This window comes from Heterocephalus glaber, unplaced genomic scaffold, assembly GCF_053883595.1.
Source record: "Heterocephalus glaber isolate CG9 unplaced genomic scaffold, H.glaber_assembly_v1.0 deba00001504, whole genome shotgun sequence".
NCBI lineage: Eukaryota > Metazoa > Chordata > Mammalia > Rodentia > Bathyergidae > Heterocephalus > Heterocephalus glaber.
Genome location: NW_028258324.1, coordinates 67,677,848 through 67,749,936, shown reverse-complemented (window position 1 = coordinate 67,749,936; position 72,089 = coordinate 67,677,848). Strand labels below are relative to the sequence as shown.

The 72,089-nt window shown below is 40.3% G+C and overlaps 2 protein-coding genes across 6 annotated transcripts; both read left to right on the top strand.

Annotated features, from left to right (window-relative positions):
* Positions 1–14,397: 14,397 nt before the first annotated feature.
* Rtp4 (receptor transporter protein 4) lies at positions 14,398–19,206 on the top strand. 3 transcript variants are annotated; one of them, XM_087186719.1, is made up of 3 exons: positions 14,398–14,581; positions 17,465–17,663; positions 19,075–19,206. In XM_087186719.1, the coding sequence occupies exons 1-3, from the start codon at positions 14,427–14,429 to the stop codon at positions 19,204–19,206; spliced, it is 486 nt and encodes a 161-aa protein (XP_087042845.1). In that variant the 5' UTR covers positions 14,398–14,426. The 3 variants fall into 3 exon arrangements, with proteins under 3 accessions (XP_087042845.1, XP_004834864.1, XP_004834863.2); XM_004834807.4 differs by lacking the exon at positions 19,075–19,206 and adding an exon at positions 18,045–19,067; XM_004834806.3 differs by lacking the exon at positions 19,075–19,206 and having other exon boundaries at positions 17,465–19,065.
* On the top strand, positions 14,450–49,248 carry LOC101715613 (receptor-transporting protein 4). Of its 3 annotated transcripts, none has more exons than XM_087186718.1 (3): positions 14,450–14,581; positions 41,675–42,201; positions 48,604–49,248. In XM_087186718.1, exons 2-3 carry the CDS (start codon positions 42,047–42,049, stop codon positions 49,124–49,126), a joined length of 678 nt encoding a protein of 225 aa, XP_087042844.1. In that variant the 5' UTR covers positions 14,450–14,581; positions 41,675–42,046; the 3' UTR covers positions 49,127–49,248. The 3 variants fall into 3 exon arrangements, with proteins under 3 accessions (XP_087042844.1, XP_087042843.1, XP_087042842.1); XM_087186717.1 differs by lacking the exon at positions 14,450–14,581 and adding an exon at positions 19,213–19,297; XM_087186716.1 differs by lacking the exon at positions 14,450–14,581 and adding an exon at positions 24,096–24,190.
* Positions 49,249–72,089: the final 22,841 nt, after the last annotated feature.

Sequence of the window (72,089 nt, the reverse complement as noted above, 5' to 3'; positions counted from 1 at the left end):
TTGTCTTTGTACTTGTTTCATTCTCAAGAACATTTTACCTGGCAGTGTCAAGCTGTCTACCAAGAGGTACAGGCTGACATTCTGTCAGCTCAGAGCTCCAGCAGAATGCGAGCATCACTTTACTGTTCAGCTCAAGTCCTAAGAAGGTGCCTAACTGATCCAGAGTGGCTCTTACGCCCATCACCAAACCCTGTGTTGTGGCCAGGAAATCTAACACTCCAACTAGCCCATAGTGAGTCAAGTGACCACTCCTAGGTTATGGATTCAGTATCAGAAAATCCATGAATGTAAATCAGAAAATTATTTAAAAACCACATGTGGGAAAGGCATCTGCTTCTGGTTAATATGAGTCAATTCTCCAAAAATATTTCTTGAGCATCAATTGTACGTTTCTAGTTTGCACGTAGGAGCGAGCAAAAAACAAGCAAACTCCCTGCCTTGCAGAAGTTATAGATTAGCAATTAAAACATCAGTTAAGTGAAATAGGTCAGACTCAGAAGGTCAAGTGTCACATTTTATTTTCATATGAGAAATCTAGAAATGAAGAGGAGAGAGAACATGAAAGAAGAATAAAGATTATTAGAGACGAGCTAAGGTATGAGGAGAGAAAGAAATGGGGAGAGAGAGGGATGAAGATAAGCAAAGCATGTTATATGATGTTCCAAGATGCCCATTATTTTATAAAATTAATATATATTCATAACATTTTTAAACTGTCCAAAATACTAAATACATGAACCTTCCTAAGAATGGTAAACAAATTGGAGGTAAAATATACATTAAATATTAAAGCATTAATCACATCCCTACTCTAGAGTTTTCTTTCTGAGAACAGTTTTAACAGGATTTCTGTGAAGTGTGGTCCTTAGTTAAGAACTATTTTTTCCTCTTTTGCAAGTGAAAATCACTTGACTAGATAGCGTTTTCTAGCCCTGTATGTTTTTTTCTCTGGCATTTAATATTAATGAGAAATTATCTGAAGCCAACCTCATTTTTGTTTCCTTGTACATAAATTATCTTCTCCCATCCCTTCCTGGACACATGTAGGTTCCTCCATTACCCATCTGTATTACAAACAAACAAACAAACACCAGAGTATTAGTATGTGTAGAACTCTGTTCTTTGATTTTGATTGCTGCTTGTGAGATACTTTTAAAATAAATGTAAGTCTTTCTTTAACTTCTACTTTCTTTGTTTCTCCTCATTTCACACTTTCCTTTTCCATATTTCATTTTATGCCAAAATGGGATCCTCTGCATTTCCCTCTACATCTTTATTTTTATCTAGTTGTTCACCAGCTCTCCCTTCTCTTTGTTTTTGGGAGATGTTGTCGAGCTTGTTCTTTTCTGCTCTGGCTTCCTTGCAATCTGGTGCCTCCTTGTTTGTATTTGGTCAATGGTATTCATTATTTTCAGACAGTCCTCCCTTTTAAAAACTATATAATGCTGTTTGAAGAAATATTCCTGGGCTCAGAATACAAAATAAATATCCTCTCTTTCCTTTAGCAATTTTACTTAATTGAAAGACACTTCTGTAATCCCAGAAGTCTGTGTTTTTTCTATATCAGATATTGAACTCAAATCTCTGAAGAATTGTCAGCCTTTAAAATATTTTGGTCTGCACAGTGAGAGAGCAACAGAGTCGGATTGACAGTGGCTTCCGTCTGCCCATCTACATTTCTGCAGTCTGGAAAGGACAGCCACGAGGCCCTGACGGTCCACGTGCTCTACTTCTTTGCCGGTGCCTTCTCTTTCTTCTGTTCTGCGTGATGTGGGAGGTAGCGGGGTGGTGGCTTCATTCATTGTTCCTCAGGGTTTCACGCTCTTGGCTCCTGTGTTCTTGGACGGGCTCCAGTGTATGGATAAAGCCTCCATGTTGCCAGCACCAGGGCACCTGACTCAGGTCCACACAATGGAAAGGAACCCTGTGCTCCATTAGCTGAGACAAGCTGAGCTCTGTATGGTTTTTGTCCATTTCTTCCACGGCCTGCCCAGTCTGGGCTCAAATTTTCCATTTCCCAGACTCAGTCTCCAAGGCTGCTGGGATGTGCCACTATGCTTTGCGCAATTTTCTTTTGATCTTCCTTCTCTGCCTCACCCCAAGACTGGACTTTCTTGAAGAAGTAGATGTAGCAGTCACAGAGTTCCTCTGTGCACACCCTGAGGCTCAGCAGGAGAGGCAGATGGCTGCCCCAGGCTAGAGTACTCAAACTCCATGGTGTTGAAGGGAAGCGATGATACTTCACTAGGGGCCTTGGACTCATCTTGGTGCTCCTGTGCTCAGGTGTGAGATAGGATCAGTTTACTATTCCTGCCCCTCCCCAGCTGCTACCCAGGGGAAAGGGCTAAATGAATGGTAAGGAATGGAAGGAGTCAAACAGAAGCTCATAGAATAATATTAAATTTTGATATCAAAACAGGGATATTTAGATTCATTTTTTAATGTAAGCTTTTTCAGTCCTGGGGATAGAAGTGAAGGCATTATGCATGCTGGGCAAGTGCCCTATCCCTGAGTCTCATCCCCAGTCCCCTCGTGTAAGAAATATTTATGAGCACCTGGCGCTCATCAGGTAGTTCATTTCTGTTTGAGGGCTTAATGTCTACTAGGCAGAAAACACTCCTCCTTTAGAAGAGTTTAAGTCATAGGGAGATTATAGTGAAGTCAATCGATTTGAAAGCAAGAAAGTATAAAAGAAACACCAGCCGCTATGCGAATACACGGAGCACACACAAAACCTAGGCTTAAGAGAAAGGATAGGTTTGTTTATTAGAGAAAAATATCTGAGCTGAGACATAGGGGCTGGGTAAGAGTTTGCCAGGAGAAGAGAGGCTGGAGGAGCCTTCCGAATGGGAGAGCAGAGGTAGATAGGCCGAGGGCTAAGAGAGGCAGCTGAACAAGATGCTAGAGTTACACTGCTAGAGTTACACTTTGAGTCCTGGCTGTGCCAGTTCTCAGCCCTGTGCTGGTACACAGATCATTTCAGTTCTTGGTGCCCACATCGATGAAATGGGGATACGAAGGGCAGCTACTTCATGATGCTGTTATGTTGATCAAGCAAGTGAACATTTACAAAGCACTTAAAAGTGTGCTTTGTTACATAAAATCATTAAAATAAATGTGACATAAAAATAATCTTTCCACACTGTGTCAGTTAGCAAGGAGTGGGAAGGAATTTAATCTTTTGCTCCCCCTGTGAGCATGCTTATTCTCTGATCCCAGCAAAAGTGAACTCAGCTGCCTAAATGAGGTGACCTGGACTTTTCCTGTACTAGACCTCTGGCTTTTTTGAGACAAGGGGTAAAGAACAAGGTGAGAACAGTGAGAGCAGGGAGTCAGGAGAAGCCAGTGAGTCTGCATGAGGAGGCCCATGAGGAACCAAGGAGAACGAATCACTTGTAGACCTAAGAGTTGGGACCATTGGCAGGCAGAGAGGAGGTAGTCACAGAGACTGACAGCAGGTCGTTGTTACAACTTCCATACCTAGGCGAAGGCAAGACTCCATCTTTGGGAAGCCTGGCCAAGGCCAAGCTAGGCCTAGATCCAAGAAAATGACAATACCAGGCATCCGATCAAAGCAGTATCTTGTTCTTTCTTTCATTTATTTAACATTTATTAAAATGCCAGACAATGTGTACCAGACAACGTGCCAGGTACTAGAGGTATTAATACATTAGTCTGTAGCTAGGAAAAACATCTAATACAAGTCTATTTTATAATAAAGTGTTGAATATCTCATGTAGTTTATCAAATGCTATATTGAATGTGCAAAACAGAATAGTTGTATGGGCACACACCATTAACATACAGTTAATGTACGTTAAAGTTTCTATTAAATGCCTCTTGCTTCTGTACCATTGTAAACTCAAAAATTCTAAATCAAATCATTATTAGTCAGGGACCATCTGTGATGAGAAAAACAGGCATTGAATTATGTGATGCTTCAAAATATGCACACTACACTATTTTAAGAACTCAACAGTTCCAACTCTACCAATCTTAGTTATAAGGATGAAGAGAAAGGTGAGGAATGGGGGCAGAGAAGAGAAAGAGTATTAAAGTCTTCATTGAGGAGGAACCCAGTTATTAATGTGAGATCAGAGCAAAATGACTCTATATTGGCTTTGGAAAGTTCCCCCTTATCACGCCAGTGTTCTAAGACTGGTAGAGGGTAGACATCGGGGCTTGGCAATGTGCAAAGACAGGGTTATATGATGAAGGGAAGGGTGCTGCTCGAATGAAAGAAAAAGCGCTGAAGTTTCCTAAGATAGAAAGAAAGTTGAGAAATGTCATCATATAGAACACTGTTAAGCAATACAAAGTCACATGACAAAACATGGACAAACCTTGAAAACATTATGCTAAGTAAAAGAAACTAGTCACAAAAGTCCACATATTATATGACTCCACTTAAACGAAAAATATAGAAAAGGCAAATTTTTACAAACAAGTAGATTAGTGATTGGCTAGGGATGGGAAAGTTGGAAGAAAGAAAGTCACTGCCAATCAGCATGGTTGTTTGGTTTGTTTGTTTTTATTGAGTGATGAAAATGTTATAAATTGATTGTGGTAATCATTGTGCCAATTTGTGCTTCGATGAGAAACCATTAATTCATACATTTTAAGTAGAGGTGTGAATTATATATCAACAAGCCTGTTATAAATATAAAAACATATTAAGATAAATGACTCATCAGCTAAAAGGAGAACAGTTGAATAAAGCTAGTCTTTGAAACTTATAGAGTGTGGAGTGTAGAAAGAGATCAGTTTAAAGCAGTGGTTCTCAACCAGGGTTACTTTTGCCTTCATGGGGATATCTGGCAATATCTAGAGACATTTTTGGTTATCACAGCTATAGTAGTGATGGCAGTAGGCAGAGGCTAGGGATGCTGTTAAACATACTGAAAAGCATAGGACAACCTCCCACAACAAGATATTAATCAGCCTAAAATGTTAATAGTGCTGAGGTTGAGGTTACTAGTGCTCCTGGTCTAAATAAAAAGTCAGAGGCCTGGTCATGAAATACTGTGGGAGTCAAATTGAAAATTTTGACCTTTCTCTTAAGAGGAAACATTGGTATTCAGTTGAGGGATTAATGTGATGTAGATTAAAATCAATTGGAGAGTCAGGAAGAACCAAGATATAGTGACCCAGCTTGAGCAGTAGCAGAAGAAATAGATTTGAAGGATATTAACTTAGGAAGAAGAATTGGCCAGGCATGGTAACTTCTTTGAGGCAGCAGTCAGGAAAAGATGGTAAAGGGGAGCAGGTCAGCAACTGGCCTTCCAGCTTGTGCTAGCAGATAAATGGTGGTGATCCATTGACCAAAATAGAAAGCAAAAGTTAAGGATTTGACTCGGGGAAGGAAAAAGAAATTAATTGGGCATGCTGACAGCCCTGTGGGAATTAGTGGAAGTGTCAAAGGGCAAGAGTAGATAAGGTTATGAAGCCCTGGAGAGACTGGGACTCTAGAAGGGCATCAGGTATATAATGCAATTGTCCGTGGGAATATGTGGGATTTCCTGAGGAGAGTGGCACAGGACGAGAAGGAAAACAATGAGGGACACTAACAGGCACAGAGAAGAGAAACTCAAAGGAGACTGACAGACTGGTCAGAAACCTAATAAGAAAAACAACTTAGGTTAAAGGACTCCTCTACTGCCAAAGGGAGAACAGAGAAGGAAAGGATGGATGCGGGGAAGGAAGAGTTTACAGGTTTGGCAGAATGTGTTTGAGGAAACTCTCATCAGAAATTTCAGCCTCACCTGGAAGGAAGTAAGGGCATCTCTTGGGAGTGAGTCAGCCAAACAGAAAAGTTGTAATTTTTGGAGAATGGACACAGTTCAAAATACATAGTAAAGTGGGAAAATGAATCTGGGAGATTTTCAGTATGGAAAACTTCACTGAGATTGAGGAACATAAATGTGCAGGGGAATCAGTGAGCATACTTGTGTTTTTCCAAAAGTATCTAGAAGCTTACTTTTACAATTGAACAAAAACAAGAAATAGATTCATTTTAAGTTGAGAAATTTGTAGTGAGATGGGACACATCCAAGGATTTGACTACACTGTCTAAATTGGAGAAAGAAGGGAGCAAAGTCAACAGGACTCTAGTGGGTGGAAACGTCACAGGCTGAAAAAGTCTATCAGTGGGTTTGGTGGGAGTTGCTGAAGGAGAAAGCAGAATGTGGTTAAGTGGATGATGACCTGGGATATGACAAGGTCAAGTATGTGGCCATGTGTGACCATTAATACTGATATATCAACTTCATTAGGTTAATCTTGCATATGTGAAGCTGGTCCTGTAGGTATGACCTTGGGTTTTATATATATATATATATCCCTTACTCATTCTTCTCTGGCATTTTTTTCCTGCTGTGCTTCCTGGCCCCCTTAAACTAAGCAGCTTTGCTCTACTAGTCCCTTCTGCCATGAAGCTTCTGCCTTGGAGCCTGCTGACCGTGTACTGAATCTCCTGAAACTGTGAGCTAAATGAAACTTCTGCTTCCTTAAATTGTGAGTTTTGAGTATTAAATCCAATTGTTATTAAAAGCTGACCCCATGAGATTGAGTGAATTAAATGCGTAGAGGTGAAATGAAGGTCACTGAAAATGAATGAAATCAGAATTAAACAATGGATTTTCTTTATCAAATTGGACTTGGCAGGACAGAAGTAAATAATGTCTCTTGGGTAAGTGCAGATTCTACATAATGTCTTGTTTTGTTTCAGTTCTCAATTTCATCAAAGCAAGATTCAATAACCGTTGTGATACTTCAGGTCTGTCTATCACTTGCACTTAAGGAAGAAATCTTAAAATGAAAACATTTCAGAAGGAAAAAAGTGGATATAAGATCACTGTGTGCTCATTGACTTGAGGGTTAGCCTAGACTTTATGATAATCATTATGCAGGCAAACACTCATTTAGCCCACTTACACTAAGAGCCTGACTTGTAGCAGACCAAGTAGGGCTATGATGAATTTTCCTATATTTTATTTTCAATCTGAGGAAGGGAAGATACACCTCAAGATTTTCATAGATCTAAAACTGGAAGAGGCCTAAAGCTACCTCCTCCAGCTGGATCTACTCAATATCCTCATCATTTGGCCACCTCACCTGGTTGCTACTACCCAGTCCTGGCAGAGCTTGGATTTCAACCCAGGTCTTTCATTCTTACTCTGGCCTTCTTTATACTCCATCAGAATTCCTGGGATGCAACTAGAGAGAAGTAGGTGAATGGGATAACCCACAGCCTCTGTGTTTAGCTTCGAGCATATTCATTTCCGCTTTAAGTTGAGTGAATAATGTAACAAACAGTGGAGGGATGAGACCACCTGAGCAGGCTGGTGAAGGCAAAGAGGCACAGACTTTGTTCACCTGGGCAGAGGTGGACTGATGGCAGGCAAGAGGCTGCCAGTCCTGAACAAAGAAAAGGCAGAAAGTTTCATAGGGCAATGGAAGAGAGGTCTGGCACATCTATCAGGTATAAGGATCAGAGCAAGTATTTGTGGTCGGGGTCCATGCTGCGATCAAGGCAGATGTGTGGATATTTTCAGGTGACTTGGCATGAAAAAGATGCTGTTATTGGTAGTTTCTATCTCTATGTTGGGAACACCCCATCCCGTGTTCTGTGTCCGAGATAGCACAGCTCTTGTTGGGCGGAGACAGCACCTGTATCGGCCACCTGTTTTGCTGTGGGTTTTTGTAACTTATCAAGCTGTAGCTTGGAGCTAAAGAGCACATTTACTCACCATTTCACAACCAGGTTAAGCCTGACAAATAGCTTGCATGTCTTCTCTTTCCCACATGTACTTCAGCTCTTTGGAAATATCAAGGATTAAATTGGTCCTCTTGCCCATAAGTCTTTCTTAGTGTTTTCAAGCAGTGATCTTTCTAGCATCTTGCCTTCCTCAAAGTAAGCAGTTTCACCTACCTCCCTACCTCCCCTCTTCTCAGACACACACACACACACACACACACACACACACACACACACGCAGTCTATCCTCCTCTTCCAGCTTTTCCACAGCTGCCCAGCTCTCTCAGTAGGAAAGTGACTTCTACCAGGAGGGAGGACTTTCACCTTTTAGCGAGCTATGTTCCAGGTCACTGCTCTGGGATTCACATGGAACAGCCTGGTGTGCTCCAAGCCCTAACACAGCACACAGCAGTATCTTCTGTATGTCTTCAGGTAGTTCTAGAGCCCTGATTCATGGTCAGAATGCCAGAACTACAACTAGACTTGGAAGCCAGCTTAGTCCAGTGCTTAATAACAAAGAAAGGGAAACTGGGCAGGAAGGCAAAATGATTCATCCAGATCATGGCACAGCTTAGATTCAATCTAGGCCCGTTCATACCTGAGCTGGTCCTCTTTATAGTTATCAAATTCCCTGGGCTATGTTTATCAGATTCCTATATATCCATGCCAGAATGATTTTTCAGCTCAATTCTGTGTATTTGCACACTGGACATTCATTTCTTAAATCTTAGGAGCTTTCCAAGAACAAAAAGTGAATGCAAAAATTAATCCATTATGGGGTGACATGGATTATAACAAATACAAAATAGAAGAAAACATACACACAAAATAAAACCTCAGAGTGTGCACAGCTTATGACATTTATCAGGCTGTGATCAAAGCTGGGCAAGACAAAGCATTATAAATCCTGGGGCTGTAAAGGAAGAACAAGAAGAGAAAATAGTGGAACAGTGCTGCCACCCTAAGCAACATTCATCACCTGTGATCACACAGCCTCATTGTCTTTAGAGCATGTTGTGAGCAGAGCAGGTTTTGCTCTGAAACAGTAGCCCTTGCTGATCTCTTCCTACATTCTTGACATATGCAACTGACACATGCAGTAACTAAAGCTCACAAGGCCCACCTATCCCTACCTCATGAAAAAGTGTTATTTAAGACACTTGGATTTATAAAAATGAAGACAAAAAGTAACTTTTGATGAAAAGTAGGCAGGGAGAAAGACAGAACTGACTTCTTTTGTCTCAACAACCATGGGAGATCTAATCCAATGGCTGAGAACAGAACAGTGCCCTCACTGAGGAGTACACAAGAAGCTGGGAAAATGGATTATAACAAGGATTCCCAAGTTCCTGTTGGAAGGAACTTGGGAAAATCAATAACTCCAAAAGAAGACTGTAGGCCACATTCTGAAAATACTCAAGCATGAATCTTGTGAACTACCTTTGTAGGAACAAGTCTGAATCTTGGCAAAACATCTATTGCAGTCAAGATCAAGGAGGGCTGCTTGTTCCTGCTTGCTTCATGGGGTCTTGGCTGCCATTTACACAAGCTTAAAATTCTCCCTAATATCAGCAGGCTCCACACTGGTCTCATTTAGGTCTCAAGTGCATTCTCATGTCCATATGGAAACTGAAAACCTGAAGAAGTTAACCTCTTAACCATGCTGTCCTTGGCAGGCTGTGCGATATCCCCACAGCTTTGCAGTGTAATTGTCTTGACTGCTCTTTCTCCATTTTTAAAATAACTATCCCCATTGCTTTCAATGTGCTCTCTTATCAGTTAAATTCATGCATTATGACTGTGGCATTCTCCTGGACTCCATCCCTCAGAGAGTAAGCTGCTGTCTAATGTCAACGAGGCTCAGCCATCATAACCAGATGAACAAAAGTTGACCTTGCTTTCCAGAATTTTACCATGGAAAAGAGTACATAGGTAGGAATGAAAGCACCTTGCTGTAATCTTGCCTCTGCCACTCATAATGTTAGATAGAGGCAAGAAGCTCAAACTTCCTGAGCTTCAGAATTTTATATTTATGTTTTGTTTTTGTTTTTTTTTTGTATCAGGACCTTGTGCTTGTAAGGCAGGTGGTGGCACCACTGAGTTAAATCCCTGGCCCTATTTATGGTAATTTTTACCCAGGAGTGTATTTCAGTATCAGCCTTGGAGTTTTTAAAATGTACTACTCCAGACCTGTGGAATTAGAATTTCCTGAGGTAAGCCTGAACATGCTTTCTTAGATATAGCCATTGTGAAATATTTCATGGTAAGAGCCAGTAGCCATTGGGTTATCTGTAGAAGTAAGATGAACCTGTCTTAGTTACTTTTCTTGTTGCTAAGACAAAATACCCAATACTCAAAGTTAAAGGAGGAAAAGTTTATTTTAGCTCATGGTTTGTAGAAGTTTCAGTCCATAGTTAGCTGACTTCAAGACAGGATGGCATGGCAGAGAGGCCTCACAGAAGAGAAACAGTCCATGGCAAGGAGGCAGGAGACAGAAAAGCAGCATGCAGCAACAGCAAATACAGCCATTCCCTTTTAATGACCTTTTATCCCTGCCTTTTGGGTGGTGCCACCCACACCCAGAGTGGGGCATCCTTAATTCCAGAATCACACCCTTAATTCCAGCATCACATGATTTATCTAGTATTACACACCCTCAATCCAGGCACCTCTAAAAAGCCCCACCTTTGACCACAAGAGGCTTTGGGGGAACATCTAGATATAAGCCATAGCAGTGTCCTACGAGTGAAAGTGCTCTAAGTTTTCATTTTATCTTTTTCTTGGTTGTTGGTTTAAATACCTGTCTCCTTTCCATATATGCACCTTATATCTTCTGCATTCTTTAAATATTCAGTTTAAGTATTTTATTCCATCAAAATGATATTATTGCAAAACTTAATATTCTTTCTTTTTTGAAATAATACTATCTGATATTTTATCATTATGCCCCACATCTAAATTATGTCAGTACACAAATCACTCAATTTAATGAAGTGGATATATTTATTCATCTATTACAGACAAAACATTAAGATTCAAAAAGGCTAAGCAAGTCAGTGAGTGTTGGATTTAGAATTTATACACTTATTTTCTAATTTTAAGTCCATTGCTATGTTCCTTTCCTAGCCAACACCCACAAGTTAAAGGAGGAAAGGATTATTTCAGCTCAGTTTTTAGAGGTTTCAGTCCATAGTCAACTATCTTTAAGGCAGGGTGGCATGGCAGAAGGACATGACAGAGGAGAAACAGGCTACAGCAAGGCAGACAGGAAGGTAGCAGCAGCAGCAAGCCTCCCTTTCCCTTTTATCCCATCCAGGGTATGAGCCTTTTAGGTGGTGCCACATCCAGGGTGCTGCTTCCATTATCCACATGCAGATCTATGTCAGAAATGGAAGGGAGATGGGTAGTTCCCATTGCACCTGTTAAAGGCTAAGTCATTGGCATTGAGTATTTATTTCCCTTTTGCAGGTTAGAATTTGGTAATACTCAAGTATGTCCTATTCTGGTGAAAGAATTACCATGAGGCAAGACCATGTTAAGGAAAACAGAGGCCTCTGACTTTTTTTTTCTTTTGCACCAGGGATTGAACTCGGGTCCTTGCGCTTGCGCAGCAGGCAGTGAAACCACTGAGCTAAATCCCCGGCCCACTCTGACTATTTTTAAAAATAGTTATATTTCTTCTCCCTCGCCAGAAGCAGAGATTGTTCTTTATCCTCACAGTGAGAACATAGTGGGACTCCTAGATGCAAGACTTAAAAAGTGGATCTTTGATTTTTAATTTCTCAACCTCATACTCATTGAGTCTCCAGCAACTAACTCACTAATTATAGGTTAACGATTTTCTACCCTGTGTCAATTCACTCATGGGCCCTGTGAGTCTTCACTTCCACCTGTTTCTCTCCAGTTCCCAGGCTGCAGTGTGCCCTGTGACCTCAAGTATCTCATGGTACCAAGCAGAGTTGCTGTTCTTCAGTTTGTTCAGCTTTTCATTCTGTGAGGATAAGAGTGGTGACTCCCATGCTCCTTAAAGTCATGTGGAAACCACCTTTTTCATACATGAGATGGAAATGAAGAAAGATAAAATAAGTTTCTTTTTGTGTGGACTGGGTTCTTTCAAAAGCAGATCTGATACAGCAGTTGCAGTACACATAGTAACTCTGAGATGCGAACCATGGAGTAAGAGCACCCAGAAGAAAGTTCATGAAGGGTATACTTTGATCCACTTGTTTCCCAACACTGGCCATTGGTCAGGTGGTTACTGACCCCGCTCCTGTAGGGTACACATGTTTACCACAGCCATGAAACAGAGTAGGAAGTGATCTGACCTTGGCTTTAAGAAAACCTGTGCTGAAAAAGAGGAAGTGGCTGCCACTAATGGCAGTCAAAGCTCTATTTATAGTGGCCTAATCAAGCCGGGCAACCCTGGGTTGGTCATCTCTCCTCTTTAGGTCTCAGCTTTCTTTAAGCTTATGGAAATTCTTTCTACATATAAAATAAAATAAACAATGTGGCTCTCTATCAAGGCAGACCCCATCATCCCAGTGGTGGACCCCAAGAGGCCTGAAGTCAACCAAGTTTTTATAGAAATGCTGGAACAAACCACCCCTTTGAAACCCTATAAATTATTGTCTTATTTCTTTCTGAGGGGTTTAATATAATCTTTGTTCCCTTGGAAGGGTTTCCTAGCAGACCTAGCCCCTGGGCCAGAGCAGCACCTGACTCTAGACATCACAGTTTGTTACACTTTTGTCACCTTTCACCAGTTTTCTGGCCATCAAGACAGAGATTGGTGTATGTCCTAGGGAAGAGCTAGCCTTGTTTAGGGAGGTGCACAAAGTGGATGGAGGTAAAGCATGGGAATCAAGTACATTTCTGTTTAGTCTGCATTCCTAAGTGACTATCATGCTCTTTGACTATTAGATATGTTCTTATAATTTTACTGCCTATACTATAATTTAAAAAATAGGTATTTGTGATTTGTCTTGTATTCACAAAATACTTAAGAAAGGTGTCACAGTAACGTCAAAGAAACATGCAGCATAGCAACAATGACAAAAATATCAAACACTTCTATATTCTAGTGCCAGTAGCTGCTTTAAAAAGCATTTAGTACCCTGTGAGCATGGAACATTATTATCCCTATTTTTAGCGGTGAAAACTGAATCACAGGGATGTTCAGGGTTTTGGTAAGACCACCAAGGTGGTCCGAAGTGGGCAGACTGGCTACAGACCTGTGCTTTAATTAATAGGAAAAGCAGACAGAAGTGAGAGAAGGGGGGAAATGGAGAACTGCTGAAAGACAGCTGGAAAAGAGGAAGGATCCTCAAAGTAATAAAAACACACATCAATTCTGAAAAGAGAGGCAAAGAAAAATCAATTCTCAGTAGTTCAGTGTTGGAATGAATGTACTAGATGATGTCTGCCCTTTTGTGCTACACTGAGCTCTGCTGGATAGTAAGCACAGTGGGACTATAAGTTTATAGACAGTTGATAAATATGTTATTTGGTCTATTTAAGGCAACTCTGTAATTTTGCTTTTCCTTAATTCCACTGGTTCCCTTTATGTCCTTGTGATTGTCCATAATGTATTGTGTAGGCACAGTGGCAAGGTATAGCAAGGCAGCCTCTTCCATTAAATTTCAGGATCTTGTGATTTCAACGTTTTCTGGGTATGTAATTCTCCTTCACTGAGTTTCATTAAAATGGGCAGAGGTGTCACAAGGGTTTTGAGTCTCTTTAAACTAATGAATTCCACAGTTTGATTATCCTGGAGTTAAAACCCCTTGAAGTAAAGAATGAGTTGCTTTAAATGTGTTATGTGAACGAAAAAGGAGCTCTAATTTACTTTTTCCCTGCTCTTTCTTCATCTTTTCCTTACTGATGACGAGGAAAGCATTGGGATTCCTCCTGTCCTCAGTGAGCTCAATAATACCTCATGGAGCCTGGTCTGGAGGCCAGATGCAGGAAATGTGTCAGACAAAGCCACTGATTCAGAGTTCACCCTGGTTCCTCTGCCTGTGGCTCCAGTGTTCCAGCCTGGAACCTGAAACTCCATTCCTGCTGCTTCTCAGGGAGGGAGGTGGGTGCACTCTGCAGGTATCAGAGTCACAGACACCCGGGTTCAGGCTTCATCCCTGTTACTTATTTGCTTTGTGGCTTTCGGCTCAGCATCCCCGCTCTCTGTGTGGCTCACCTGCAAACTATCAGGAAAAAAGCCCCTTCAGATGCAAGTTTCCGGGAGTCAGCAAGTGTATGAGACAGGTGTTGACCACAGCCTCCCACTTACTCTCCTCTCCAGGAGGATGTGAGCATCCCCGCCCGTGCGGACTGGCTCTCAATCACAGTTCCTTTATCCCGGTGCCAGAAGGAGCATCCCGATTATTTTCGAAACGAGAGAAAAAGGAAATGAAAACTAACTTCCGGCCCTCTCGGGATCCAGACCACAGCTCTGGACTCAGGCAGCAGCTCATCAAAGCCATGAAGTAACAAAACTGTGCTGCCCTCTGTCTTCAGAAGGGAGAAGTGCTCTGAGTGCCCAATCTAAAAACGAAAGTAAAAACTAGGAAACAGAAACTCAACTGCACAAGCAATCAGAAACTTCACTTCCTGGAGAGTGAGCTAAATTGAAGGTATTTCAGCAAACACTAACCTCCATCCCGAGAGGGGCAGAATGGTTTTGGACATTAGAACGTGGGAGCAGACGTTTCAAGAACTGATCCAGCAGGAGAAACCCTGGGCCAAGTGGACCCTGAAGTTGAATGAAGACATTGAGCCTGATTCTGTGGCCCCCAAGTGGAAGCAGCACCAGCAGACAGCACCTGGCAGGTGAGTGGGGATTTGTTCAGCACGAGAGTTTCCTGAGCAGAGAGGCTGAGTTTCTTGTTGATTTGTCTCTCTGAGAGCTTGTTGAAAGAAAGGCACCAGGTCTCTGGCCTTTTGCTATCTCAGTGCTCTTTCGGGTCTAAAGGATAAACTGCAAGTTTCCATCTTGTTTATGTGCAGAAAGCTTATTCTTTTACTTGATTTCCTCCCCTAAATGTTCCTGGAAATCCTGGCAGAATGCATCCCCCTTTGCTGTGTGATCTGGTGCAGATGACCATAAAGCCCTCCGGAAACACCCTCCTGGGTCCCAGTGAGCCTCCCCAGGCTGTAGCATGTCTCCTGGCTGTGGCCCAGCCCAGGACAAGTCTGAGACCTGGTCCTTCTTTAGCATGCTAAGGACTGATTAAGATGGAGTAGTCACTTTGAATACTACTTTATCAAAGGCCCCGGGGTGATAGGGAAGAATGTGGCTGCAAAAGCTAAGTCAAAAACCTATTTCCTGGTGTTCTGTAGTCTCTTTCTGGCCATTCCCTTTCTAGCCCCCAGCAAGTCTCCAGGTTGTAGGAACCAGGTCCCTAGCTTGCCCAAGGGTGAGAGTGGCTGTGTGGACAATCAGCTCCTCTCCCTGTAAATAGCACCCTGCATCCCTCATCCTCTTTCTCTCTCACCTACTGTGCTGCTGCCTGCCTGCCCAGCCTGCCTCAGCCCTGTGCTGCTCCAATCCTTTTGGACCATTAGCCACACCCTGCATGTTCAGCTTTAGGCTTCCCTGAGCATGGAGACTCCACACCTGTCACCTGAAAGCCTGTTTCTAACATATCAGGGTTCCAGCACATGCAGGTCCTAACGTCGGAGGAACCAGACTCACTGTGCCATGTTTCTTTGTGTCTTCAAAGAAAGATTTCTGATGAGATGTGTAGGCAGTCTCTATAGAGGACAGGTAGAGTTTATAGCAAAATAACAAATTTTCAATGTGGGTGAGAGACTACACCTTCAAGCAATGAAGGAAGCCAACTGCCATGATGGTACTTGCTTTGAGTGTGGTCTCAGGTTACATTTATATGATTAATGGGTCTTTATATGATTAAAGGTCTTTCATCTTTTCCTTCTTGTGAAGCCTCTTTTCTTTCACAAGGAACACGTGCTGTGTTGACCAACTTGAGACCGAGTTCCTGTTTACTCCTTAGGTGAATGTTTTCCACTTGGTTTGTTTTGAGACCTTGAGAAGTTTCCAGCTCTTCACCCATGGTCTGAACCTCATCAGCATGCCCAGAAGATGCTACATTCTTCTGGGCTAACATTTGAAACCACAAGTTTGTGTGTTTCTTCGCTATAGGTAATGCCTAATGAAACAAAGGGAAAATATCACATCTTCTTTGCTTATCCTGTAGCCCTAGCTGCCTGGTACCAGGCCTGCGAGTGCCGACTTGCTGCCTAACACTAAGATGTTTTGCCTGTTTGGCAGCCCCTTGCCCCATTCCCTCCTTGGTCATCCTTCAAGGAACACTGCAGGTCACCTCCTCCTTAAGGTGTCCTCTGTCCTTCTAAGCAGAGTCAGTGTTCTTTCTTCTACACTGTCAAGAGAGAACTGTTGTGTGTATAATATAAATACATGATATGTATTTTGAAATAATCCATTTGTAAACATTATGTAAACTATATATTTTGAGCTAAAGAATTCATTAATTTCAGTTGTAGCTCTGACGCACAGTTTTCAGGCCATTTGGCTGAGCTGAGCCTATGCACCGATGACTTTGTTCTGCTTTTATGTAATCCAGTGATCTGTGTAAGAATCTGCCTGCACCCTGACCAGAGCTCTTTGTGAGCCTCACAATGGCTCTTTCCATTTTGGTCCTGTCCCCATCAGGAAAGCATTTCTTCTGTTCAGGTAAATTAAGTTGATAGTCATACTGAGATGGGAAGAACAATCTACCAACACACTTTTGGAAGATATCAGTCAGCTTTTCAAATTGTCTCACAGTGTATTAAGAGCTTTTACATACACGGAGTGTTCAGAAAATAAATGAGTGTCTGAATTTTAAAAATGGAATTCAGTAAAAGACACACCATCAATGCCCTTCAAAATGTTCAAAATAGTCCTCTTCACTTTGCACACTTATTCCATCATTTTTGGCAACATGTCTTTAAAATTTGTACATTCACAGTATTTTCCATTGGCCATCACCATCATCATTCAAATTTGTCTCATTTAAACCTGATCAAAAAACCCACAATTTTTTTTAATGAACTTAAAAATTAAGGTTTAGGGAAGGGATGTACTTTATCTGACGTTTTGTAATGAAAACCATGCACCTCGACCTTCAAGTGAATATTGTGGCTCCAGGTCCTAATCTGTTTCCCTGGATGCGAGATGAGTTATATTGCTTCTTAGAGATGATACAGTACGGTAAGCAGATAAACAAGGTTGGTGTCAAATGGCTTAGTGTCAGGCAGCCATGCTTCTACCACATATCTTGTATGTCTTTTATGACTGTTTCCTTATATGGATGTTGAGCTCAATGTTGCCTATTTCATAGGAATGATGTAAAGGTGATAAGGAATAACACTGTCAGGCATCGATTATAATGACTGCCTCCAAATAGTTACTTCCTTAAAAATTTTCTGTTATCAAAATGAGAAACAAATTTACCATGGATGATAGAAATTCTTATTCCCTCTGTGGCACCCAAAAATGGTTTTACTAGCCAAGAGGCAGCCTTGACACGTATGTGTGAAAAAGCCATGTCAGCAAAACTCTTCTCACTTCATGTCCCGGAGAGTGTGGCAGTCCAGATACAGCAAGTGTTGTCCCAAATTCAGATGCATCCTAGGGATGAGTTCAGCTGGCTGAGTTCACAGCAATGGATTCTTCCCTTTGACTTGCAGGTTCTCGTGTACCTTGTGTCATCAAAGTTGGGATTCTGCCCAGGTGAAGATCCTGTGCCATGTGTACTGGGACCACTGGACATGCCAGGGCCAGGTGTTTATGCGGCTTTTTGCTCAGAAATGCCAGAAGTGTTTATGTTCCCAACTTGAGAATCCTGAGTTCTCCACTGATAGCATCATGAAGATTCTGGAAACCCTGGTACAGTATATTCTGCAGAGATACTATGGACATGGCTTCAGGAGGAGGCCAGTGATCTGGGCCGTGCCTCTGCAAGGGCCCCATGACACACACAAATGTCAGTCCTGCCTTCGAGGCACGTGTGTGCAGGGCTCACAAAGATGTATAATAGCAAAGCCATCCAGTTCCTCTCCCCACTCCCTGGGGATTCAGGGTTCTTCACATCCATATGGTGGTGTTTTAGACACCAATAAGCCCAAGTTTTCCTTGGACATCCTTATATCAGTCTTTTTTATAATTTCATGTTTGATTGTCATTTTGAATGAGCTTAAAAAATAACTTTGCCTTCTTCTCTTGTGTTAATTACATGTTAATAAACTGGCTGCTGATTTCGTATGACAGACTGCTTTTTGACATCAAGCAAGTTTGTAGAGTGAGCACTATTTTCCAGGACATCCCCTGAAGATAGTGTAAAACATGACCGAGTCCGTAACAGACCTAATAATAAATATGTGTTGAATCACTAACAGTCTTTATTCACTCCCTCATTCACTGGTGTCAATATAGATCAATTAAATCTTGATAAGAAGAAAAGGTCGTGAGTATTATCAGAAAATTATTTGGTGTGGTAAATAGTGCTACCTCCTGTCCACTGCCCAAACGTCCCTGTCCTTATCACCCAGACCTGTGACTGTATAACTACTTGGCAAAATGAATTGGTGAGATTAATTGAAGGAATCTTGAGGTAGATGGATTGTTTTGCATCATAGAGGAGGGTAGTAAGAAATGTCTCCCAACGATTCTTGTGTTGAAGGCTTTGTTTCCAGCTGATAGTGCTAGTGTAAAGTGATGGAAGTTTCAGAAATTTGTCAATGAAACTAAGTCATTGGGTTGATATATTCACTATGCCACCCCTTGTAGGGTAGATTGTTTCAGCCTGTTTCCTGGGGTCTTGAATGCCCTTTGCACAGGTTTAAAATTCTCTCTTAGGGCCGGGGATTTAGCTCAGTAGTTTTGCCGTCTGCTGCACAAGCACAAGGACCCGAGTTCAATCCCCGGTACCAAAAAAAGAAAAAATAAATAAAATTCTCTCTGAGGTTGGAGGGCTGGAGGGGGTCTCATTGGGGCCTCAGCTGCATTCTTATATCCACACGGAGGCTGAAAAGGTACAGAGGTTTCTACTAATCAGTGCTGTCCTTTGTAGGCAACGTGATGTCTCCACAGCTTTGCCTTGCTATAGCCTTGACTGATCTGTCTCCATTTTTTATAGCTCTCTTCCTTCACCTTTAATGTGCTCTCCTCTCACTTAAATTAATGCATCATGACTCTGGCTTTCTCCTGGACTCCATCCCTCAGAGAGCAAGCTTCTGTCTGATGTCAACGAGGCTCAGCCATCATAACCAGGTGAATGAAGTCTGACCTTGTTTTCCAGGATTTTACCATGGAAAAGAGCACACATGTGGGAGTGAAAGCACCTTGCTGCAGTCCTGCCTCTGCCACTCAATGTTGGGTCCAGGCAAGAAGCTCAACCTTCCAGAGCTTCAAAGTTTTCCATTTACGGTGATTTTAACCCAGGAGTATTTTTCAGTATCATTTGTGGAGCTTTTTAAAATGCACAACTCCAAGCCAGACCTGTGGAATCAGAATTTCCTGAGGTGAGCCTGAACATGTGCATTTTTACAAAGCTTCCTTAGATGCTTCTGATACAGGAAATAATACCAGAGATGAATATGAAATATTGTATCTCTCAACCTGTTAGCTGTTGATACACTCAGTTCTTATTAGCTAAAAATTGAAGAATGAATTCTAGGAACAACGGAGGTTAAGAGTAGGAAGAAATTTATTGATAGGAAAGTTCCTGAGGGCCTAGAGGGGTCCCGAATTGGTAGCTGGGGACCCCACTCTGTAGGAGAGTTCTGTGGAGTAAAACCCATGTGGGTACAACGTGGGCCACAGTCATGATCATCCAATAAGGTTACAAGCACAGTCACTTAGGTAATAGTGGTCCAGTTTGGAAAAAAGTCACATAACAAGCATGGATGGAAAGAACAGAGATTCTTCTAGGAAGTGGTGAGTCCAGAGGTCTCTGGTCACCCACCGGGGTGGTTGATGTCTATCTGGACTTTATTAGGCCCAGTGTTTGTTCTTTGAGAAAGTATACGGGTCTGGTCATCTTGTCTTTATCTTGAGGCCCAGTTTCCAACTGATATGTCTCTAACTGCAGCTGTGGTGTATTCCACCTTTGTTCTGACTCTCTCAAGGACCTGGCCCTATCTGACTGCCAATAATATTTCTACTGAACTCATCTGTATATAATACATCCACTCTGAAACATTCCAAGGTAAGGGTTACTAGCCATTGGGTTATGGTGGAAACTCTGCAGAGGTGAGGTATGTCCTGAGAGTTGAAGTGCTCCAAGTTTTCATTTTATCTTTTTTTCCCCCAACACTCAGACAAATGCATTTTCTTGATTCTTTGTTTAAATATCTGGCTCCTTTCCCTATATGTTGCCTTATGTCTTCTGCATTCTTTAAATATTGAGTTCAAATGTTTTATTTTATTGAAATGCTATCATTTCAACTTTTTAATATTGTTTCTTTTTAAAAATAATACTACCTTATATTTCGTTGTTACATCCCACATCTAAATTATATTAGTACACATGTCATTCAATTTAATGGAGTGGATGTGGTTATTTCTCTGCTACAGACAAAGCATTAAGATTCACAGAGGTTAAGCAATTCATTGAGTATTGGAGTTAGAACTGCTACTCTTGTTTCCTAATTATAAGTCCATTGCTTTCCCCACTGAGTCATTCCAGGAATAACCAGTATCTGAGCTTTAATTTATAATTCTAATGCCACCCATTACCAAGCTAGTTAGAAAAGAATGGAACTTCCATGGCTTTTAAAATCTCTTCCATGGCTTGGTAGCTTCATGATTCTAGTTGGACATTTGGAAAACTTGATAGTTGATTGATTCTTTATTTCTTCCTTAGATATTCCAACTGGAGTAGAGAATTAATCTGACCTGTGTGGGACCTGGCTCCTGTCCCGGAAGGAACCACACAGGTGGCCATGCCTCCCTGAGCTTGGACCAAGCTCTCCCTGTCACTGCCAGCTTGGTGAGCTTTGTCTTCACCACATGCAGAGAGGAAGTCAGAAATGAAAAGGAGAAGGGTAGTTCCCATTTCCCTCACTGGTGGACTGTGGATATTTCCCTTTCCCACGTTAAACTTTGGTGAAACTCAAGTCTTGGGCTGTGGGAGCATTGGCCAGACATATGTATGAGATGGATACTCAGAGATAAGGAGCTTGTAGAGCCACAAGCCTTAAACCTCCTGGAGTGCAGGCTTAGAGCTTAAAAGATAGCCTACTGGGACACAAGTCACAGTAGGATCAAAATGCATTGGTTTGGGATTAAATGCTCTGGCCTTTGTCCTCCCATACTCATTTATCATTTAAATCAGTCCCAGAACAAGTCATTTCACAGACTATCCTCACCATCCTCTGGTTTTCCCCTGCTTTCTACATGAATTCCTGCCTTCCTTTTTCTTTGATCCTTGCTTCATGGTTCTCTCTATAAAAGGCCACAGATGCTTCAGTTTGGGGCTGTTGTTTGAGACTCTCTCATGCTGAGAGGGTCTCAATTAATGGTAGCCCTTCTGGGCCCTTTTGGAGTATGGATTGGACATTGACTCAGTAATCTTTGAGTAACCTTTCATCCTTTTGTGTTGTGCCATGGTCGTAGACTGCAACATTGAGGATTGAATATTTCCCTTTGCCATGTTAGACTTTTGTGTAACTCCAGTCTTGGGGACTAAGTATTTCCATTTCCCATGTTGGACTTCAGTGAAACTCAAGTCTGTCCTATTCTGGTAAAAGACAGTGCCATGAGAGAAAGCCATGTTAAGGAGAACAGAGGTCTCTGAATATTTTTTTAATGGTTATGTTTCTTCTTTCCTGCTAAAAGTGATATAGAAAATGATATAGGGCCTCCAAATATGATATTAGGGAAATATTGTAACTCTCAACACGCTAGATGTCCAATACATTGAGTTCGTGCTCTCTAAAATTGAAGAATGAGTTCTAGGAACAATGAAGGTTAACAGTGGGAATATTTATTGAAGGGGAGAGATACAGCTCCTGAGCGGAGTACAGAGCCTGAAAGTGGCTTGCAGAGGACCCCACTTCTTAGGGGAAGTTCTATAGAGCACAATCACATGAGTACAGTGTGGGTTACATCTATGATCAGTTATAAGTATAGTCATTTACATAATGTTGATCCAGTGGGGAACCAAGTCACATAGCAAGTACAGGTGGAAAGAACAAAGAATTTTTCAGGAAGGGATGAGTCTGGGGGTCTTGATCACCCACAGGGATGACTGATGTCTATCTAGAATTCATTAGGCCAGGTTTTAGTATTATACATAGCTGAGTTAGATAGAAATATTATAGCCAGTCAAATAGGGCTAGGTCCTCGAGAGAGTCAGGACAAAGGTGAAACACATCACAACTCTGGCTGGGGACACATCTGTTAGAGACGAGGCTTCAAGATAAAGACAAGATAACCAGACTTGTATACTTCCTCAAAGGGCACTGGGCCTGATGAAGTCTAGATATACATCAGTCACCTCAGTGGGTGACCGGGACCTCTGGACCCACCATTTCCTAGAAGTCTTCATTCTTTTCATCCACATTTCATCCACAAAACTCCTCTGTAAAGTGGAGTCCCCTCCTACCTCTCAGGAGCTATCTTATCAATAAATATCTTCCTACCCTTAACCTCCATTGCTCCTAGACTTGATTATTCAATTTTTTTTTTTGGTACTGGAGATCGAACTCGGGTCCTCGTGCTTGCACAGCAGGCAGCAAAACCACTAAGCTAAATCCCCAGCCCTGTTATTCAATTTTTAAAGAACACCAGCTCAGTGTATCAGACATCTAACAGGTAAGGAGATATAATATTTCATATTTCATCTCTGGTATCATTTCCTGTATCATTGCCACTTATCTTAGGCCTGGTCATTCTGTCTTCATCTTGAGGCCTGGTCTCCATCAGATGGGCCTCCGGCCACAGTTGTAATGCATTTTCACTTTTACCCTGACTCTTGCAAGGTTCTATCCCTATCTGACAGCTCATAATATTTTTACCTAGCTTAGTTGTCTATAATAGAAGTACAAGATGGTTCTCCATCTTCAGAATGAGAATCTGGTGAGCCTCTTGTATGTCAGACTTAAAGAAATGGACCTTCTTAAAAGTTTAAATTCTTAACAGTGTCATCATTGAGTCTTCAGCAATTCATCAATTGTAGTTTAAAGAGTTGTTACCCTGTCAGTGGCAGTTCTTATGCGCCCTCTCTGTTCCTGGGGTTTGTCTCTTTGCGGGCTGTGGTTTTTCTCATCCACTTACCTCTATCTCTCATCCACTTACCTCTATCCAGTTTCCAGGCAGCAGTTTGCCCGTGACCTCAAATCTCTGATGGTTCTAAGGAAAGTTGCTGATCTTCAGTTTGTTCAGGTTTTCTCTTGGAAGGAAAATGGGAGTCATGACTTTCAAGATCCTTACAAGTCACACTGGAAATAGCCCTTTTTGTCACTTGTCTGAGTCCTAATCCATCTTTCTCATAGAATAAGTTTGCAGAATGGGTGACTCCCATTGTGGAAAAAAAAATTCAGGATGCATCAGTAAGAGGCATGGGAAGTAAAAGATACATACTCAAAGAAATAGAGTGGTAGCCCTTAAGAGAGAGAGGCTCTTTATGAGTTGGAGCTGGGTTAATAATTAATGGAATTTTGGGAGTGTCTTCAAGATGAATGACCTAGGATGTGTATTCCTACTGCCTGTCAGGTTACCCATCCGGTGGGCTGTCAGAATGCAAGCAGTTTCCATGTGTTTGAAGTTGAGATCTGTTGCCTACTAATATTGCTGCCTCCTTGAGGATGGAGGAAGCACAATTTACAGGTGAAAGGGACAGTTCCAGAGCCCAATTTATAGACTTTCTATGTCTTTAAGACTTCCAGGAATTTTTTCCAGTGAGTTTCCTAGAAAGGAAAAAGGCTTGAGTAACTTGTGCCCTGAAGCTACAGTTTTTCTTAAAAGTACCATTTAAAAGTCCTGATGCCCTTGTATCCTGTCTGCCTGTTGTTTTTTATTTTTCTCTATCCTACTATTATAGACAACTTAGTTAGAAATTAGTAGGCAGAGAGAGATCAGGCCTTTAAGGGAATGAATGCAGAAGACAAGACACATCAAGATTGCGGCTGGCGGCAAATCTAGAGAGAGGCAGACCTCAAGATAAAGACAGAGTAGCCAAGACTGCAAGCCTTCCTGTAGATTGATAGCACTTTGGGACTGTACTGTAATTAGCATCACCTGGTCCAGGGAGACCAGATAGGCGTCAGATGCATAGGTAGGTGACCAGAACCTCTGAACCCATACTCTGACCCCTTTCCAGGAATGCCTTTGCTCTTTGGATGATTAGAAGGTTTAGATAAGCTGAAGTTAATGAATGATGTTCACATCACTGCCCTATGGGATCATATGAGGTAAGTGACTATACTTGTAACCCTATAGATTGATTGTAGTTTGACCTGTGTTGTAGCCATGTTGTGATTTTGCTGTAAAAAGTACCCATGACAAAGGGCCTCAGGGGCCACCCATTTAGGATCCCTCCAGGACACCCAGGAGGTGTTCTCCCTGTTCCTATTTCCAGTAACACTCACCTGACCTATTCCTTTGGTTTGGGACTTCATTGCTCAATGTTGTGAGACCACAAAGTTGGCATAATTGACATCTAGCAAGTTGAGAGTTAGTTTTCCCAGCCACACTACCTCACTTTCATTCATGAGATGCAATTTAAATGAATAAAATAAGTAGCTCTTTGTCTTAGCAGAACTGATCCAAGTAGTTAAACTCTAGATAGTTAATTTGGGAGGTTAACCGTAGGGACAGGAGCAAAGGATTGGTAAAATAAGTCAGGGACAGGCAGACAGGCAGGCCTGTGCACGCCCTACCAAGGTCCCAAGTCACGCGGAACACACCAAATCAGCCCGTGCCCTGGCAACAATCCACTGGACACCCCCCCCCCCCCCGTACAGACACCTAGTTCCACACTACAAAGACGCAGAGGACACCAGACCACCAGACCACAGTACTGAGTCCCGCTGCTCCCAGCCCAGAGGTAGGGGCTTCTAAGCTGACGTCCCACTGCTCCTGGTTCAGAGGAAGGGGCTTCCTGGTCACCATCCCTCCCTCTGCTTCCAGCCCAGAGGAAAGGGCTTTTGGGCCACCTTCTGTCCCACTGCTCCTGGGGCAGAGGAAGGGGCTTCCAGGTGACCATCCCTCCCACCGCTCCTGGCCCACAAGAAAGGGCTTTTGGGCCACCATCCCTACTGCTGCTCCCGGCCCCTGTCCCACCTCTCCCAGCTCAGAGGAGGTAATCCAGGCAGGTGCTAACAGCCCCCTGGCCCAGTCAAAATGAGAAAACATGTAAATAAGTCTCAAAACCAGACTTCCAGATCACCTACAGCAACCCCTAAGGGAAATGAGATGGAACACTCTGATACTCAACCACCTGGACCCACTGAACTGGCAATGAAAGGGGATCTGGAAAAAATGAAATCAGAAATAATTTCTCAGATAACAGGAGAAATTGTGCCCCTAGTACAAGACGTGATTAATAAATCTAGAGAGGCGCTCAGGAACATGATGGAATCCCAACATAAGAAACAAATGGAATCCATAAAACAGATGCAAATAGATTTCCAGGACATAAAAAACTCCTTTGAAAGTCTACACAGAAGAATGAGCCAATGTGAGGACAGAATTTCAGATATAGAAGATAAGATTGCAATTAGTGACCAGGAAAAGAAAAATTGCTTCAAAATTATAAGGGAACATGAGAAATCAATCCAGCAGCTGCTAGATGATGCAAAGAAGAATAACATAAGACTGATTGGAGTCAATGAAGAAACAGGAGAGAGTGGAGGTGACATAAAAAATCTCTTCACAGAAATAAGGGCAGAAAACTTCCCAAGCAGGGGAAAAGAGCTTGACATACAGATAAATGAGGCATATAGGACTCCAACTAGCCTTGATCAAAAAATATCTACACATAGTCATATAATTGTTAAGATTCCAGAAACTCAACAGAAGAACAAAGTTCTACAAGCAGTTAGAGAAAAGAAACAAATCACATACAAAGGAAAGCCCATCAGAATCACAGCAGACTTCTCAACACAAACCATCAAGGCAAGAAGAGCTTGGAGTGACATATTCCAAGCCCTAAAAGAAAACAGCCTCCAACCCAGATTGATGTACCCTGAAAAACTATCTTTCAAAATGGATGGAGAAATAAGATACTTTCATGACAAACAGCACCTTAGGAACTTCGTGAATACCAAACCAGCACTCCAAAGAATTTTACACAATATCCTAGGAACAGACATTGAGGATCTCAACCCCAGGAAGCAAAGCAGAATGAACCCAACTGGCATGACAAGAAATTAAATGTAAAGGGGGAGAACCCAACAAAAAGAAAAAGTCATGGCAATGACAAGTCAATACATTTCAGTTATAACCACCAATGTTAATGGTCTCAATTCACCAATCAAAAGAAATAGACTGGCAGAATGGATCAAGAAGCAAAATCCAACAATATGCTGCATACAACAAACACACTTCATTCAAAAGGAAACTCATAGACTTAAAGTTAAAGGGTGGAAAACAATACTCCATGTGACAGGAACCTGAAAAAAAGCAAGAGTAGCTATCCTCTTGGCAGATCAAGTAGATTTCAAACCAATACTGATTAAGAGAGACAAAGAAGGACACTACATCCTTGTAAAGGGAAGAATCCAAGAGGAAGAGATGACAATCATAAATATCTGTGCACCAAACAATGGTGTGCCCAACTATATAAAACAAATACTAATGGACATGAAAAGTCATATACGTACTAATACAATTGTAGTGGGGGACCTCAACACCCCACTGTCACAAATAGATAGATCAACTAGGCAAAAAATGAGTAATGAAATAATAAAACTCAATTGAACTCTTGAACAAATGAACTTAACAGATGTTTACAGAGTCTTCTACCCCACAAAATCAGAATACACATTCTTCTCAGCTGCACATGGGTCATTCTCCAAAATAGACCACATACTCACACATAGAACATGTTTAAGTAAGTGCAAAGGAATTGAAGTTAACCCCTGTATATTATCAGACCATAGTGCGATGAAATTGGAGATCCATAGCAAAAGAAACTCAAAAAATTTCATAAACACATGGAAATTGAACAACACACTTCTGAATAACCAATGGGTCACAGAGGAAATTAAAGAAGAAATCAGACAGTTCCTTCAATTAAATGACAATGACAATACAACATATCGGAATCTATGGGACACAATGAAAGCAGTCTTATGAGGGAAATTCATAGCAGTGAATATGCATATTAGGAAAACAGAACGAGCCCAATTAAACACCCTGATGCTGAACCTCAAGCTTCTAGAAAAAGAAGAGCAAGACAACCCCAAAGCTCATACAAGGGAGGAAATTATAAAGATCAGAGGAGAAATCAATGCAATGGAGACTAAGAGAATGATACAAAAAAATCAATGAAGCCAAGAGTTGGTTCTTTGAAAGAATCAACAAAATTGACAAACCCTTAGCCAACCTTGTCAGAAAAAGGAAAGAAAAGGCCCAAATCCATGCAGTTAGGAATGAAAACAGTGAAATCACAACAGACCCAGCAGAAATCCAGAGGATCATCAATACCTACTTCCAGAACCTATACGCCAATAAGTTGGAAAACACAGAAGAAATGGACAGATTCCTAGACACACATGAATTACCAAAGTTGAAGGAAGAAGACCTAAAAATTCTGAACAACCCAATATCAACCAATGAAATTGAAAATGTAATTAAAAACTTATCAACTAAGAAAAGCCCGGGCCCTAATGGCTTCACTGCTGAATTCTGCAAGACATTTAGAGAGGAACTGCTGCCACTACTGTTTAAACTCTTCAATGAAATTGAAAGGGAAGCAATACTCCCAAATTCATTCCTGGAAACAAGCATCACCTTGATCTCCAAAGCAGAGAAAGACCCAACTGAAAAAGAGAACTAGAGGCCAATCTCACTAATGAACATAGATAGAAAAATCCTTAATAAGATAATGGCAAACAGAATGCAGAAGATCATCAAGAAGATCATACACCCTGATCAACTGGGATTCATCCCAGGGATGCAGGGATGGTTCAATATATGCAAATCAATCAATGTAATACACTATATCAATAGAGCCAAGGACAAAAACCATATGGTTATCTCCATAGATGCAGAAAATGCATTTGACAAAATCCAACATGCATTTATGATAAAAACCCTACAAAAAATTGGAATAGATGGTCTCTACCTCAAACTGATAGAAGCCATCTATGAAAAACCAACAGCCAATATCATACTAAATGGTCAAAAACTGAAATCCTTCACACTAAAATCAGGAACAAGACAAGGATGTCCACTATCACCACTCTTGTTCAATATAGTTCTGGAAACATTAGCCATGGCAATCAGACAAGAGAAAGAAATAAAAGGACTAAAGATAGGAAATGAAGAAGTCAAATTGTCATTCTTTGCAGATGACATGATACTCTATATAGAAGACCCCAAGAACTCCACCAAAAGTCTTCTAAACTTAATAACCAAATTCAGTCAAGTAGCTGTTTACAAGGTCAACACACAAAAATAATAGCTTTCCTCTACACAAATGACAGACTCACTGAGAGAGAAATAGGGCAAATAATTCCTTTCACAATAGCATCCAAAAAACTGAAATACCTAGGAATCAACCTAACAAAAGAAATCAAAGACCTCCTCTCTGAAAACTATGGCACTCTGAAAAGAGAGATTGAAGATGATATCAGAAAATGGACAGACATCCCCTGCTCCTGGGGAGGAAGGATTAATATAGTGAAAATGGCCATACTTCCAAAACTGCTATATAGATTTAATGCAATTCTAATTGAGATCCCAGCAGCATACTTCATGGACCTCGAGAAAACAATCCAAAAGTTCATTTGGAACAAGAAGAGACCCAGAATAGCAAAAGCAATTCTAGGTAACAGAGACATGGCAGGGGGTATCACAATCCCCAACCTGCAACTCTACTACAAAGCTACTGTGATAAAAACAGCATGGTACTGGCAAAGAAACAGACTTGAGGACCAGTGGAACAGATTAGAACATGCAGAAACAACACCAGACACACTCAGCCATCTCATCTTCGATAAAGGAGCCAAACACCCTCACTGGAGGAAAGATAGCCTCTTTAATAAATGGTGCTGGAAAAATTGGGCTTCAACTTGCCAAAGATTAAAACTTGACTTATATCTCTCACCATGCACTAAACTAAAATCAAAATGGATTAAAGATCTAAATATTAAAATAGAAACTCTGAACCAGTTGGAACAGAGGTTAGGTAGAACCCTTGAAGACATCGGTGTAGGAAAAGATTTTATGAACAAAACCTCAGTTGCCCGTGAACTAGCACAAACAATCAACAAGTGGGATCTCTTCTTATTAAAAAGCTTCTGCACAGCAAGAGAAACCACCAGCAGTGTGAAGAGACAACCCACAATGTGGGAAAAAAATCTTCACCTGGTGTTCCTCAGACAAAGGTCTACTATCTCGAATCTATAAAGAACTTAAAAAGATCAGAACTCCCAAATTTAAAGACCCAATCCAAAAATGGGCATCTGAAATGAACAGACATTTCTCAGACAAAGAAGTAGAAATAGCAAATAAATACATGAAAAAATGTTCAACATCACTGGTCATTGGAGAGATGCAAATGAAAACAACGCTGAGATTCCACTTCACTCCAGAAAGAATGGATGCTATCATGAAATCAACCAATAACAAATGCTGGCAGGGCTGTGGGGAAAGAGGAACCCTGCTCCACTACTGGTAGGAGTGTAGACTGGTGCAAGCACTGTGGAAATCAGTATGGAGATACCTCAAAGAACTAGGACTGGAAGTCTCATTTGACCCTGCTATTCCACTGCTGTAGATATTCCCCAAAGAATTAAAAGAATCATACCACAGTGATATATGTGTGCCCATGTTCATAGCAGCACAGTTTGTGATAGCTAAAACTTGGAAACAGCCCAAATGCCCATCAACTGGAGACTGGATAAAGAAAATGTGGTTTTTAAAAATAAAATGGAGTACTACTCAGCCATAAAAAATGAGAAATTAGAGACATTTATAGTTAAGTGGATGCACATTGAGGCCATACTCTTAAGTGAAATAAATAGGACACACATGTATAAATACCAAATAGTTTCTCTGGTGTGAGAAACTGAAAGTGTAAATAAGGACTAAATGTATAATAGGTAATGTGAAATAGGAAGAAATGGGGCAAAGGGGAAAGAAGTGGGAGGGCTAGGGGAAAGGAAATAAGGGAATGGGATTAATATGAGAAAATGGAAAAATAGGAACAAAATCTTTGTAAATAGGGAGGACTGGAGGGGTTGAAGGGAGGGCTGGGCAAGGGTGAAAAATAAGAACCAGGAGAGACTATGTAAAGGTGCCAATTTCCAATGATGAATGTCATTATATTGTATACCTAAAATGTACCAATGATTAGAATGAATAATCGATAATGCAAAATAGGAAGAAAAGGTCCAAAGGGGTAGGGGTAGTGGGAGGGGCAGGGGAAAGGAAAGAAGGGAAAGGAAAAATGATGAGAACTGGAAAAAATGGAAATAAAGTCTTTGTAAATAGGGAAGGGTGGAGGGGTTGAAGGGAGGGCTAGGAATGGGGAAAAAATAAGAACCAAGATGCATTATGTAAAGGTACTATTCCCAATGAGCAATGTAAATGTGTTGTACACCTACAATGTACCAATAAAAGAATTTAATAAAAAAAATAAGTCAGAGACAGAAGAAAGCACATGAAAGGCTCTACGTTTATCTGCCTACTTCCTAATCTAGGTTGGTGGTGGTTATTGACCCTGTCCCTGTAGTGTACACAAATTCTGCCTATTGGTACGCAAAAGGATGAACACCCTAAACAACCAAATTCTGGTTAAAGTTATCTGCCTGTAACCAGTGCTGCAAAATGAAATATTAAATGTAAGGGTTTTTTTCTTTTAGAGACAAGCAACTTCACTAAGCTTCCCCTTGCTAAGCACATAAACCAACACCTCATTCTCTTCTCTGCCCTAAATCCATAACAGAATATACAGATGCTGGGCTAGTGAGACAGGTGCCTGGCTCCCCGTTCTCCCCAACAAGCTAGAGGTGGAGACGTGGTTTTGCCAGTGGATGTTGTGTCCTTCCCCTTGCTCCTTGTTGCTTGTCCTTGCTTCCTCTCAATGGAATTGAGAGGGACTTGCTTCTGTGTCCTCCATGGGTACCTAGCAGTGTCCTCCCTGGCTATCTAGCTTTCACGCTTCTCTACTCCACTCTAACATGAATGCAGCCAGTCTGTCAACACAGTGCCCATCCCCATGTCCCACCTCTTCAGATGCTACTGTTGCCTTTCAGGAGGGGGGTGGGTACCCTAGTGTGGCTATGATCAGGGAGAGAGGGCTCTGGTCCCATTGTTAACACTCATGGCTAGCTTTCCAGAAGATTCTTTGGTTCCCCCCTTGGCAGAGTACTGTGGTCAAACTTAACTCTTATCTTTTCTAGACTTTTTTTGTCTGTTGGTAAATTCTTTCACAAACCACTTCACAGGCCCTCTACAAGCTTTCTTACACAACAGCTGATGGCCCATAAGGGGCGTCAAACCTACAACTTTGCATTCTCAGAGGGCTGAACAATTCTGGCCATTCCCTTTATTAGCCAAGCTTTTCCAGGTATCAGACAAAAACTCCCAGTGTTAGAACAATGCTCTTGGGTTCTCATCTCAGTGTTATTGGCTACCGTCTTTTAAGGTTTTCAACAATGTGGAGGAGGCTTTCTAGGCCCAAGGGATTAGACTAGAAGATGCAATGACATGCAATGACAAATGACAAGCCTAATACATGGCAACAGCCACAATCCAGCCCTTGCCTCTTCTGTGTAATCTAGGTACCCTCCAGGGTATCCAGGCCTGAGTTCTTTGACCTGTTACCACTGTGGACAATCAGGGCATCTAAGGTGAGACTGTACCAATCTGCTTGCTCCTGGGTCCATGGTTGTAAACTTCCTTCTGGACTTTGCCCTTACTTCAAACAGAAGGAATATTGGAAGCAGGACTGTTCCTCTCTTCCACAGAAAGGAACCTGCTTCCTCCTCAGCTGCCCCACTTCCAGCCTCAGCCTGACAGAGGACAAATGCCCCTAACTTTTCTCCTGGACTTTTAGGAGCTCTATAAAGAGGGAGACACAGCCCTTCAGATAGGCAACTCCTCCCTCTTGGCCTAAGAGTCTTGGACTAAGAGTCCAAGAGAGAGTTCTCTATCTCTCTGCAGGGCTTCGGGTAACCTTAAATGTGGATGGGACTGGGATAACATTCCGTACAGATACAAGAGCAGTGTGGGTCCTCAATCCTCAAGGGTATTGATGATAAACCTCAAACTACTCATTTTATGCCCTTATAGCCATGTCAGTTTTAAGAGGGCCCATTCACTCATTCTTTCCTTGTTCTTAGTTCTCCCTAGTTACCCTTTTCCATTACTGGGCAGAGGTATCATGTCCAAGCTTCAGGCTCACTTACATCTATTTGAGACCCTAGGACCCAGTGCAGCACTCCTTAATGGTCAGACCCCCACTCCCTTGCTCCCAACAAAGTCCTCATTGAAACCCAAATAAATGCTCCCTGAGGTCTGAGATATCACCATCCCTTGATTCTCACTTCTACCCTTGTTTCAATATGTCTTAAAAACCCAAACAGTTTTTCCAGCAGACTTCAATACCCTTTAAAGCCTTTAAATTCCTGGCCACTGGGTTGTTATGACCATGCAGTTCACCATATAATACTCCAATGTTGGCAGTTAGAAAGATAGATGGGTCATGCCAAATGGTTTGGACCTATGAATGCAATCCAAATAAGGCTGCAACTCCCATTCACCTATGGTCCCTAATCTCTACACTCTCCTGAGTCAAATACCTCTCACTGCTTCCTGGTGTACTGTGCTTGATATTAAGGATGCCATCTTTTATATTGGTGTTCACCTAGATCTGCCATTCATTTTTAAATGGCAGAATCTGACTACTCAAATGACCGAGCAATTCACTTGGACAGTTTGACCTCAAGGCTTTAGAGAGAGCCCTCACCTGGTAGGCCAGGCCCTAGGTAGACACTTCCCTCCAGCACCCCTCTGGAAGAACCTCCTCTAGTATGTAGATGATCTATTAATTTGCAATTCCCATAAGCCTCTTTCTGATCACAGCACTGTTCTCACCTTCTGACGGCTGACTTCATGTGCATGTAAAACTCAAACTTCCTTATAAAAATTCCAGTTCTGGGACTTGTATTAACCTCAGATATCAGGAGCCTTTCTAGTTACTGCAGAGATCTTATTTTAAATATGGAAACCCCAGCCTCAAAATGACAGTTCAGAACTTTACTAGGAATGCCAGGATTCTGTCCAATTTGGAATTTTCAGTTTGGTCTTTTAGCTAAACACCTGAATGAATCACTTAAGTGGACCCCTTAAATGACACAGGTTCTAAATCTTCTAAAACAGGCACTTATTTCAGTTCCTGCAGGGTCTTCTGGAACTTACAAAATGATTTTCATTATATGTACATGAAAGAAGAGAAATAGCCTGGGAGTCCTATGCCCAGCCTGGGGCCTTCCCAGCACACTGTGGCCTATTTTTCCAGAGAACTAGACCTAGTAGCAAAGGCTGGCTCCCTTTGTCTCAGGGTACTAGCTGTCTTAGTGGAGGAAACTTCCCAGTTAACCTTAGGATAGAACATGGCAGTAAATACTTCTTATCAGAAGTGGGGCCTGGTAACGCATACCTGTAATCCTAGCACTCAGTAGGCTGACTAAGGAGAATCATCGTAGTTCAAGGCCAGCCTGAATTACATACCAAGACCTTGTCTCAACTCCCCCTCACCACCCAAAAAAAAAAAAAAAATCCAAACACTCCTCATCAGTTCCTTAGTGCCCTTAATTCAAGGGCCTTTCATTGAATTTCTGATAGCAGATTTTAGTTAATACCAGACTGTTCTCTTACAAACTTCAGAACTCATTTAAAGCCTTGTCACACACTCAGCCTGGGCACCCTGTTACCAGACACCTAGCCTTGAGCCCTCTGATAAGTCTCCTGTATGGAAACAATTGACCTTACTTGCAGCATGAGGCCAGGCCTACAGGACACTTCGGTCCCTAATCTTGATGCTACACAGTTCACAGATGAAAGATTCTTTACAATAGAGAGGTGCAGGTTGTCAGGATATGCTACAGTGAGTTTAATAGAAATTACAGAGTTGGGACTTCTCCCAGGCACCTCCACAGCAGCACAGATAACCAAGTCAATCATCCTTCCCAGGGCTCTGCTGTTGGGTGCAGGTATGAAACATAACCTTTGCACAGAGCCAGCTGGTGCCTTTCATGTTCCCCACACTCACAATGTCGTTTGGAAACAGAGGGGATTACTAACTGCCCACCATAAGATTGTTACACGTGCTCAGGAAATTTTAGCCCTCCTGGGTGCTACATGGCTTCCCACTCACATGACTGTTATGCATTGTAAACTCCATCAAGAGGATTACTCAGCCATCTCTCAGGGTCAGGTCAGGTTGACCTTTTGGGCAGATCAACAAGCTAAGCATGCTGCTTGGAATTCCTTAAAACAGGCAGCTCAGATCCCTGTCTCACTGTTTTCCCCAGCTACAATGTACTGCACAAGAAGTTCAAAAAAGCATTAGATCAGGGCTTTACCACAGTACCTCAGAGGGTTGGTTATACAGAGCCCCACAGATAAATTATTACTACCTGAATCTTCTCTGGAAATTTCTCAAGTCTCCAGTACACCACATATTTGGAGGAAAAGTCCCTTCAAACTTTAATAGAATCTCTTTTTATAGGAACTAGAATCTCAGAGGCCCTTAAAGACAGTTCAGAGGCCTGCCCTACTTCCACTCAGATTAGTCCAAAAGGAGCTCTCAGATACCCTCCCCCCCTTTTACATCCTGTACAGTGAAAATAAACTATGCCAGGGAAGACTGGCAAATAGATTTTAACCCCCATTCCTCCATGCAGAGGTCTCAGATATTTACTTCTTTTTATAGATACTTCACAGGGTCGATTAAAACCTTTCTCACAAAAAACTGAGAGTCTGAAGTTACGACTGTTCTATTAAAAACATAATCCCCAAGTTTTGAATTCCTATTCTCTATATTCAGATAATGGACCTGTATTCATTTCAAGTATAACTCAAAGGGTTGGTGAGGCATTAAATACAATCTCCATGCAGTCTGGCACCCCCAGTCTTCTGGTAAAGTAGAGGATTAATTTAATTCTCAAAATGAAACTGAGTAGCTCAGTAGTGTCGGCACCTGCCTGGCAAGCTCAAGGTCATGAGTTCGATCCCTGGTACCAAAAAAATAGACAATTAAATAAAAACAATTCTTGCTAGGATCTCCCTAGAAACCCAATGGTCCAAGGCCATTCTCTTACCAATAGTCCTCTTTTTAAAATCAATTTTATTGGTATATTTTAGATATACATAATGATAACACTCATCATATGGAATTTGTATCTGTGCATGATATATCTTGTTTCTTCTTTTTTCTCATTCCCTTCCCTTCCCTTCAGCCCCTCTTCCCCTCCTTATTTACTTATTCTGGAAAGAGAAAAGCTCTGTTTCCATTTTTTCTTCTATTCGTTTTTCCTTTTCTCTTCCTTCCTATTCCCCTACCCCCTCCCTAGTTCCCCTAGCCCTCTTGAAGTCCTTTATTTATCCAAAATCTTTCTCTTATATCAGCCCTTTGAGATTCTTTATAGCAGTCCTTTCCTCTTATTGGATCCTGAAACTCATTATTAGCCTCAATACATTATTTCTTTAGGACAATCATCAGGATAAATGCAGCCCCAAGCCTGACCCTGTCTTCATGGGATCACCTTCCCGCACCCACTAGTTAACTCCAGGAACTGGGTACATCTCAAAACCCTTCCACAGGATAAAAAGCCACTCAAGGCTGTAGAACTGGGCATATCAAGTACTGTTTATTTCCCTGATGGTAGCAAAGCTACAAGGACTGTCATGATGGATCCACCTATCCAGAAGGAAGACTGTACCCTCCAAACAATCAAAATAACTACACTCAGGAGCCCCTTGGAAATTTCTGCTTCTTATTCCAGGGAGGCCCATGTGAAACACACTCATAAATACCTCCAGTTTCAAATACATAGCTAAGACTATTTGCCCTTTTTGTGTCTTACAAAATTGTAAGGCTTTTGCCCTTGACAGGTCATGTGATGATAGCACTGTTGGTGGGTTTTAAGGGGTTGGAGTCTTCTTTGAAAGAGTGGTTTCTAGGTTCTCTCTGTCCTGAACAAAGAACTGGTCATGACAAGTACAAAAAGTAGCAAGGTTTTACATTTATTGAAAAAAAAAGAAACATGTTCTGTAGAGTGAGTTCAGGTCAACTAAACGTAAGAAGAGATACACTCTGAAAACAACACGATAGGTCACTGACAGAGTTTACAGTGGTCCCTTGCCTTGATGGTGGCTGCCTTTTGTATCTCCCACTCCTCAGTCTGACCTCAGGTCTAGGCTATCCTATCAAACACCTGCCCAAGTTCTTGTAAGAAGAATGGAAGAAATGAACTCTGATTGGTGCAGGGCTTTGGGAAATGTTGGGCACATGTGTCCTGGATCTTTGTAATGGAAAGGTCATGCCCACTTCATCAGCCAGTTTGCCACACCCTGATCTCCTGCCTTGGTACTGTCTGTGGGGGTGTTGTTGATTACCTTAGTCATATTTCTCTGTTACTGTGAACTAACTGCTTTCCGGGGAAAATATTTCCTTTTGCTGCTGGGTCTAATTAAATCACACCTAAAATATATATATGTCAGTATTTTTATAATTCCCTAAATATTTCTGAAAATCCTTGAAGAATACCTCCTTGTTCCAAAAATCAGCTGTCCTATTCTCTTCCCCCCTCATTTGTTGCAGATGACCTTAGAGTCCTCTGAAAATTCCCTCATGGTTCCTGATGAGCCTCTCCAACCTTTAGCAACTCTCATGGCTTTGGATCCATTCAGTACAAGTCTGAGATGTGGTCCTTCTTCATGTACACATCTTATCTTTTATATACCTTAACTGTACTTTTTTTTCTCATCTACTCATGAATCACCTATATTTTCTAAATTCCCCTTCTGATCTCACATACACCCAACATTTCTGTAACATAATTCTTGAAATATTACTGTACTATTCCCATTCCCATATCAATGACCCTAACAATTTCTATGAGTCTATAGTTGATCTTTTCTTCCGAGGGAGATTTCACTAATTACTATTGGGAGGAAGTACAGACCTATTAAAGTGATGATTTTCATAATCTCCTTTTTTCACAATTAAATATTATTTGAGGGACTCCAATTCCTTTCCTGTTTGGGCACAACAGTATACTAAGGACATTCAATGAGGAGCCTGCTGGGTTTGTAGAGTATTATTACCTGCCTCCAACACCTCAGCATGACCACACTGGGTTTCCCCATTTCCGAGAAATGACTGGAATCAACTTTAACCATATATTTGGGAGGAACAACAGACACCCAGCATTGTGAGCACTTCTCTGCACGCAGATATCTCTAAATGGTCAATAAGTGATACTCTTTCAAAAAAAATCTTGGCAAAACTTTCTCAAAACTACAAATGCAGCCATTCGGCATTTGTCCCAATGATTGTTCCAGAAAGGCCCACTATACCCCATAGTTTGTAACAACAATAATCATTATCAGTATGACTATTTCCAAATTTGGGATGATTATATTTGACTCACCCTAACTATAGAAAGGCATACTCACTTTGCCCCACTTTGCAGGGAGCAACAAAATCACACATGTTCACATTGACCCAACGCCACTAAACATTTCAGATGAATTCCTAAGGAACAATGCTTACACATTGTTATTTTATCGTGAGAAGATTGGTTTGGCACAGATTGATTCTCTAGGTCAGAATTAGGTGGGCTACCCCTACTAGAATCCAGTGGCTTGTGGCAATATTTTATGTCCTTGCCTTTTCCCCACTTGAAGTGGATGCTGCACTCTGGGCTTCTCATGAATATGAGGAAAGTGGATTAAAACATTTAAGTCTACCAATCTGCCTGTACTGTCACTGGACAGGATCCGACAAACTTCCTACACCCATTCTACCTGAAGAATTAAGTTGTAGGTTCAGATTCCTGTCGCAGAAAAATAATTTTTAGGCTGTATCAGTAAGACACATAAAGGGATTTACTAGGCAGAAATTTAAATTTAGAAGTACACAGTCAAAGAAATAGAGTGTAGGCCAGGGCCCTCGAGAGAGGGCCTTATGACCCGGAGTTGGGTATATTTATGGGGCTTTGGTGTGTCTTCAAGATGGATGATTTAGGATGTGTATTCTGTTTGTCATGTTACCCATCTGTTGGGTTATGTCAGAATGTAAACCATTTCCATGTTCTTGAAGTTGAGATATGCTGCCCACTATATTGCTGCTTTTTTGAGGATAGAGGAAGCACAATTTATAGGTGAAGAGAGGTGGTTTATTTAAAGGTGAAAAAAGCTAATTTGCAGGTGAAAGGAAATTGCCAAGGTTTATTTTGCCTGGAAGAAGAGAGAAAACTCAAGCTGGCCTTGAGTAGTTTTTTGTGTCCTGAAGCTGCAGTTTTCTTAAAAGTACAATTTAAAAATTCTAATTTTTCTTGCCTCCTTTCCAGCTCTCTTTATTTTTTCTATCCTGCCTCGATACTACAGCACCATAGTGTCTTCCATTATTATGATTACCTTGCCTCTCTATTTGTTCATTCATCAGGAATTCAAGATGTCTTCTGGCATACCAAATCCCCAATCAAGTATACTCAAAAAGCCCTCAGTGATACAACTCAGGACATTTCCCTCTTAAACACAGAAATAAAACTACTAAGGTTAGTGGTTTTACAAAAGTGCATGGCTTTGATATTATAACAGCTGAACAAGGCAGAACTTGCACCATCATTAAGGTAGGACGCTACATATACACTCCAGATAAACAGATAGTGTCTCTTCAGCCCTCAGAAATTTACAACACCAGGTACAAGCTATGTCTGCCCTCACCCCAGCACTTTCTAACACTATCTGGCCTTGGTTAGGGTTCTCACAGCCTTCTTGGTAGAAATGGCTTCTAATGACCACTATCATTGTCATAACTATCCTTGTTTTGGCCCATGTCTATGCAATTGTTTTCTCTAGTTTGCTTCTTGCAGAATCCAACAGCTTTCACTGAAATGTGCTAGACATCCATGTGGCTCTATTATGCAACCCTATTTAGAGCTTGTTACCCAATTTCAATCTCAGTCATCAGCCTAAGGAAGTAGACCATGTACCTCTGACAATCAGCAAACTCAAGGGGCCCTCATCGATTCTCAGCTGAAAGCCTGTTATAGATATGATCACTTCCTCCACAGTCGGTGACTTGACTTTGCTGGTTGTCAGGGGGAAAACGGCTGCCAATTGCCAAAGAAAAGGATTAAAACTCTTAACCTCAAACTCTGGTTAAAGCTATCTTACAACAAAGAAACTCCAGTTAGAGACAGCCAGCTCTCAGAAAGTGTCCTACAACAGTAACTAACCTTTTGATGTAAAGTCCATTTATTTCTCCCAAAGAGTTCCAACCCATCATCTGTAAAAGATACGCAAAGATGTTCTTACCACTTCTTATCTAAGGCTAAAGGATTTAGCTTTATCTAAAGCTTCTCAAAATTGCAACTGCACACATATAATTGAAACGCAAGGCAGGTGCTCAGAGAAGGTCTGGAAAGTGCTAAATGATCCAGGAAAAGACATTTTTTTTCCATGGTTTGCCATCTTGGAGATTCTTAAACTCTTATAAAGGCCACAGTCTCCCACATTGATGGCATAATTTCTTTCCTGGAAACTTGCCCACTGTTTCCCTTAGCAGCACACTCTAGCCAAAATAAACTTGTGCTTTCTATACTTTTTGTCTTTTGGTAAATTCTTTCATAGCAGCTCTCCATACAACTTCTCACACAACACAGCTCTTTACCACAGCCGTGGAACAGAGCAAAAATAGATCTAAAACTGGCTTTAAGAAAACCTGTACTGAAAAAGAGGAAGTGACTGCCACTAATAACATTCAAAACTCTATTTATAGTGGCCTTATCAAGCTGGGAAGCCCTGGATTGGTCACCTTTCTTGCTGGGGTTCAGCTTTTCTGAAGCTTGTGGATGTTCTTTCTACAATCAGTCAATCAATCAATCAGCCAGCCAACCAACCATGTGGTTGTCTATCAAGGCAGACCTCATCATCCCAATGGTAGATCTCAAGAAGCCTGAAACCAAGTTTTTATAGAAATGTTGAAACAAACTGTCCCTTTGAAAACATGTAAATTTTTCCCTTAGATCTTTCTCCGAGGTCTAATATGATCTTGGCTGTTCTCAATGGGTTTCTTAGAAGACTTAGCCCCTGGGCCTGAGAAGCAGTTGACTCTCAACATCACAATTTGTATCACTTCTTGTTCACCTCTCACAGGGTATCTGACCATCAAGACACAGGTTGGACATGTATGCTCAAGGAAGGCCTGGCCTAGCTCAGGGAGGTGTACCCAAGTGGAATGGGAGTCAGGTCATTCGGCATGATAAAAACATGTCTGCATTCCTAAGTGACTACTGTGCTCTCTGAGTACTAGACATGTTCTTCCTTATAATTTTACTGCCTATACTCTAATTATAAAAACAGATATTTGTGATTTTATCTCGTTGTATTCACAAATACTTAAGAAAAGTGTTATGGTAACTTCAAAGAAACATGCAGCATAACACAACAATGACAAATGCTTCTGTACTTTAGTGTCACTGCCTATTTTTAAAGCATTCAATACTGACAAAAGCCTTGTGAGGTAGAAAACATCATTATCCACATTGTTAGATGGGGAAAATGAAGCACAGAGAAGTTGACAATCTTGGTAAGGTTAAGTGGTAGAACTAGGTCTCAACATGGACAGAATGACTACAGATCGGTGCTTTTAATTAATTGACGCCTGACAAATGTGACAAGGGAGGAAAATGGAAAACTGCTGAGAGACAGCTAGAAGAGAGGAAGGATCCCCAAACCCCAAAACAAAAAGAAAAACACCTAAACATCAATTCTGAAAAAAGAGGGCATAGAAAAATTGATTCTCAGTAGTTCAGCCTCTTCCATTATACTTCAGGCTGGTACGGTTACAATAGCTCCTGGGGAAGACATTCTCCCTCACAGAGTCTCAGTGAATGGACCCAGGGACCATAATGCTACCCACAGCATCTTTCCAACTACTACGTCCCACAATTTGATTATCCTGGAATTGGAATGCCTGGGTGCAAAAACTGAGCAGCTTTGAGTGTGTTATGAGGTTGCAAAAGGAACTGTGATTTAGTTTTTCCTTTCTCTTTCTTCTTCTTCTTCTTCTGCTTCTTTATGGTGAGAAAGGCAATGGAATTTCTCCAGCCTTCAGCGACCTCAATAATTCCTTCTAGAGTCTGGTCTTTTAAGTCTGATAGCCAGACATAGGAAATATGCTAGAACAAACCACTGGTTCCTCTGCCTGTGGCTCCAGTGTTCCAGCCTGGAACCTGAAACTCCATTCCTGCTGCTTCTCAGGGAGGGAGGTGGGTGCACTCTGCAGGTATCAGAGTCACAGACACCCGGGTTCAGGCTTCATCCCTGTTACTTATTTGCTTTGTGGCTTTCGGCTCAGCATCCCCGCTCTCTGTGTGGCTCCCCTGCAAACTATCAGGAAAAAAGCCCCTTCAGATGCAAGTTTCCGGGAGTCAGCAAGTGTATGAGACAGGTGTTGACCACAGCCTCCCACTTACTCTCCTCTCCAGGAGGATGTGAGCATCCCCGCCGGTGCGGACTGGCTCTCAATCACAGTTCCTTTATCCCGGTGCCAGAAGGAGCATCCCGATTATTTTCGAAACGAGAGAAAAAGGAAATGAAAACTAACTTCCGGCCCTCTCGGGATCCAGACCACAGCTCTGGACTCAGGCAGCAGCTCATCAAAGCCATGAAGTAACAAAACTGTGCTGCCCTCTGTCTTCAGAAGGGAGAAGTGCTCTGAGTGCCCAATCTAAAAACGAAAGTAAAAACTAGGAAACAGAAACTCAACTGCACAAGCAATCAGAAACTTCACTTCCTGGAGAGTGAGCTAAATTGAAGGTATTTCAGCAAACACTAACCTCCATCCCGAGAGGGGCAGAATGGTTTTGGACATTAGAACGTGGGAGCAGACGTTTCAAGAACTGATCCAGCAGGAGAAACCCTGGGCCAAGTGGACCCTGAAGTTGAATGAAGACATTGAGCCTGATTCTGTGGCCCCCAAGTGGAAGCAGCACCAGCAGACAGCACCTGGCAGGTGAGTGGGGATTTGTTCAGCACGAGAGTTTCCTGAGCAGAGAGGCTGAGTTTCTTGTTGATTTGTCTCTCTGAGAGCTTGTTGAAAGAAAGGCACCAGGTCTCTGGCCTTTTGCTGTCTCAGTGCTCTTTCGGGTCTAAAGGATAAACTGCAAGTTTCCACCTTGTTTATGTGCAGAAAGCTTATTCTTTTACTTGATTTCCTCCCCTAAATGTTCCTGGAAATCCTGGCAGAATGCATCCCCCTTTGCTGTGTGATCTGGTGCAGATGACCATAAAGCCCTCCGGAAACACCCTCCTGGGTCCCAGTGAGCCTCCCCAGGCTGTAGCATGTCTCCTGGCTGTGGCCCAGCCCAGGACAAGTCTGAGACCTGGTCCTTCTTTAGCATGCTAAGGACTGATTAAGATGGAGTAGTCACTTTGAATACTACTTTATCAAAGGCCCCGGGGTGATAGGGAAGAATGTGGCTGCAAAAGCTAAGTCAAAAACCTATTTCCTGGTGTTCTGTAGTCTCTTTCTGGCCATTCCCTTTCTAGCCCCCAGCAAGTCTCCAGGTTGTAGGAACCAGGTCCCTAGCTTGCCCAAGGGTGAGAGTGGCTGTGTGGACAATCAGCTCCTCTCCCTGTAAATAGCACCCTGCATCCCTCATCCTCTTTCTCTCTCACCTGCTGTGCTGCTGCCTGCCTGCCCAGCCTGCCTCAGCCCTGTGCTGCTCCAATCCTTTTGGACCATTAGCCACACCCTGCATGTTCAGCTTTAGGCTTCCCTGAGCATGGAGACTCCACACCTGTCACCTGAAAGCCTGTTTCTAACATATCAGGGTTCCAGCACATGCAGGTCCTAACGTCGGAGGAACCAGACTCACTGTGCCATGTTTCTTTGTGTCTTCAAAGAAAGATTTCTGATAAGATGTGTAGGCAGTCTCTATGGAGGACAGGTAGAGTTTATAACAAAATGATAGATTTTCAGCATGGGTGAAAAATACACCTTCAAGCATGAAAGAGGACAAATGCCATGATGGCAGTTCCACTGAGTGTGGTCTCAGGTTACATTTATAGGATTAACTGGATCTCTCAAGGAAACTTTTCCTTTCTCTTGGGCCACTGTTCTTTCAGAAGGAAAATGGGCTGTGTTGACCAACCTCAAACTAGGTTCCTGTTTACTCTGTAGGTCAGTGGTGGAGAATCTATGGTGCATGTTTTATTTGTTTTCCTTTGAAAGCAAAAAATGTTAACGTATGAATTTTTTTTCTAAACTGAAACCCCAGTATTCAGGTTTAATTGTAGTGGTGGCACTTTTCGATAAATAAATGGATTTCTGATTGCATTTTGGGCAGTGTATCTGAAAAGTTCGCTATCATTGCCTTATGTGGATGTTTTCTACTTGGTTTGTTTTGGGACCTTGAGGAGTTTCCAGTTCTTCACCCATGGTGTGGATTTTTTATGGGTCTTAAACTTCACCAGCACACTCAGAGGATGTTATATTCTCTGGGGCTAAAGACCAAAACCTCGGGCTTGTACAGATCTTATCTATAATGATTAAGTGAACAAAGGAAAAAGGACTATGATTATGCTGAACTTTCTGCCTAACACTAAGATGTTTTGCCTGTTTGGCAGCCCCTTGCCCCATTCACTCCCTGCTCATCCTTCAAGGAACACTGCAGGGTCACCTCCTCCTTAAGGTGTCCTCTGTCCTCCTAAGCAGAATAATTGTTCCTTCTTCTACACTGTCAAGAGAGAACTGTTGTGTGTATAATATAAATACATGATATGTATTTTGAAATAATCCATTTATAAATATTATGTAAACTACGCATTTTGACTTGCAGAGTCTATTATTTTATTTTATTTTATTTTTTCCCATTAAGTTTATTGGTACATTTTAGGTATAAAATACAGTTACATTCATCATTGGGATCTTGTACCATTACATGAGTATCTTGGTTCTTATTTTTTTCTGCTTCCCCTGCCCTCCCTTCACCCCCTCCACCCTTCCCTCTTTGCAAAGACTTTGTTTCCATTTTTTTCCTTTTCTCATATTTTTCTTTTCCCTTTTTTTCTTTCCCCTACCCCTCCCACTTCCCCTGCTCCTTTGGACCTTTTCTTCCTGTTACACAATATCAATTATACATTTTTAAAATTACAATATCAAGATCTAGGAGACATTACTACAGATTTTACAGAATTTAAAAGGGTATAGAAAGCATATTACAAAAGTCTTTTTTGAAATAAATTTGACAACTTCTAAGAAGTACCTTGGAAGACAAATTAATGAAACTAACTCTAGAGGAAATATAAAATTTGAATAGCACCTATTAAAGAAAGTATATTCCTAGCTTGAAAACCTACCTATATGACAACAGCAGGCTCATATACATTTTAACTGATAAATTATATCAAACAATTAAAGTAGAAAAAAGAAGGAACACTTCTCCCCTCATTTTAGGAACTCAACATTGTGCTAATCCTAAAATTGGATAAAGATAATAGAAGAAAAATGTATGAACATAGATAGAAATTTGTTTAACAAAACAAACTATTAGAAGTCAGATCTGGCAGGATGTAGAAAGTGGTTTTGTTATAGGGATGGCAGTGTTGGTTCATCATTGGAAGATCCACCCCCAAAAGTCATCATTTTAACAGAGGAAAGGAAAAAGCCATATGATCCTGTCACTAGTTGGAGAAAAAGTATTGGACTAAATTCCACAACTGTTCATGGTAAAAGCTATCAGGAGACTAGAAGTAGAACAGAACCTTCTCAACAGATTAAAGACATGTACTCCATACTTACAGTGAGAACACCTTATATGAATGGAGAAGATACAATGCTTTCTCCTTAAGGTGAGGAACAAGGGCAGATATGCTTACTCTTTATCTGTCCATTAAACTTTAAAACCTAGGCCCCATCAAAATAGTCTGACAATAAAATGACACAATTAGGATAGGATTGGCAAGGTAGAAGCAAAATCTTTATATGTAGATGAAATGATCATCTACAGAGAAAATACTAAGAAATCTCTAGAAGCCCCTAGAACTTGTATTTGAATTTAGCAGGATTAGAAAACACAAGGTATATATAAAAATTCACATCTGTGTATACTTGCTGTAAATGAAGAATTGGATATTGAAATTTAAAAGTTATGTAGGAGTACAAAAGACCTAGAAAAGTTAAAAAAAACCCAAAAAACAAAAAACAAAAACAGTGTTGGAAGACATTTAGTACCTAATTTTAAGACTTCTTCTAAAGCTACAGTAATCAAGGCAGTGTTGGTGTAAGGAAAGACATATAGATCATTTGAATAAAACAGAGAATCTAGAAATAGAACCACACATATATAGTTCACTTAGTTTTGAAAGATTACTTAACATTAGCATTTTATAGAATATAAACTCAATTCAAGAGCTGAGGAAGAGATAGTGTTTTCAGCAAATGGCACTAGAACACCTGGTATCCGTATATAAAAAATTAACCTCAACCCTTTATTTCCATACATGAAAATAACTTGAAGGGATCTATGAACCTAAATAAGAAAGCCTGAAAGTATAAAACTTTAAGAAGAAATTATGAGGGAAAATATTTATGAATTCAGGGTAGGCAAGAACTACCTAGGATACAAAAAACATGATGTATAAAAAAAATTGATAAATGAGATTCCATCAAAATTTAGAACTTTAAATGACATGATTAAAATGAAAAGTAGTCCTTAAACAGACCATATTTACAATGCATATAACCTATGATCAGAATATATAAAGAATTCTTAGAGCTCATTAATAGACAACCCAATTAAAAAGTAGACATAAGAAGATGATAAATAGCTAGTATAGCACAGGGAAAGGTGTGCAATTCTAGAATCAGAAAAATACTAATCAGTACAATAACAAGATTGAATTATACACTCATTAGGGAGATGAAGTTAAAAGTTTTAAAAGCCTTGTCATGACTTTTTCTTTTTGTTGGATTCTCCCCCTTTGCATTTAATTTGTCACGCCCAGTGGATTCATTCTGCTGGGTTTCCTGGAGTTGTGATCCTCATTGTCTTTTCCTAGAGTATTGTCTAAAATTTTTTGGAGTGCCAGTTTGGTATTCATGAAGTTCCTGAGGTGCTCTTTATCATGAAAGTATCTTATTTCTCCATCCATTTTGAAAGATAGTTTTGCAGGGTACATCAATCTGAGTTGGAGGCTGTTTTCCTTTAGGGGTTGAAATACATCACTCCAAGCTCTTCTTGCCTTGATGGTTTGTGTTGAGAAGTCTGCTGTGATTCTGATGGGCTTTCCTTTGTATGTGATTTGTTTCTTTTCTCTCACTGCTTGTGGAATTTTGTTCTTCTGTTGGATTTCTGGAATCCTAACTACTATATGCCTATGTGTAGATTTTTTTTGATCAAGGCTAGCTGGAGTCCTATATGCCTCACTTATCTGTATGTCAAGTTCTTTTCCCCTGCTTGGGAAGTTTTCTGCCATCACTTCTGTGAACAGTTTTTTTTATGTCATCTGCACTCTCTCCTCTTTCTTCATTGACTCCAATCAGTCTTATGTTATTCTTCTTTTCATCATCTGGCAGCTGCTGGATTGATTTCTCATGTTCTGTTAGAATTTTAAACCAATTTTTCTTTTCCTGGTCACTAATTGCAATCTTTTCTTGTATATCTGAAATTCTATCCTCACATTGGTTCATTCTGCTGTGCAGACTTTCAATGGGGTTTTTAATCTCCTGGAAATCTGTTTGCATCTGCTTTATGGATTCTGTTTGTTTCCTATATTGGGATTCCATCATGCTCCTCAGATCTTCTACTTTTTTATTTGTGCCCTCTCTAGATTTATTAATCAAGTCTTCCACAATGAGCACAATCTTTGCTGTTATCTGAGTAATTATTTCTGATTTCATTTTTCCCAGATCCTCTTTTTTTGCCAGTTCAGAGAGTCCAGATGGTTGAGTATCAAATTGTTCCACCTTGTTTCCCTTTGGGGTTGCTGTAGGTGATCCAGAAGTCTGTTTTTGAGACTTGTTTATGTGTCTTCTCATTTCCACTGGGGGTGAGGTGCTTCTGGCACCTGCGCAGCTCACCTTCTCTGCCCTAGGAGTTTGGGATGGTGGCGGGGTAGCTTCCTTCTGGGTGCTGGGACCAGCTCAGCTTCTCTGCCCTAGGAGCTTGGCATGGTGGTGGGGGAGCTTCCTTCCAGGTGCTGGGACTGGCTCAGCTTCTCTGCACTAGAGTCTATTATTTTAAATAAAGCCTTCCTGTAGCTCTGAAGCATAGTTTGGAGCATTTTCTTGAGCTGATCTTATGGAGCAGCAGCTTTGTTCTTCTTGTATGTAATCCCATGATCTGGGCTGGCACCCTTTCACACCAGCCAGAGCTCTTGGTGGCGCTTACAATGTCTCTTAACTTTTTGGCACTCTCCCAATCAGGAAGGCATTTCTCTTTGTCCAGGTAAATTGATTTGATAGTCATTTTTGAGATGAGAAAACCAATCTGCCAACATAATTTTAGAATGTCAATGAGCTTTGGAAATGTCTTGGTGTTTATTGTTTTTACGTACATGGGATGATGGAAAAATATAGTGAAGGTTTAAATTTTAAAAATTTATTAGAAGTAAAAGATAGATTATCATCATTCCTCCTCAAAATGCTGAAAATACTCCTTTACTTTGAACATACTTACCTCATAATTCTTTACCATGTCTCTTTTACTGTAATAAGCCTTTTAAATTTAAACATTCACTATATTTTTTCATCATCCCTTGTACAAAGTCCCATTTGATGCTGAAAAAGAACACCTTGAATTCTTTTTAACTGACTTAAAAATTGAGGTGAAGTCCTGCGCCTGAGGTCCCCTGATGCAAACCATGCAGTTACATCTTCAAGTCAAGAATTAAGGTTCCAGGGCCCAGCCTGTTTCTCAAGGTACAAGATGGTACACCAAGGTTGGGTGAGATCACCTAGGGTTGGAAGACCATACCTCTAACCACCTATCCTGTATATCCAGAACAGGTTGTCTATACTTTTTAGGACTCAGTGTTCTTATCTGATTATTGGGCTCAATAATGCCTATTCATAAGAATGATTTAAAGCTGAAATGGAATAATAGTGTCAGGCACCACTTAGAATGATTGCCTCATAATAGGTACTTTATAAAAATTTTCTCACCAAAATGTGAAGCAAATTTTGCTGTAGATAACAAAAATTCTTTTTTCCTCTGAGGCATCCAGGGATATTTTAACTAGCTAAGAGGCAGACTTGAATGATGTATGGGCAGAAACTCTGTCAGTGACTGCAGCAATCCAAATTATAGGAAGTGCCCCAAAGTGAAAAGTATTTGAGATGAATTCAGGGTCATTCTCCCTCAGGTTAATGATCAGCTGAGCTGACAGTGGGTTTTTTTTCACCTGCCTGCAGGTTCTGGTGTATCTCATGTCATCAAAGTTGGGACTCTGCCCAGGTGAAGATCCTGTGCCACGTGTACTGGGACCACTGGACATGCCAGGGTCAAGTGCTTATGCGGCTTTTTGCTCAGAAGTGCCAGAAGTGTTTATGTTCCCAACTTGCGAATCCTGAGTTCTCTACTGATAGCATCATGAAGATTCTAGAAAACCTTGCACAGTATATTCTGCAGAGATACTATGGACATGGCTTCAGGGAAAAGCCAGTGATCTGGGCCGTGCCTCTGCAAGGGCCCCATGACACACACAAATGTTGGTCCTGCCTTCGAGGTGTGTGTGTGCAGGGCTCACAAAGACATATAATAGCAAAGCCATCCAGTTCCTCTCCCCACTCCCTGGGGATTCAGGGTTCTTCATCTCAGATTGGTAATGTGTTAGGTGAAGATGGACCCAGGCTTCCCTCGTCCACCCTTGAGTTGGTCTTTTTTATTTTTGCCATCTTGGCTGCCTTAATTTGTGGTCAAATTGTTAAACACTAAGTTTGCGTTCTTCTCTTGTGTTAATTGCATGACAATCAATAAACTAGGTGTAATTTTAATATGACAGACTGTGACCAAGTCCATTATGGAACCAATAATAAATATGTGTTGAATCATTACAAGGTCTTCACTCATTCACTCATTTGTTCATTGGTATCAATATATATTGATCAAATCTTGACAAGAACTAAAGATCATGAGTATTATCAGAAAGTTACTATGGTAAAGATAATGAGTATTATCAGAAAGTTACTGTGGTAAATTATAGTGCTACCTCCTTTCCCAAAAAATGTCCATGTCCTAATTCCCAAGACCTTTGAATGTATTACTTCCTTGACCATATGAGATGTGATTAATTTAAGCATCTTGAGGTGGATGGATTATTTTAGATTATCCAGGTGGGTACTAACAACAGCCCTGTTGTGGTTGGGGTTTTTAGGGTTCCCCAGTGGTTCATGTGTTCCAGGCTTGGTTTCCAGTTGACTGTGCTAATGGAAGGCTATAGAAACTTCAGGAGGTAAGACCTTGTTAGACAAAGTAGGTCACTGTGGGCATTAGCATGAATGATATATTTGTATCCTGCCCCTGCCTGTCTTTCTTCCATGCTTCCTGATGTGACATGGCGGCTAGGAAGCCGAGAGAGAAGAGATGAGCTGGGGAGAGAGATCTACCCTTTCAGGTCACTCCCTAGTAGCCAGCCTCTTCTGACCAGGCCCCACCTCCTAAAACAACTCAGCTGTAGGTGCCCCATAATCCAGCCACCTTCCAAAAGCCCTACCTACAAGCACAAGGGGCTGTTGGAGGGCATCTGGATGGAAACTGATGGATGAGTGGAGGGTAACCAACCAAGCAGAATGGAGACTTGGAATATAAGTCCAGTGTGGGAAAATGAAGGTGCAAATTTATGTGGAGCAGTTTCAGAGAGGGTCCAGAACTGTAGACAACCATCAGCTGCGAAGGTAGATCCTGGGAAGGATGAAGCAGGAGGATTGGCTGAAAGCCTTTATATGTAGAACAGAGGATTATTCTCTGAAGACACTTACTCATAGGGACTCTGAACTTAGTGAGTCCTCTAAGGAAGAGGGAATCTCCCAGCCACCAAAAAGATAGTGAAAGTCTACATACTTAATAATGAGATGCAAAAACAACAGAAAACCAAAACCAAACAACGAAACTCAGAGATGATTCAAGGATCAGGATAAGAGAAAAATAAAACCAAAATTATTATTTATATGAGAGAAATAAAAGAAAATATGGTATTTATAAAGCATTTGGACATAATCCTCAGATAACCTTGGGTGAAACAGCTAACTTTGAAGAAAAATCCTTTGGAAGGTCCCATCTACAGGTCACAGGCAATGGGCCTAGAAGCTTAGGGAATGATTACTTCAATACCAGAGGAAGTGGTCCAGGTGACACTCTACAGTTTTCAATACAGTGCACATTCTGTATCATTCAAATCCACTTGCTTTGTATAGAGAATTAAGTACATCTGGATAAGGATCCTCCAGGATTCTTTTCATGAAAAAAGTGCAAGAGGAAGGTTTAGGAAGTGAACTAAGTTTCTAACATTGTATCTGGTCTTAAGATGGCAACTGGATACTCATGATTCCTCCTTCCTGCAACCCATCCTGATTTTCCTTACTCCAGCACTTCTGTTGGTTATGGTAGTGTTTAACTGATGAAAGTTCTAGACCCTCATCCTTGAAGAGTTTCAGGCTTTGGTCACAAGACTCTTCTCAGTGTGTGGTTTTCACCTACTGTGAAAATTCATCAGGGAAGTAGCAAGAGATACCCCAGTGAAGCATTTGGGTGATGCACTGGTCACCTTTTCATTGGTAGGACAAAATACCTGACAACCACAAGCTAAAGGAGGAGAGGTTCATTTGGTTTGGCTCATGGTTTCAGAGATTTCAGTCCATGGTCAGCTGGTCCCAAGGCAAAAACATCATGATGGAATGTCGCAGTGGAGGAATACTGGTCAATTCATGGAATTTGGGAATCAGAGAGCAGGAGAAGAACCAGAGAGGAAGGGGCCAGGGGCTAGATGTGATGTTTTTATTCTTTGTTATACTATATCTTGACTCTAGTGTGTGTTGGGGGGAAATGCTCAGATTTTCTCATGAGAGTAGCTTTTAACACACAGACTATAGAGTTAAATGAGAAGTTCTACTCCCCATCACATCCATTCAGTCCAGTACACATTTGAAGGCTAGGGAAATGGTCTTTGGGTGACTCTATGGAACAGTGAACTTATTGTGCACCTGACCTGAACCAGAACGCATTTTATTACCTGGCTCTGACTCTTAACAGGCCATGATTTGTTTTAGGGACTCAGGGAATGTTATCAATTTAGACCCTAAATCAAAAAATTCTCAACATGTCTGGTTATTCCTTCTTCAAAGCATCCAGTTACCTAAATAAATAGTCCTGCATCCTATTGGAGAAGAACTGGGAGTTCCTTGTAATATCCTTCCTCCTGAGGATCTCATCTCTCAGATAATAAGTTATGAGCCTGAAACCTGGCTCAGATCTTGATAAATAAGGAATTCTGATGTCTATAACTGGGTCAGCTGCTCTCAGCTAAACATCCATTTTTGATTTCTTTGATAATATAAATTGAAAGCAACCTTTCTGGAAGCCTACCTACTTGCTCATACATGGAAAACAAGAAATACATAAAATTAGTAGATTGGTCCAGAAGACCCAGTATCCGAGAAATAGGAAAGAAAATGGAGAAAAGGAAATTATGAGAGGAATTCTGTGGATGTAGGTCAGTGGTAAAGTGCTTGCCTAACATGTGCGAGTGCCTGGGTTCAATCTTTAATACTGCAAAAACAAAACAAAATAAAACAAATATTTAAAAACACCCAAACAACAACAAATACCTTTTCTTTTTTTTTTCAAGTAAGATGAATTTTATTTTTTTTCTTAAATTCTTTTATTGGTACATTTTAGGTATACAATACATTTACATTTCTCATTGGGAATTGTACCTTTACATGATGAACCTTGGTTCTTATTTTGTCCCCTTTCCTAGCCCTCCATTCATGCCCTCCACCCTTCCCTATTTACAAAGACTTTATTTCCATTTTTTCCAGTTCTCATCATTTTTCCTTTCCCTTCTTTCCTTTCCCCTGCCCCTCCCACTACCCCTACCCCTTTGGACCTTTTCTTCCTATTTTGCATTATCAATTATTCATTCTAATCATTGGTACATTTTAGGTATACAATATAATGACATTCATCATTGGAAATTTGCACCTTTACATAATCTTTCTTGGTTCTTATTTTTCACCCTTGCCCAGCCCTCCCTTCAACCCCTCCATTCCTCCCTATTTACAAAGATTTTGTTCCTATTTTTCCATTTTCTCATATTAATTCCATTCCCTTCTTTCCTTTCCCCAACCCCTCCCACTTCCTTCACCTTTGCCCCTCTTCTTCCTATTTCACATTACCTATTATATGTTTTAGTCCTTATTTACACTTTCAGTTTCTCACACCAGAGAAACTATTCGGTATTTATATATGTGTGTCCTATTTATTTCACTTAAGAGCATTGCCTCAATGTGCATCCACTTAGCTATAAATGTCTCTTAATTTCTCATTTTTTATGGCTGAGTCGTACTCCATTTTATAAAAAAACCACATTTTCTTTATCCAGTCTCCAGTTGATGGGCAACAACAAATACCTTTTCTTCCTAGGGCACAATGTCTGCTTCTCTGAGGGAAAGGCTTCAGCAAGGGGATGCCTATACAGTGAATGGGCAAAGAGTCACACTAAGGCTCATTAGTATGAAATTTCTGACACCAGATGTAAAGAAGAGGTACTATTGCTTTCGTTGGTTAGGGTGTAACATTTCCAGATTCTTTCAATGACTTTTTCTTCTGAATTACTTTTCCCATGTGTTTTTGTCTTTGCCTTTCATATTAGAGAATTTCCTCAAATATCAAAGATGTTTGAAGGCTCTCTGTTCAGGTTCAAATGAGAGACACTAAAAAGCTGATTGGAACACTGGAAGCTGAAAGAAAATGAATTATAGACTCATACTTTGAAGTTCAAAGGGAAAATTATTTTCAACATGGAATTGTACACACAAATAAAACTTAACTACATATAGACAGAGAATAAATATTATTTTCAGACACTCAAAAAGTCAAAATTTTATCAGCTTTTCCCCATGCACCCATTTTCAGGAAGCTCCTAGAGGATATGCTCCAAAAACGTGAGAGAATAAACCATGTATATTGAATATATGGAGTGCAGGTGTAGGAAGAGATTAAGGGAGCCTTCAGAATTTTGGAAAAGCAAGCTTCCAGAACACTGGTTGTGCAGTCAACCTAGAGAAAACCATTCTGGATCAGGGTGACAGAAGGCTCCAGAAGGGGACATCATCAAAGGCAAAACAAAGGTAATTTGGATATGAAAATAAAATCAATTAACTTCTGGAATTAAAAAAAAAAAGGCTGTACCAGAAAATAAATGCAATTAGAATATTTTACATAGCTTAGCTATTAATAGTCGTAGTATGACTGAATATTGGTCTAACAAAAATCTGATTTAAAAGCTTTGATGGGAATAGAAGCATGTCCAACAGAGGCTCAGAGTGTGAGCGAATTCAGTCCTGATTGTTATGAGGAAATCAGTGGTTAACATCAAAAACTGAAAAAAATCAACAAGCAGAAACACAGCGATGAATACCAGATGAAAAAGCTAGGCAGGCATTAAATAATTGCTTTGGAGGCATAAAATGGAAGTTGAAAGGGACTAAAAAGGGCTAAATTTTGTAAAAAGCATTGTTGAACTGTTTGGCATCTCACATGCTATACACACATATGACTGATAAGAATTAAGAAAAAATTCCACTTTTAAAAAAGAAAGACTAGATTTTCAAGATTCTTCTTTGCCACCTTCTGTTTTTCTTACTTAAATATGCTCTTCTGCTTTCTCTTCTTATATCCCCTTGTCTTCTCTACTCTTCTCTCCCTCCCTCCTCCATATAAAATTGATATACATTCACAATTGGGGAATTTGCAGAGGTAGAATTTATTTACTTTGTAAATGATGGGACAACCCTGGATGAACAGTCCTTAGTCTATTAGCTGTAGGTGAATATCAGGGAAGGGGCAGTGGATAAGTTCCATCATAGTCAACAAAGGGGTACATTGACTGTAGGGAATTTTAAATCCACAATAAAACTGATGAAACTTGTTTATTTTTTAGTACCCTATTGGTCTGCTAACTCTGAACAAGCGCAGTGTATGAGTGGTGAGGACCCAGGATGTAGCTGGTGACCTGGGATACATCACTCTACCCCTAGGGTAGGGAATTAATTTGACTCAGAAAATCATGGGTTGGGACATTACTGGAAGGAAGAAAGGTGAGAGGAGCAATTCAGCAAAACCCACCAAGCCATCAGTGAATATTATCAGTCAGACCAAGCAGCTAAACTGGGATCAGAAGAGAAAAATATTTATTTTGTGAATACTGTAACCGCTGACCAGATTCTCAGCAAGCAGATCTGACATGAGAGGCTCAGGAAGAATTGCTGTTAACAAAATCAGTCATCTACTGGAATGAAAGATTTTCCACATGTTGATGATTAATTGTAGCTCAGAGCCAGAAGCTGTGGATTTCAAGGAATCCTAAATGCACTCTCGGTCTTTCCTGACCCATCTCTCCTGTTCTCTATTCCCAGCAACACTTCCTGTCTTCACCCTGGAGAACAAAGCACTTTTAGCTTAGAGTAGGAAGCTTGTATATGTTCAGGACACCAGGGTGGAAAGAGAGAGGCCTCTGGAGGTTTGCAAGGACACATTCATCGATGTCACAGCCAGTAGTGATTTTAGAGTGGAATCCTGACCCACCCACTTCCTCAGAGTGAAAAGAGTGGCTGTTTGACCACAGGTCCCTCAGCTGGGACCCAGGGGCATAGATTTCCACTTAAGGATGCCAAAGAGGAGAGCACTCAGGTGTGATGACTTGGTCTCTTGATTAAACTGAAAGCTGAAGACACAAAACCAGGAACTTTTCCTGTTTGTGATGGGAAGAGGCAGTGGTTAGGGGAGGAAGAGGCAGAAATGAATGACAGTAAATTGGGAATAATGATGTCTTCTGGCATCTGCAACCTTTGAAAAGATCTCAGAGTTGCCGAACGCTGAAAGTAGTCATTCTGCTGTGATTTGCTGACCTCTTCGAGGGGGTTGGAGTGGATGAAGCAGTGTGATGATCATTAACACATGTTCCAGAGAGATAGGACAGCCTTTTCTCCAGAGACCCTAGGATGTTATGGAAGAGGGGTCCCAGGTGGCTTAATGGCTCAGATACTAGAGTAAGCTCTTAGAGACCCCATAGCCCTAATGCATCTTTACAGAGATAAGGAAACCAAATCCCTTGGAGGCCTCAGAACTGAGTTGCCTATTGAATTATAATTTTCAAAAGGGCAAAATCATATCTTTCATGGAGATAGTAAATGAACATGTTTCACAGATTTAACTCATTATTTAATGGGAGAAACAGTAAGATTTAAAACTTTCCCAAAGAGAAGCTAGGAATATAAAGGCAATTTAATAGCTCTCTGAGTTACTAGCTATGCAAAAACCATTTTATGCTTAACAAGATAATCAACTGTGAAGTTTGGGGGCTATGAGTTCTACTGGGCAGAAATTATTTACATTTCTATTGAACAAAATCTGTAAGAGAACCTTTACCTTATCATAAAGTAAAATAGTCTAGTAAATAGAAAGTAAAGTTCAGCACTGAAAGAACACCCAATAATCTCTTTGATGTCTAAGTTTCAGATATATATTTAATTGGTCCAATGTCAAAATGGTAATTGCAAGTAGAAGTAAAATAATAGTTGAAATCTCATTATGCCCAATCCAAAACTTTGGTCCATGCAACCCAATCAGGATGACCAAGACCTCCATCATCACTCATAGAATGGATTGCCCAGAGAACTGGAGGGTTTCACACTCCTCATCTGCCAGCCCATCCACTTTCCTTAGCATGCAGCTTCGTGCAAACACCAACCTATGAACCCAAATGAAGCCTGGCTTCCACACTCCATGCCCAAGGCTTTGGTCTCCATACTTTCTTTCTTTCTTTATTCTAGCATCTATAGGATCTCTTGGCCATCATACTTCCACTCATACATACTACACTGGTCTCAAACTCCATAATCTCTGGGCTGCATGTTGACCCTTGCAACTCTCTGCATCTCTTGAGTTCTTATCCCATATTGAGCTGGAATCCTTCCTCACTGGAGATGTTCACATGAGGCCAGATGACATTTGTCTGAGATATTTAACCCACTGAAGTACTGATTGTGTTTGGTTGACATAGAATGACTTTTAAAGTCCTTTTGCTTTTAAATTCAAGGATTTTTGTAACCGTGTGTTCCCCAAAATGTAAATGATAGCTTTCACATAGAAAGTCGACATTGTATTTATGGCTTTAGAAAAGCTCTAATTATCTGGCTTCTCATCACAGTAAATACTAATGTCCTTCTTTTTGGGAGGGCTTGAGGATGAGTGGGTTACTACTGGCTGAGAGATTTGGGAGCCTGAGGCAAAAGACACTGAGCTGCTTGCCAACTATGACAAGGCATCTGCACGAACACCCTTTTGTTCTTTTGTTCTTGCTAGATCTGTGTGGGTAGCAGAGGCTGAAATAATTTCATTTTGAGTCCATCAGCCTTGACAGCCTCTCTCTACAATTGCCTTTTTTCAGGATCATTTTGTTTACTTGTCTAAAATGGAATTTAGGCAGATAAGGAATGGGGGAAAATTCTAAGGAAAAATTCTAAGATGTATAAGCTACCTATGGAACCATCATCGTATAAACTTTAGACCACATGCCTGGGGTAGAAAGGGGATTTTTCAAAAGTGCTGGGCCAAGATTTGAATTTTATCCTTTGTCTTACAGCATGTCAGGTCCAGAGGAATAAGCAGGGTTGGTATTTTACAGATTAAGAAATGAAGGCCCAGAAAGGGAAGAAAACTTATCCAAGCTCATTCAGCTGTGTTGAAGTCCATTTGCATCCATTTGTAAGTGTGTGATTTATCAGAGATAAAGCAGGAGGAACAGATGAGGAAGCTCATATTCTGCCTACTGAGCTGGCCAAGGAATAAGAGGCCTTTCTCTGAGGCTTGAGCTATATAGCTGTAAATCAGAGAGCAGAGATAGTGTGCTAGTGAGGGAATTTCAGCTTTCATAAGGAAATCCTCTGTGAGCACGACACCTCGGAACATCCCTCCCTAGATTCCTGGTCCTATAACACTGGTCTGTAGTTGGGTTTGGGGTGGGAGGACCTCTCTTCCCTTCTCCCTCTTTCTCCAGATCCCCTTCCCATCTCCAAAAAGTCTACCTCCCTGTTTCCTACAATCTCTGTATTTTGCTCTTTAAATTATTTTTATTTTGTGTTTCTCATATAAGAGAAACCATGTAACATTAAACTCTCTGTGTCTGATTTATTTTACTTAGCATTATGGTCTTCAAGACTTATCCATTTACCTACAAGACCCTAGTAGGTATTTGGAATTATGGGATATCTAAGCTGAAGGTTGATATAAAAGTCAGAGTCACATCATTTCCAGTTGGGGAAAGTGAGACTGAGGATGAAGGGATCTGCCCAGGTGGTACCTTTGTAATATACTGTGATCTTTAAAACTCACTATTGTGAACTAAAGATTTAGGACCTTGGTAGAGTTCGTGTGTGGCACGTAGGAGGCTTTGGTTCCAATCCCAGCACTGTGATAAAACAAACAAACAAACAAACAAATAAATATCACCATTGAATGGACAGGGAAGCTGACCCTATTGCCTTAAACAACTCCTTATTTATTTTGTCTCTTTATCATTAAAAAGCTAGGCAATGTTAACAAAAAAGGGTTTCTAAATAAGGAGCCATTTCAAAGGCAACAGCCAACCATATTTGTATACAACGGTTTGGTCATTTTAAAAACTGTATTCTGGATGGAGGGATTATTGTTTCTACATTTGAAAGAGAGAAATGAATCTCAGTTTCTGTCTTGAGAGGCACAGTAGATTCAGGTCTGGAAATCTCTTCTCCTTTAGCTATTATGACATGTGACTTTTTTCTTCTCTTCACATGGGATGAGAAACATCAATTTTGAATTCTAGTTTGAAGCCTCAATGTTTCTAAAACTCAATGTCTCTTCACTGTGGTAGAGCCTGTAGCTTGTCATTTCCCGGGTCTAAGGTTAGACTTCGAGTTTAGAGCCCTCTTTTTGTTTTCAGTTGACAGCGGAGCCTCTTCAATAATGTGGTTGAGAAAATACTGCCCAGTGTCTTCAAATATCAGTAACTCCATTTGTTTCTAAAACTTGTCATGAAAATGAATGAGAAGCCTGGAAATCAATTGTCTTCTGCAAAAGGTTCTCTGGAGTCATTGTGCAGGAAATTATGTTGGATTTCTTTTCTTTTTTATCTCTTCTGAGATAATAGATTTTTAGCTAAAAGATGTTTTGATTATATTTATGATGCAAAAAAATAGACTTGGTAAGAATGTCTAGCCCTTCAGTTTGTAGAAAGATGAAGTTTGGAGAAAAATAATCCCAAAGAGTGAAAACCTAAAAGGATTGGATCAATCAGTTGTTTCTCATTACTTTGCCCTGAGTATCTGGATTCTCTTCAGCCCTTGTAGCTTTGTGCTTGTAGTTAGGATAAATGGACTTTCACTGACCTGTGGGCACAGAGCAAGATATGCAGAGGAAAAGAGATTCACAGGGGAATCTAAGTCCAGTTAGTAGAAGAGGTTGGTCATTGCTAGCTTATCAGCCTATAATTCTCGTTATACTATATTGCTTGCCTTTCCCACTCTTCCTTGAAAACTGAGAAAAAAGGAAGATAAACAAAACAAAACAAAATAAATGTGGTGGCAGAGTCCACAATGTATTCAATTATTTTCACAACATATTCATTTATTCTTGTAATTTCTCAAAATATTTAAATTAAGTTGAATTAAAATTGAAACTTTTTCCCATTCTAATCTGCCTTCATCTCATATTCAGTAGAGTGGGGTGGTATAAACTAGGCTGAAGGCATTTTGATGATGACTCAACCATGAGAGAGTTGAATCAGGGTTATGTTTACTCTGGATTTAATGAGGTACTTTTATGTATGCCATATATCTGTACGTGAATAAGATGCACAGTTTTATGCAGAAAGTTGACGCTGTGTAATATGACATTCAACTGAAAAAACATATATGAATGGCTCAGTATATCCAGTGAGAATTTATTAACTCTTGACTTGGACATACACAAAGAATATCTTGTTTTCTTCCTTTAAAATTATTTATTAACAAATTAGAGGAAATTAGAATAAAGTTAGTGGATACCTATTCTACCATTTTTCAATACTTTGGATGTTTAATAGTTTCCATAATAAAATGCAGGAACTATATGAAAAAAATTAATGAGACATGAAATAGTAATGATGGAGATGAGGAAGAAAACTGATAGAAATTTTCTGATATTGAGAGGCAAATTATTACAAAACCAAAAATAACCACAGGAAGTTATTCATTAAGAAGAGAGAACTTTTTCATAATAATAGCACATAGGCACTTGAATTGCTTGATAGTGTAATGAGTGTAATGAATCATATAAACACATTGGAAAATTTGAAAATATTCTGTAGAATTGAAAAAACGCTACTATCAGTGAAGATAAAATACAACTGATGACATACTACTACCACAAGAATATCAATGACACATTTATTAACAAAAAGGGCAAACAAGCTTATTAAACTTGGTATTCATTGATCCAAAGATGCATGTTTAGGATGAGTCACTACACAAAGAAACCTGAAATGCCCCGAAGACCTATGGTTTATGTGTAAAAAAAAAAAAAAAATTTATAAAGGTTTCGCCTAACTGGGCAATAATCCTGAAATTTTCTGTGATATTAATAAAGAGTTGTAAGGCTGATAAAGAAATTTACATAAATCATCAATACTTTTGTTTAATATGAACAGATAAACCATGCTAGAAGAAAAAACTATTATCTATAGAAAATGATACATAAAAATTGAAAAAAATTTATCAAATTGTAGGGAAAAAGCATTAGCATCAGGGGTAAGGTTGTGTCATGATAGTTGTGGTGTATGTTAGCATTTTAAAATTTGTAATTTATTATGATTCCTTTTCTCATTTTAAATAGTGGTGTTCACTCCTGACTTGGTATTCTGTGCTCTTACAGAGGGCCCCATCAGAACAGATTTCACACCCACTGCCCTCCAGCAGCAAGAAAGTGAGGGGGAGGCAGCTGTGGAGTTAGGGGAACAGGAATTGACAGTCACTGAGGCCCAAAGTCCAGGTGCAAGTGTTTGAGTGAAGTGAAAAGAGGGTTGTAAAGTTGGTCAGCAATGCTGAACTGTGAATTTTGGAACAGCCAGGCTATATCTGTAAAGGAGAAGGCAAGTTGAGGAGTGCATTAGGTCATTAGGCCCCTAAGATCAATGAAAATAATAGTTGCTACTCTTACTGAACACTTACTATTTGTCATGCATTATGTCAGAAGTCAGCAAACTGTAGTCCATGGATAAAACCTGTTCTGCTCCTGTTTTTGTAAATAAATTTTTTATTGGAAACCACTTATAGCAATTCATTTAGATATTATCTGTGACTACGTATGTGCTACAGTGCCAGGGTGGAGTAACTGTAACAGAGACCATGTGCCTCTTAAAGTCTAAAATATTTACTATTTGGCACTATATTAGTTAGGGTTCTCTAGGGGAATGGAATCAGTAGAAAATATGTGTATAATTATGCAAGGGGATTTATTAGGTGGACTTACAGGACCAAAGGTGGGAGAATCCACATTGGCCTTCTGCACACCAGAGGTTCCAGCAGCTGCTCAGCCTAAGAAGATGGAAGCGAAAGAACAAGAGGAATCAAAGATGCACCACCAGTCCAAGGTTGAAGGCTGGGAAGCTCCCTGGAGAGGCATCAGTGTGAGCTAGAAGGCTGAAGAAGCTGGATACCAATGTCCAAAGGCAATGGGAAAGACTGGAGCTCCTCCAAAATGAGGATACTTTTTCTTTCCTCCTTTTTCCCATCTGAGCTACAAGCTTATTGGCAGTGCCTTCCATATCCCCTTCAGCTTGCTAGCCTCCATGGCAGTTATCCACAGACACACTCAGAAGTATGCTCCATAATCTACTAGTCATTTCACAATCCATTCAGGTTGACAAACCATAATTAACAGTCACAGGCCCTTACAGAAAAAAAGAATCTGCTGGCTGCTGCTTTGTGTGGTCATTATCTCTGTAGCACATTGTCATTCTATGGCAGCATAGTATCTCCCAACCCACATATTCTTGTGAAAATGTGACCTTGTCCCACTACCACGAAGAAGTAGAGCCTGTTTATGTCTGAGTGAGCCCTGTCACTGCCAAGATCAATAACGTACTTGAGTGAAGCTGTGCCATTCCAGGTATAAATTTTCCTTAACTTGGCTTGTAATTTCTGCTTCCTACCAGTAGGACACCAGTTGCTAATTAGGAAATTCAACTATCAGAGACCACATTGCTCTGAGAATCCCATATGTCCTGGAAATGTCCTGCTAGATGAGATGCCACATGGACAGAGAGGGCCAGTCTCATGGAAGAAGTAAACATGTGAGTGAGGAAACTATCTTGGAAGGAGTTCCTCTGGCTTTAGATGACTCACCTAATTCCATATGGATCACACACAGATCACCCAAACAAGTCCCTCCAGAGTTCCTGACCTACAGAAATATTAGAGGCAAGATGGTTTTATCCATTGAGTTTGGGTTAATTTGCTAAACAGAAATATCTAGTTTGAATGATCTTATATAATCTTCCTAATGGCCACATGAGATATGAATTATTAATTCCAATTTATGTGTAAAAGAGTGAAAGGTTAGAGAATTCAAATTACATGCCTCATGTTACACAACAAGTAAATCACAGAATCAATGTCTAAACCCAAGGATATCAGACTCTAAAGCCCAGGGACCTTATGCACCATCCAGTGTTGACACCCATGTGCTGAAAGCTGACAAAGCAAATAGACAGTTGGTCAAGCCAGAGGCTCAGAGGTCTCATTCCCAACCATAGGGGAGCTGGGCTCAAGAAGGAACTTTGGGGTTTACAATTCTCCTAGAATAAAGCAGGAAAACATTGATTAGAATTGGTTTGGTTAGAGCAACAAGGAATATTGGTTCCTTGCCAATTGGCATCAACAATGCTTTTTGCACCCATGATGTGTTTTTATTATCTTCCAAGGAGCAATTATTTTATTGAAATGTCTTTTTTTAAAAACAGCTATATTGAGATATAAAACATATACCATAAAACTATCCATGGTTAATGCACAGTTAACTGATTTCTGTAAATTTGCACAGTTGTGCAGTTATCACCACAATCCATTTTAGAACACTTCTACCACCCTTAAATGGTCCCTTATGCCAGTTTTTGGTCAATCCCCAATCCCCGACTGGGTCTTAGAAACTACTCATCTGCCTTCAGTCTCTACAGGTTTGCCTTTTCTAAAATTGTTGTAAAAATGGAAGTGTACAATATGTAGTTTGTTGTGTTTAACTTCTTTCACTTAGCACTTATCAGTAGTTTTTTTTCCTTTCAAATATGGACATCCATATTTGTTTATACATTTACCAGTTGGTGAACATATGGATTGATTCCAATTTTTGGCTACACTAACGGTTGGATTTTAGTGAGTGTTTGATAGCTGAAGACAACTGACAGGACCAAAAATAACAATGCTTACAAATTTAGAGTTTACTGCTGGAAAAGAATCCAAGAATATAGCAACATTATTTAGAGTAAGGACCTCAAGTACTTCAAGTACTTCCTCAGAATCAAGAAGGTTGCCTGAAGTTTGAAAACTTGGGAAAATGTAAAGTGATTATTTTGGGTACAGGGAATCTCCTTCCTCCAAAGACATACGTCCTCTAGACTGTCAGATCAGAGCTTGGATTTTTTTGGATCTCACTCTCATTTTAGATAGCTAATAGTTGTGAAGTACATAATTTAGAACATTGGTTTTCCCTGATAATTCAATTTAAATTCTGAATTTTTAAAAAGACAAATCCTCAAATCTTCAGAATCATGGAAGACATTAAAAATAGAGTAGATCATGATTATCATGGGTGGTATGGAGTAATAAGTCACTACAAGGTCCTTGCATAAAATATGTTGAGAAGTCCACCTTTGCTTGATTATGGAAATGATCCTATTCCACAATAAAATGAGGTCAGACAAACCAGTAAAATGATTAAAGAAATATTTTTAAAGGAGTTGGATTATCCTAGGGTAATTTAATGGTTCACCTTCTGATCTCGAGGAATTCTGTCTGCCTCATCCAGTAGCCTCTATTCTGAAAGGCAGAAATGTCTCACTTTTATCTGTATCCCCCTTCTATGACTACTACTGTGCCTGGCACATGATGAGAATTCAGGAAATATTTTTATTGACTTGAACTGCTATCACCACTTGCTTTTACATAAACCAACTCATTTACTCCTTGCAGTGGTTTTGCAGAGCATTGTCATGCTGGTTTCCATGGAGGAGAAAACCAAGCCTAAGAGGAGGGAGTGATTGCCCAAGATGGTACCTTTCGTGAAAGACAAGGTCAGTAGTCAATTCTGGCTTGGGCTCTGTGGAATCCTCTAGAGACAGAGAAGCAGAATGCAAAAAATGATCAAACATGAGGCACTTCCTTGTCATCCTGCTGTTATAAATTTCACTTTTTCTCTCCTTTTCACTCCATTGACTTACCATATTATGCTCTTCAATTACAGCTGTCAATTTCCTCCCACCATTGCTCTGTATTCTGGGCTGTAATTGCTCCTTAAAGAACCTGAGCCCACATGCCTACAATTTCCCTATCAACTCAGTGGCCCTCACTGCCCCCAAAGGAGCATGGCTAACACAGCCCACAGAGGCATACATACCTGTGATTACTGCCATTTTCCATTTAGTTATCCCTGGAGAAGCACTGTTCAAGCCTCTTGAAAGTTGTATAGTGACAACACTCTGATGTGGGTAGGTGGCATCATAATGCCACATGTTATTGTTGAAAAGTGGTACCCATAAGCTAGGAACTGACTTGTTCATTCATGTGACTGACGGAGAGTACAAAGGTAAGTTCCTCTGGTATTAAAATCTATTTCTTATCTTTGAAGGGAAAAGGCTCCTTCCTAAGTAATAAACTGACCCCCTACTTAAGATTCAGCTGATAAGTGACTGACATACAAAACAGAAGTTAAGTAAAAGATTCCATCAATTTCTTACATGGGAATTCTTGAAGTGCATTTCTAATGAGAGTCTTAAACAAACAAGAACATGGGAGTTCAAAGAGTGAGCAGGACTCAACCAAGTCATCCTGAAATAAATTGGTATTAAGACTGCCAGACAAGGATCTTCTTGCCCATGGAGCAGTAGTGGGCTGACTGAAGAGTGAGGGTGCTTGTGTGTGCAGGCTCCTAGGAACTTCCTTCAGGGGAAGTTACAGAAACACCAGGTCTCCAGGATAGTGTCTCTTGCATCCACAACATATTATTTCTTGGACACCCAAATCAAGAATTCAGCTTAGATACTTGGACCAACAAAGCCAAACATTGGTGAAGAAATTAAATATCAAATCCAAACAAAAAGTACTAAAAGGGTGAAGAATATGTGAGATCAACCCCCAACCCCCAACCCTCATCATTTTAGAAAGAAGAACTGCTGGTCAAAAAGCTCGTCCTGAGGATATGAGTGATTTGGGGGAGAAATAAAGGGATCCAGTGTAAGAATTTTCCTAATTTGAAGCACAGTGTACCTAATCACTGCCCCCAAAGAGGAGACCCCTCTCCTAGGGATTAGCTAAAAGTAAGGAGCTGGAGGAAAGGCTGAGGAGTCTTAATGGTTGATGTCAAGGCAGAGACATTGAAGAGTAGGCAATAGCCTATTATTGGTCAAAAACAAAGCCAAACCAAAACCACAGCTGTCCAGACAATATAGCTCAACAACACAACAAGAAGCACCTATGTGACACCCTTTTCTAAGTGCTCTGGCTACAAATTATTTGATTCTCTTGGAGCCGTGTAACAGAAGAGGAGAATGTGGCCCTCAACTGGGACAGGCTTCCTAGAGGCGAGGACACGCTCATTAATAATTGTTCATGAGAGGCCAATGCTACATTGTGATCCTTACAAATTCTCTGTGTACATATAAACAATTTTATTTTTTGTATATTGTTTTGAGCCAAGGAAACTGCCAGTTTTATAGTTTAAAAATTCTAAGTTTCCTATGGTTCTAACTAATATATAAAGTATATATTCTTAATGGGAACTAAGTAAAAAGGTAACGGCAGACACTATAGTGTGGGATATGTACTCTACATAGGCGTATGTATTGTGCACTCTTGAAAATAAAGACAGCAGAGCAAGTTCTAACCAAATATTCAGTGAAGGAGATCAGTCAGGAGAGGCCTTCATAGAAAATGACACCTTTGTTGAGAATTGAAGGATAACACAAGACAGTGAAGGAAATCAATCGCTAGATTTAACACTTCAGGAAGCTTTGTGTCACAAGGAAGTGGCAATCCCGGGACTTATACTTCCACTGCCAACAAGGAGAACACTGGACAAAGTATGTATGTGAGAAAAACTGCTTTCAGATATTGGACTATAAATATCGCAGAATCGTAAGCACTGGGAATAGGACAAGAAGCAGGATCAATCTTTGAACTGGTTAATATGACATTTTTAAAGAGATTTTAAAGATATTTTTAAAGAGTATGTTCTCTGATCACACAAAACTAAATTGGAAATTAAAAACAGAAAGCTCTGAACATAGTCAAACACCACGATTTCAGGTAACTGTCTTCAGAGAAATGAAGAGATGCCTAGATTGTATTTTAGGCATTGGTGTGGTTTGAGTCTGTTCCCCAAAAGTTCATGTGTTGGAAATCTAATCTCCAAATTTGAATGTTATGGTGTTTTGGGGTGAGATCTTTGGCAGGTAAATAGGATTAGATGAAGAGGTTAGAGTGAGAAACCCAGGATGGCACTGGTGCTGCCTGAACTGGCAGCTTGTGCCATCTTATGGTGTGATGTCTTTTATGTTATACAGCAGAAAGAAGGAGGCCCTCACTAGAAGCCAACACCAAATTCTATATGGAATTAAATGTATATAATTTTTACTGGGTTTCATTGTGGTATTTTCATACATACACATTATACACTTGGGTCATTTTCATGATCCTCTCTTACCCTTACTTCACCTCTTGTTTGATCTCCTTTCTATTTTTTTAAAATTAATTTTATTGGTACATTTTAGGTTTACAACATAATGACATTTGTCATTGAAAATTTGCACCTTTATATAATCTCTCTTGGTTCTTAATTTTTCCCCATTCCCCTGCCCTCCCTATCTACAAAGACTTTGTTTCCATTTTTTCATTTTCTCATATTAATTCCATTCCCTTCTTTCCTTTTCCCCTACCCCTCCCACTTCCCCTTCCCCTTTGGCCCTTTTCTTCCTATTTCACATTATCTATTATACCTTTTAGTCCTTATTTACACTTTCAGTTTCTCACACTAGAGAAACTATTTGGTATTTACACGTGTCCTATTTATTTCACTTAAGAGTATCACCTTGATGTGCATCCATTTAGCTATAAATGTCTCTAATTTCTCATTTTTTATGGTTGAGTAGTACTCCATTTTAATTTATTTTTTAATTTCTTGGTAATGGGATTGAACTTGGGACCTTGTGCTTCAGAGACAGGTGGGGGAACCACTGAACTAAATCCCCGCCAGTACTCCATTTTATAAAAACCACTTTTTCTTTATCCACTCTCCAGTTGATGGCCATTTGGGCTGCTTCCAAGTTTTAGATATCATGAATTGTGCTGCTGTGAACATGGGTGCACATATATTACTGTGGTGTTATTCTTTTAATTCTTTGAGGAAGATACCTAGCAGGGGAATAGCTGGGTCAAATGGGACTTCCCATCCTAGTTCTTTGAGGTATCTCCATACTGATTTCCACAGTGGTTGCACGAGTTTACACTCCCCCCAGCAGTGGATCAGGGTTCCTCTTTCCCCACAGCCCTGCCAGCATTTGTTATTGGTTGATTTCTTGATAGCACCCATTCTTTCTGGGGGGAGGTGGAATCTCAGTGTTGTTTTCATTTGCAACACTCGAATGACCAGTGATGTCGAACATTTTTTCATGTATTTATTTGCTATTTCTACTTCTTTGTCTGAGAAATGTCTGTTCATTTCAGATGCCTATTTTTGGATTGGGTCTTTAAATTTGGGAGGTCCGATCTTGTAAAGTTCTTTATAGATTTGAGATGATAGACCTTTGTCTGAGGAGCACCAGGTGAAAATTTTTTCCCACGTTGTGGGCTGTCTCTTGACACTGTTGGTGGTTTCTCTTGCTGTGCAGAATCTTTTTAAAAAGAAGAGATCCCACTTGTTGATTGTTTGTGCTAGTTCACGGGCAACTGAGGTTTTGTTCATAAAATCTTTTCCTAGACCAATGTCTTCAAGAGTTCTACCTAACCTCTGTTCTAGCTGGTTCAGGATTTCTGTTTTAATATTTAGATCTTTAATCCATTTCGGTTTATTTTAGTACATGGTGAGAGATGTATGTCTAGTTTAAATCTTTGACAAGTTGAAACCCAATTTTTCCAGCACCACTTATTAAAGTGGCTATTTTTCCTCCAGTGAGGGTGTTTGGCTCCTTTGTCAAAGATGAGGTGGCTGAGTGTGTCTGGAGTTGTTTCTGCATCTTCTAATCTGTTCCACTGGTCCTCAGGTCTGTTTCTTTGCCAGTATCATGCTGTTTTTATCATGGTGGCTTTGTAGTATAGTTTCAAGTTGGAGGTTGTGATACTGCCATATCTCTGTTGCCTAGAATTATTTTGCTATTCTAGGTCTTTTCTTGTTCCAAATGAATTTGTGGATTGTTTTCTCAAGGTCTGTGAAGTATGCTGCTGAAATTTCAATTGGGATTACATTGAATCTACATAGTAGTTTTGGAAGTATGGCCATTTTCACTATGTTGATTCTCCCAACCCTGGAGCATGGAATGTCTTTCCATTTTTTGATATCATCTTCAATCTCTCTTTTCAGAGTGCTACAGTTTTCAGAGAAGAGGTCTTTGATTTCTTTTGTTAGGTTCATTTCTAGGTATTTCAGTTTCTTGGATGCTATTGTGAAAGGAGTTGTTTGCTCTATTTCTCTCTCAGTGAGTCTGTTTTCGTGTAGAGGAAAGATATTGATTTTTTGTGTTGACCTTGTATCCAGGTACTTGACTGAATTTGGTTATTAAGTCTAGAAGACTTTTGGTGGAGTTCTTGGGGTCTTCTATATAGAGTATCATGTCATCTGCAAATAATGACCATTTGACTTCTTCATTTCCTATCTTTATTCCTTTTATTTCTTTCTCTTGTCTAATTGCCATGGCTAATGTTTCCAAAACTATATTGTACAGGAATAGTGATAGTGGACATCCTTGTCTTGTTCCTGAGTTTACTGTGAAGGATTTCGGTTTTTGACCATTTAGCATGATATTGGCTGTTGATTTTTCATAGATGGCTTTTATCAGATTAAGGTAGAGACTGTCTATTCCAATTTTTTGTAGGGTTTTTATCATAAATGCATGTTGGATTTTGTCAAATGCTTTTTCTGCATCTATTGAGATGATCATATAGTTTTTGTCCTCTGCTCTCTTGATATAGTGTATTACATTTATTGATTTGCATATGTTGAACCATCTCTGCATCCCTAGATTGAATACCACTTGGTCAGGGTGTATGATCTTCTTGATGGTCTTCTGCATTCTATTTGCCAGTATCTTATTAAGGATTTTTGCATCTATGTTCATTAGTGAGATTGGCCTCTAGTTCTTTTTTTCAGTTGGGTCTTTCTCTGCTTTGGGGATCAAGGTGATGCTTGCTTCCAGGAATGAATTCGGAAGCATTGCTTCCCTTTCAATTTCATTGAAGAATTTAAACAGTAGTGGCAGTGGTTCCTCTCTAAATGTCTTGTAGAATTCAGCAGTGAAACCATCAGGATCGGGGTGTTTCTTATTTGGTAAGTTTTTAATTACACTTTCAGTTTCATTGATTGATATTGAGTTGTTTAGACTTTTTAGATATTCTTCATTCAACTTTGGTAATTCATACTTATCTAGATATCTGTTCATTTCTTCTGTGTTTTCCTTCTTATTGGTGTATAGGTTCTTGAAGTAAGTATTGATGATCCTCTGGATTTCTGCTGGGTCTGTTTTAATTGCATCCTTTTCATTCCTCATTGCATGGGGATTTTCTTTCCTTTTTCTGATAAGGTTGGCTAAGGGTTTGTCAATTTAGTTTATTCTTTTGAAGAACCAACTCTTGGCTTCATTGATTCTTCATATAGTTCTCTTAGTCTCCATTGCATTGATTTCTGCTCTCATCTTTATAATTTCCTCCCTTGTATGAGCTTTGAGTTTGTCTTGCTCTTCTTTTTCTAGAAGCTTGAGGTTCTATATCAGGTTGTTTAGTTGGGCTCACTCTGTTTTCCTAATATGAATATTCACTGCTATGATTTTCCCTTGTAGACAGCTTTCATTTTGTCCCATAGATTTTGATATGTTGTAGTGGCATTGTCATTTAATTGTAGGAACTGTCTGATTTCTTCTTTAATTTCCTCTGTGACTCATTGGTTATTCAGAAGTGTGTTATTCAATTTCCACATGTTTATGAAATTCTTGCCATTTCTTTTGCTATTGATCTTCAGTTTCATCACACTGTGGTCTGATAATACACAGGGGATAACTTCAATTCCTTTGTACTTACTTTAATATGTTCTATGAGCAAGTATGTGGTCTATTTTGGAAAATGACCTTTGTGCAGCTGAAAAGAATGTGTATTCTTATATTGTGGTTGGAACATTCTGTAAACATCTGTTAAGTTCATTCATTTAAGAGTTTGATTGAGTTCTAGTATTTTGTTGCTTATTTTTTATCTAGTTGATCTATCTATTTGTGACAGTGGGATATTGAGGTCCCCTTCTAATATTGTATTAGTACTTATTTGATTTTTCATGTCTGTTAGTATTTGTTTTATATAGTTGGGTGCACTAGTGTTTGGTGCACATATGTTTCTGATTGCCATCTCTTCCTCTTGGATTGTTCCCTTTACAAGGATGTAGTGTCCTTCTTTGTCTCTCTTAATCAGTGTTGGTTTGAAATCCACTTGATCTGCCAAGAGGATAGCTACTCCTGCTTTTTTTCTGGTTCCTGTCACATGGAGTATAGTTTTCCACCCTTTAACTTTCAATCTATGAGTTTCCTTTTGAATTGTGTTTCTTGTATGTAGCATATCATTGGATCTTGCTTCTTGACCCATTCTGCCAGTCTATTTCTTTTGATTGGTGAATTGAGACCATTAATATTGATGGTTATAACTGATACGTTTGACTTATCATTGTCCTGACCTCTTTTTGTTGTATTATGCCCCTTTGCATTTAATTTCTTGTCATGCCTGATGGGCTCATTCTGCTGGGCTTCCTGGGGTTGTGATCATCATTGTCTTTTCCTAGGATATTGTCTAAAATGTTTTGGAGTGCTGGTTTGGTATTCATGAAGTTTCTAAGATGCTTTTTGTCATGAAAGTATCTTATTTCTCCATCAATTTTGAAATACAGTTTTTCAGGGTCCATCAATCTGGATTGGAGGCTGTTTTCCTTTAGGGCTTGAAATACATAACTCCAAGCTCTTCTTGCCTTCAAGGTTTGCGTTGAGAAGTCTGCGGTGATTCTGATGGAATTTCCTTTGTATGTGATTTGTTTCTTTTCTCTAACTGCTCGTAGAATTTTGTTCTTCTGTTGGTTTTCTGGAATTGTAACAATTGTATGCCTATGTATAGATTTTCTTTGATCAAGGCTAGTTGGAGTCCTATATGCCTCACTTATCTGTATGTCAAGTTCTTTTCCCCTCCTTGGGAAGTTTTCTGCCATCACTTCTGTGAAGAGTTTTTGTATGTCATCTGCACTCTCTCTTGTTTCTTTATTGGCTCCAATCAGCCTTATGTTATTCTTCTTTGCATCGTCTAGCAGCTGCTGAATTGATCTCTCATGGTCCCTTACTATTTCAAAGAAATTTTTTTTTTCCTGGTCACTAATTGAAATCTTATCTTCCATATCTGAAATTCTGTGCTCACATTAGTTCATTCTGCTGTGTAAACTTTCAGTAGAGTTTTTAATCTCCTCAAAATCTATTTGCATCTGTTTTATTGATTCAATTTGTTTCCTATGTTGGGATTCCATCATGTTCCTCAGCTCCTCTATTTTTTTATCTGTGTCCTCTCTAGATTTATTAATCATGTCTTGCACTTTGGGCACAATCTCTGCTGATATGTGAGAAATTATTTCTGATTTCCTTTTATCCAAATCCTCTTTCATTGACAGTTCAGGGAGTACAGGTGTTTGAGTATCAGATTGTTCCATCTCATTTCCCTTTGGGCTGGGTTTAGTGATCTGAAAGTCTGGTTTTGAGACTTGTTTACTTGTCTTCTCATTTCAATGTTGGGGGGCAGTGGGTGTGGGATGTGTGCTGCTGGCAGCTGTATGGCTCACCTCCTCGATGCTGGGGGTGATGGTATGGTGGCCGAGGAGATTCAATTCTGTGTTGGGGGCACCTGTGCTCCTCTGCACTGGGGGCAGTGGTATGGTGGCCCGCAATCTCCTTTTTCTTATCTAATGGTCTCCCTTCCACTTTCATGTCATCTTTTAAATTTTTTTCTAGATTCTACATTTTAGGAAAAACACGATAATTTGTCTTTCTCAGCATTTGTCTTTTGGCTCATTTCACCTAGCATGACAGCTCCAGTTCCATGCATTTTCTTATGAATGGCATTATTTTGTCCTTCCTTGTGGCTGAATTATACCTGATTGTGTATATGCATCA

Bases quoted from the DNA above. Each gene is read 5' to 3' on its own strand.
- Rtp4 (XM_004834806.3), top strand. From the start codon at position 14,427: ATGGTTTTGGACATTAGAACGTGGGAGCAGACGTTTCAAGAACTGATC. The intron at 14,582-17,464 runs GTGAGTGGGGAT...TTTGACTTGCAG, and splicing joins CAGCAGACAGCACCTGGCAG to GTTCTCGTGTACCTTGTGTC.
- LOC101715613 (XM_087186718.1), top strand. From the start codon at position 42,047: ATGGTTTTGGACATTAGAACGTGGGAGCAGACGTTTCAAGAACTGATC. The intron at 42,202-48,603 runs GTGAGTGGGGAT...ACCTGCCTGCAG, and splicing joins CAGCAGACAGCACCTGGCAG to GTTCTGGTGTATCTCATGTC.